General features: G+C 43.2%; 2 protein-coding genes across 4 annotated transcripts; one reads left to right on the top strand and one right to left on the bottom strand.

The window, feature by feature from the left end:
- The first annotated feature begins 17,975 nt into the window (after positions 1-17,975).
- Positions 17,976-20,171, top strand: LOC129164677 (spectrin alpha chain, non-erythrocytic 1-like). Of its 3 annotated transcripts, XM_070545212.1 has the most exons (7): positions 17,976-18,052; positions 18,136-18,240; positions 18,316-18,348; positions 19,281-19,328; positions 19,441-19,532; positions 19,613-19,923; positions 20,018-20,152. In XM_070545212.1, the coding sequence occupies exons 2-7, from the start codon at positions 18,208-18,210 to the stop codon at positions 20,032-20,034; spliced, it is 534 nt and encodes a 177-aa protein (XP_070401313.1). In that variant the 5' UTR covers positions 17,976-18,052; positions 18,136-18,207; the 3' UTR covers positions 20,035-20,152. The 3 variants fall into 3 exon arrangements, with proteins under 3 accessions (XP_070401313.1, XP_054601521.2, XP_070401314.1); XM_054745546.2 differs by having other exon boundaries at positions 19,613-20,171; XM_070545213.1 differs by lacking the exons at positions 17,976-18,052; positions 18,136-18,240; positions 18,316-18,348 and adding an exon at positions 19,067-19,153 and having other exon boundaries at positions 19,613-20,171.
- A 27,050-nt stretch (positions 20,172-47,221) lies between these two features.
- Positions 47,222-50,146, bottom strand: LOC139063261 (zinc finger MYM-type protein 1-like). Its single transcript, XM_070544582.1, has one exon. It carries the CDS (start codon positions 50,144-50,146, stop codon positions 47,222-47,224), a length of 2,925 nt encoding a protein of 974 aa, XP_070400683.1.
- Positions 50,147-72,089: the final 21,943 nt, after the last annotated feature.

The raw sequence follows: 72,089 nt of genomic DNA, 5'->3' as shown, positions 1-72,089 counted from the left end.
TGACGCCTCAATAAACCTGGCTGAAATTAGAAACTTCACATTCACTTTTGCACGCCACTTGGATGTGGGAGGGAAGCCTTCATTGACAGGTAGAGTCTAGAGTGATGATATCTTTTTTAATGTCAATAAGGCTCTCCCATAGCCTAGTGAACTAGACCAAATTCTTGCTTTGCAAAGTTTGGTCTAGGCATGCTCCATTGGAACCTCAGCAGCTCCTACCAGGACTCTGGCTAGCCAATCACAGCTCTCTAGAGGGGTTTCAAACACATAAAGAGCTGTGATTAGTCCATAATGGTGGGCCAATCATAGTGCTCTATCTGCTTAGTGAACAAATCACAGAGCTTTATTCGCTTTGTGGGCCAATCAGGGCACTCTATATGCCTGGTGGGTGGGATGATGCAACAGGGTGAAACAAGAGTATGTCACATTCATTGTCCAGTGGAATGCAGAGATCATTTGAAAGACAACGGTAGAACCCGCCCCACAACCGAGAGCCGTCAATGGAGCGTGGCCAGACTAAATAATACATTTATTTAGTCTGGCTTGCCAGGCTAGCTCTCCCATGTTTTTGTTACCGCTCTCCACTGCAACATTAATCACTTTGAAATGGGCAAAGCTGAGCCACGTTCGTCGATGCATAGGAGGTAATTGAATTTATTTATTTATCCAAAGCAATAACGGGACGTATTTCCCTGGTGAGATATGAGGCTTGGTTCACTGAGCAGAGAAAGAAATTGACTGTGCATGAGTACAATCACAAGGATGCCACCTAAATTCTTACGTCAGAATAAACACATATTCTAAATTCAATTAGTTTCTCTTTTCCTGCAGACTCTGAGTATATAACAATCAATAAAGAAATGTTTTGTAACTAATTAATCATGACTTGTCTTTTGTCTCAGAAGAATAAGTACACCTTAGGCAATATAAATCATTTCTTCTGGAGATTGACGCTGATCATACTAATCCTTTTATGTAAGCAGGTCTAAGCCAAACACTAGCAATTCTCTGTAGACATGCTGCAGCATATTACATTAATGTAAAAATAACAAAACACACGTTTTAAATTACACAGACAGGTTTAAAAACAGGAGGAATGCATTAGATACGAGAAGTGTGAAAGAGACATGAGAAAGAGAGACTAAACCATTTGGTTTTGTCCCAGAATACGAAGTAAAAACTTTGTTTTCCTAGAGCTAGTGTCTGTCTTTAGAGACAACAAAATGCAGGAAAATATGCAAACTTTCCAGTGGAAACTTAACAAGAATGCATGATATTTTTGTACATTTTTATGCATGTTACTAATAAAAAAAGTGGGAATCTTTTGGAATTTTTCTTGGCTATAGAAATTAAATGGGTCTGAATACTAAATCAAGCAAAGACCTCATCAAAAGTAGAAATTAGGTATTTAATGGGAAATAATGTTGCTTTTAAAGGGATGCTATGTAACTTTTTCATATTTCATTTTAGTACATATGAACCAGAATGTGTAAAAACGACCCTTTAAAGGGTTAACTCATTCAATGAGTTCATTCATTTTTTTTTCACTGTGTGGGCGTTGGACGAGCCCCCGCACCGTGAGAACTAACATCTCAGCTCTAAAGCCGATCTTCATATGCATACGTCACAAGTCACGTGATCAGGAAGCAGAACATCCATGTGTTAGGAGATCGTTTTGGGCCGCTGCTGTAAAAAAAAAAGTGAGGCGCGAACCGGAAAAGCTTCTGCCGATCACAATTCAACAACGGATTATGAAAGGATAAAGCTCGAAACACGGGGATTCTTCCTGATGTAAGAGGTGAGTCTCTGCTTTGTTTTGGTTGTTTTGGCGTCGACATCATCCTAGCGCGCAGCGTTCTGTGACTCTTAAAAAAACAGTAAAAATGGCGAGAAATGCTGGCAGCGAAGGGGTTTACCGATCAGGAAATGGCTGGCAGCGAACGAGTTAATGGGATGTCACTCAGACCCCTACCACCCTCTGTGCCCAGAACATCATATTTGCAACTTCAAAGTAGCGAGCCACCACCTTGTGGAAATTGAGTTGACATACCTGGCGCTGCAGCCGGCTCACACCACATTTCCTGAACATTTTAGTTCATGAACACAGTTGATTTGTTTAATTTAGTAATGAAACACTCCTGTAGACACTAATGGAGGCTGGGGAGACATTTCTGCAGTTATATTAAGGTGTTAAAAAGACGAACATACAGCGAGGAGATAAGTTTTGCTTTTGGTTTTACTAAACAGACACTAGGGGGTGCTAAAGTCAAGCCAAACATAAAGGTGTGCTTTTAACAAAATATCCATATTTTAATTAAGTAAACTTTACGTATTTTCTTGATGTGATGTTTGCGACCAGTCCATCATGCTTCTGACGGGTACATTTGATGGAGTCTCACAAAAGCTCAGCTGGATTTAGATCTGGAGATTGTGCTGGCTGCTCAATTATAGTCACAATTCTGACTGATCATTATATAAATACTGCTGACAAAATCTGGAGGTGTGTGTTGGACCACTACGGTTTTGTAGGATGCAAATGTTGCAGAACAAGTCATGATCACAGGGTAGGCTGGGGGACTGCTGATTAGTTTATACCTAAAACCTTTGCTATATTAGATTATGTACATGTCTTCTACCCCCCTCTAGAGTATCTAAGTACTGCAGTAGATAAGTGTAAATGATATGTTTGATTACAGTAGTGACATTGTAAATATTTTTTCTGTGTATCAAATAAAGGTTTTCAATAATTAAATAATTGTTTTATTGACATTTTCCTAAAAACAAATCTATTTTTATCTAATCTTTTTTATGTATTTATTGGGTGCCTGTAAAGGGTTCAGGTGTCTTCCACTCTGTACAAATGACAATTTTTAGTCAGACGATGACACTGCAAAAAACTGAAAAAGAAAATACAGTGGGTACAGAAAGTATTCAGACCTCTGTTATATTGCAGCCATTTGCTAAAATAAATTTAATGCATTTTTCCTCATTAAATATATGAGTGTCTGAATTCTTAGGGCCATGTTATATTTCAGCTTTAAAAAATATAAATCTGCAGAAATGTCTAAAAATCTGTGTTTTTCTGTCACTATGGGACACTGTGTGTACATCAATGAGGAAAATTTGAATTTACCGCAAATCCTCTAATACAGGCCCGGGCCTGTATTTGACTCAAGCTCATCAAGCTCCAGGCCTTAATTGGAAGGAGGACCAGAATTAGAGGCAGGCCTCAATTTCTATTTGAGCAAAATGAAGTAATGGTTCGCTGGAGTTTTTGACAATTAAAATTGAGCCCACATTTTCAAAGTTAAACACATTTCTTTTAACAACAGTAGTTTCTGCTTCAGCCCTCCCCCACCCCTACCCCCGCGCAGCGGCCGCAAACTCACTGATGCGCCTGCAGCCTCTCGGAGTTCCTGCTGCTCTAAACATTGAAATAATTATTTCATTTTCTGTTCCTCACTTCTGATTACCTTCAATGGTGTCTGTTTGTTTCTACCAGGTACAAAAACTAACTTGTTTTTATTTGACTATTTTTCTGTCCTGTCTGTTTATCTTCCTGCATCTCCTCTCAATCCTAAAGAAAAACTGCTACCTGGGTTCATATATATTCACTACCTTTACCTTTACCGTTACCTTTGAACTGCATTTCTAAAAGATCTACCGACCGCAAAAACAGTGGAGTGCTCGCCGGCCACATCAGTTAGGTGCGTCACCGAGGGCAAAACAGGTGATGCGCCCTGATCCAGAGCAGTGAAAAGCATCAGGCACAAATAAAAGAATAAAAGACAGAAAACATAAAAGGAAATGAGCCGACATGAACGATCACGTGTTAAATTAGTTTTTGAGGTGGTGACACCTGATTTGATAATATTTTTGTGACCGTGCTCAGGATGCAGATGTCTGGAGCGCGTCAACAATCAGAGCTTTGCATGTGAAAGCTGGTTAAGGTTAGGATGGGGGTGAGGGGAAGGTTAAATTGCAAGAGGGTAAATGTCACAATTTGGTTAAATGTCAGTTTTAGGGCGGGTATCAGTACCGATGCTCTGGCACAGCGCGTTGCCTCCCGACGCGCAGGAGCTCGTCACCTCCTGACAGCAGGCTGCTGTCTTTTCCGAGGACTGCATCTTGCCGGTCATTATCACGTGACAGCGACTAGTCGATGACAGGCATAAAAAGTCACTATAGAGCGGTGAAGTCGACTAGTGACTAGTTCATACAGCCCCTGCTACTGCTCCCCAGAGTGTTCTGCAGCATAATCAGCACGTTCTCTTTGAACTCGGTATCAAATTTTCGCATCCTCTTCATCTCTGCACGGTTAAAGTTACCCTCGCGGTCTATCACTGGCGAATCAAAAGTGAGACGGATGACACAACCGCCCCCGTACTTGCTTGTTACCACATTCCACCCGGCCACAATAAAAAAAACGGCCATTGTTCCCCTCCGCCGACTCCGACACCGGCCAAAATATGATACCCGGCAGTTAATTAAATACAGGCTAATATTAGAGGATTTACGCTAATTGATTTTAGCAAATGGCTGCAATATAACAGAGTGAAAACTTGACAGGGGTGTGAATACTTTCCATGCTCACTGTATATCAATTTGTTTTACAAAATGCAAAGCGGCCATACAAAGAGATTGATGCAGAGGACAGCCAGTTGCTAATGATGCAACAATTTTGAACTGTCTTAAAATAATCTTGTGTTTTTAAATTATTTGTCAATTGCATTAAATTGTTTTCTTAGGAAAAGGAAATCCCCAGGTGACCAAGTGATGGTGTAGGACTGGGCCCCATGGGACTGTAAAAACGGTCATCCTATTACTGAGCTACCTTTTTGTTGCAATGCAGTCACAGATGGCCCTAGTTTCATCTCATTTTATTTTATTTTATTGTGATTTTGGTTGCCAACCCCTCCCATGATTATCCAACATATCTCAGACTCCTGACTAAGGACAATGAATCCAGAGGTCATTTAGAGGAGTTTGAGACCACTTTGAGAGGACACCTGTCCTTGGAAATAATCAACATTCAAGTGGAATGGTTGCAACACGCTACAACTCATGCACAAGAATTGAGAATCCTTGTGACTGTTGAAAGAGTTGTTTTTTTTTTTTGTTTTTTTTTTTAAGAAAATCCCTTAAAAATGCATTTTGCAGTTTGTCACCACTGGTTTCAGCCCGGTGAGATTCTGGTCAAGTGTCAAAGAAATGGCCGAAGATAGATGGGTTTGATTTGACTGTGTTTAGTATTTTTACTCTTTACATAATACAATAGAGATGATTGGTATTTCATTTGCACACATGGGGAATGTCTCTGTGTATTGTCATTCAAATGAACATTTGAGTACCTGAAGCATTGTCACTGAAATAAAAATATGTCGTTCTCAGACATGCAAGAAATAAATGCCAAGACTGATTTTCCATGCATTCATTCCCTCTGTGTGTGTGTGTGTGTGTGTGTGTGTGTGTGTGTGTGTGTGTGTATAAATAGTGTAAATTGAATTTTAAAGCACACAAAAAAAGGACTATCGCTCTCAAACTATCCCTCCCTGTGGGCCTCCTGACACAATGAAAGACATCTGGCCAGGTCTTTTGGCATTCATTTGAAAGGCAAAAACTGTCCAAATAAAAAGCATTCTTCCTGTCAGTGGGATCCAAACAGCCAAACGGAGTCCAGCGGCGTTTGCCATTTCACTTTGGCAGGTAAATTAATTTTTTATGGTAATATGCCTAATGTTTAGGAAAGCTTTGTAAGCAGATTAAGAGGAGCACTTAGCCGAGCGCGGGTAGCAGGAGCGTGCATGCGGGTGACACAGTGGGATACAAGAGGTGCAGAGAACCCACTAGTGTCAAGCATTAGCCTCCCTAGGCGGCATATTCTCTACATTAACCCCGTGCTGCGAGACACACCGCCAACGCTGAGCCTACACTTAATGAAGAGTGACAGTGAAAAGGAAAGGAGAAAATGTGAGACCTGGGCAGGCACAAAAACTGCATGTGGGTCCCCTGAATATGAATTACTTTAGGTTTATTTATGGCAGAAAAAATTTAAGTTTGGTTCAATAATAAATTATTTTATATCCTGAAACTATAATACACACATAATTATACACCAATAGGCATGGATACCAACACTATCTATTGTGGGGACGGTGTGCTGCTGACCTCTACTCAGCACGTTGTGGATCGGTGGGCAGAATACTTTGAAGACCTCCTCAATCCCACTGACACGTCTTCCAGTGAGGAAGCAGAGTCTGGGGACTTTGAGTTGGCCTCTCAAATCTCTGGTGCTGAGGTCACTGAGGTGGTTGAAAAGCTCCTCTGTGACAAGGCTCCAGGAGTGGATGAGATCCGCCTGGAGTTCCTTAAGGCTCTGGATGTTGTGGGGCTGTGTTGGCTGACGTGGCTCTGCAATATCGCATGGACATTGGGGGCAGTCCCGTTGGACTGGCAGACTGGGGTGGTGGTTCCCTTATTTAAAAGGGGGGACCGCAGAGTGTGTTCCAACTACAGGGGGATCATACTCCTGAGCCTTCCTGGTATGGTCTAATCAGGGGTTCTGGATAGTTGAACCTCAGATTCAGGAGGAGCAATGTGGTTTTCGTCCTGGCCGTGGAACGCTGGGCCAGCTCTATACCCTTAGGCGTTTGACCGCGTCCCTCGGGGGACTCTGTGGGGGGTACTCAGGGAGTATGGGGTACCAGGCCCTCTGATACGGGCTGTTAGGTCCCTGTATGACTGGTGTCAGAGCTTGGTCCGCATAACCGGCAGTAAGTCGGGCTCGTTCCCAGTGAGAGTTGGACTCCGCCAAGGCTGCCCTTTGTCACCAATTCTGTTCATAACCTTTATGGACAGGATTTCTAGGCGCTGCCAAGGTGTGGAGGCCATCCGTTTTGATGGCCTGAGGATCAGGTCTCTGATTTTTGCAGATGATGTGGTCCTGTTGGCTTCAACAGAACGTGATCTTCAGCTTTCGCTGGAGCAGTTTGCAGCCGAGTGTGAAGCAGCTGGGATGAGAATCATCTCCTCTAAATCTGAGACCATGGTCTTGATTCAGAAAAGGGTAGAATGCCTTCTCCGGGTCAGGGATGAGGTCCTGCCCCAAGTGGAGGAGCTTAAGTTTCTTGGGGTCTTTGTTCATGAGTGAGGGAAAACTGGAACGTGAGATTGATAGGTGGATTGATGCTGCATCTGCAGTGATGTAGGCGTTGTACCGGTCTGTCGTGGGGAAGATAGAACGGAGTCAGAAGGCGAACCTCTTAAATTACCAGACGATCTACGTTCCTACCCTTACCTATGGTCATGAGCTTTGGGTAGTGACTGAAAGAACAAGATCGCGGATACAAGCGGCCGAAATGAGTTTTTTCCGAAAAGGGCATCTGGTCAGGATGCCTCCTGGACGCCTCCCTGGTGAGGTTTTCTGGGCACGTCCAACTGGGAGGAGGCCTAAAGGTAGACCCAGGACATGTTGGAGGGACTATGTCTCTCACCTGGCCAGGGAACGCCTTGGGATTCCCCCGGAGAAGCTGGCCCAAGTGGCTGGGGAGAGGGAAGTCTGGGCCTCTCGACTTAGGCTACTGCCCCCACGACCTGACTCCGGATAAGCGGATGAAAATGGATGGCTGGATGGATGGAATATACATCACATTGGTACATTATCAAGTTATTACTATATAAAAATCATATTGTAAGAAGATGAAAATGATTTGAACATTTAAGTCTTGATGTCATAACATGATACCTGATACATGAGACAGGAGATAACCATGCATGCATTGAGAAGGAATGTAGACACATGAGGATAAAGAGACACCACATTGTACTATGGTGGACAACTAGGAAGTTAGTTTTAAAGGGGTTCTAGAATAAAACCACATTAATGTTGTTGCTGAATTTAGTTAGCCTGGCCTGCCAGACTCCTCCTCTTTTTAATTCTGCACAGAGAAAGGGTCTGGGAACTCTCCTATTCAAATAACCCCACCCCCTGAGAATTCTGACCGAGCCAATCAGCACTGAGTAGTGTACGTCACACACCACAACGCCGAGTTTGTCATGAACATGGCGACTGAAGCGGAGTTCACCGCAGCTCTTTCCTCTGTTCAAATTGACTTGGACACGTATTTAAACAACACATTCTCACACCCTAAGCATCAAACAATTTGTTTGTTTTCGATGCGTTGGGAGCCCCTGTGTATCGGGAGGTGACGCACTGGGCCAGAGCATCGGTTTCCGACATTTCAACTCCAACCTCTAGCGATTTAACTTTCCCCTCTCCCCCATCCTAACCTTAACCCAGTATGTCAGTCTAAAATGTCCGTAAAGCGTATTTGAGAGGAACGATGAAACGCAAAAAAAAGCTTTGCATGCACAAGCTGTTAAGATTAGGATGGGGGTGAGGGGAAGGTTAAATAGCAAAAGGGTAAAGGTCAAAATCTGGTCAATTGTCCTTTTTACCACGGGCATCAGATACCAACGCTCTGGCACAGTGCGTCGCCTCCCGACGCACAGGGGCTCCCAACGCGTCGGAAACAAACGCTTGGTCACACCGCATCATTTTTCAACGCTTAGGGTGTGAGAATGTGTTGCTTTAAAACAACAAGTAGAAGCACTAAAAGCCTTTCTTCTAAAGAAAGATGTTTGCTCTGTCGCCAGTCGCCATTTTTGACTACAGCTAAAAAACTACAGCGTCTCAGACGTCACACACTGCGATGCTCAGTTTCTCATAAACAACGAAGACAGCCGTGGAGTTCACTGCGGCTCCTTCCTCTGTTCTAAATGACTTGAATGTCTTTAAAACAACCAATAGAAGCACTTAAAGCGTTTCTTCTAAAAAAAAAAAAAAAAAAAGTTGTTTGCCAGACACCTTTTTTGACTACAGCTAAAAAACATATAGCGTCGTGCGGTACAGTCGGCATTTCCGTCTTTTTTCTGATTGGTTATTTTTGAGCTGGCTAGTGGAATAAGGCACACCTCAGGCAGGTGAAGAAGATCCAGGGCTGGTACTGACGACATAACAGAGCAGGATGAGTACAGGTAAATAGTTATTCAGAGCAACGGCACAGGTCAGGACGTGGCTAGATGTACCAAAAGTAGAGTATCAACCGGCGATGAATTGTGGCTAGGCTGATGGTAATTAGCTGCAGCTGCGGCTCCCCAACACGCTCACCTGCAAACATTGAAGGAGAAGAACAACCAGCAGCAGAGAGAAGGCAGAACCATGACACTTTTTTCTTCCATTTTACAGCATGAATCAGAAATCTTTGACTGGGATGGTACAAATGCAATTTGTTACAGATGGGATGCACACGCGCACACACACACGCACACACACACACACACACACACACACACACACACACACACACACACACACACACACACACACACACACACACACACACACACACACACACACACACACACACACACACACACACACACACGTCTAATACAGTACATCAGCCTTCACCCAGCTGTCATTATTGTATACACCCAGGGAGAAGCATCTATTCAAATTCAATTCATAACTGTCTTTGCCACCCTTATTGAGTTTTACATCAACAGAAGGGACAATTAAGATGATGAGTTTTGGTGGGTGGACAGTTGAAGTAAGCCATGCCTTCCACGCTAACTGGTGTTCCAAAGAGTTTGTTTCCTGATGGGATGCACAGTTAGAACCAGTAGGTGGCCTACGCAGCAGCGATGCTCACAGAGCACTCTTATTTGGAAAAGTGGAAATGCTGTCAGGTGGAGTGGTGGGACCAAGTATGTGCTAATTACTTTGCAGGAAATCAGTCAAAGGTGGCAGTGGGTGACATTGTTAATAAATACAAGGGAAAAATAGCTAAAACAGCTTAAATGCTGTTTTAATACAGAAGCATTTAGCTATTTTATTATTCAGTATTAAAGGGAAATAGATCAATTTACCATCTCAGTGTTTTCCCATCATGAAAAGAAGCATTACCTGAGTTTCCATCCATCCATCCATCCATCCATCCATACACACACACACACACACACACACACACACACACACACACACACACACACACACACACACACACACACACACCAATATCTATTTTTCCAAAGTCAGGTCATGGTAACAGATCCCAGAATTAAACTCAGACAAATGTCTCTACCAAATATCTGTTCCAGCTCCACTTGGGGGATCCCAAGATGTTCCCAGGCCAGATAGGCTGTGTCTCCTTTGGGTCTCCTCCCAGAGGCATGTGCCTGGAAAATCTCAAAACAGAAGAAACCAAGAAGCATCCTAGTCAGATGCCTGAATCACCTCAGGTGAGTATTTTTGATGAGGAGGTGCAGTGGCTCTAATATGACAGCTAATTCTGAGCTTTTACATAAAAACGCAATGTTATAACTCAGATATGTCCTCACTTTGCCATTCTGATTGTTTTTTTTCCAATTGGTTATGCATATATATTATTCTTATATTATCTGATTTTGTATGAGGTTATTGCTATAAAGTTGGGACCAAGACTCAATCATTTTCCTGTTTGTCAGCAAAAAAAATCTGAAATTGTAAGCTGAAACAAAGATCTGAGAAGTGTTCATCTCTCCTAATAGATCATTATTAATTTTATGAAAACAAGGGAGCTGGTTCCACAAGAGAGGAGCCTGATAGCTAAAAGATCTGCCTCCCATTCTGTTTTTAGATATTCTGGGAACCACCAGTAAACCTGCAGTCTGAGAGCGAAGTGCTCGGTTAGGAACATATGGAACAATCAGGTCACTGATGTATGATGGAGCTTGATTGTTAAGAGCTTTATATGTGAAAAAGAAGATCTTAAAATCTTATAAATGCATGAACTAGTTTTTCCAGCATCACACCTGGAAAGGAGATGAAAGAAATGAATACAATATGTATCTTAGTTTAATTGTAGTTCAGAAACCTGCAGCGAGATTCCAAGTGAGGAATGTTGAGCCAGTAAAGGAAACAAAGAATGAGCAGCAGCCAATAAAACTGACACAAACATAAAGCACCAGCCTTTTTTAATGGCCTGCCCATGAATAACCAGAGAAATGGCAGGGAAAGAGGCAGCTAAGTGACATGTCTCTCTGCAGCCCAGAGGCAAAGAAATAAGAGACGAGCAGTGAAAAACAAAGACTTTTCTCCTGAAACATGGCTGTTTGTGTCCAGAGTACAACTCTTGGCCTAAGGGTCCTCATTTGACTCCATTAGGCGGTGACCTGAATAACATTGGGGCAAACTTACTGAAAGGATGCACTGAGACATTTTTTCTTCATTTTGATAGACGAACATCAGACTCCACAATGGCTGCTGTGTGTGTGTGTGTGTGTGTGTGTGTGTGTGTGTGTGTGTGTGTGTGTGTGTGTGTGTGTGTTGTATTTATGGCTTGGTGTATCTTGAATTTTCTTTTTCTCGTAAAACAACTAGGTTTGTTGATGAATGAGATGATATCAGCATTGCTTTGCCGAGAAACGTTGCTTTATAGCTGGATTTATGGAGAAATGACATCACTGCAACATGACTGGATTAAGGCAATGTTGGTCTTCAGACAGAAAATTTCATTTATTTTCAAATGGATTTATTTGACACTTCCATCTTGTTTGAAAACAGTTTGAGTGCAGATCATTTCTCTGTATGGATTGAAACATGCAGATTTAAGGTCAGTTTCTTCATTTTGTTTGTTCAGTTGCCCTAGCCCTACTTTCCTTTCAGCTCAGTTAAGTTCTTTATTTACTGGGAGGTAAGAGGACCCACTTGACAATGAGGTTGTTCCAGTGGTTTTATCCTCCTAAAACACAAGTGAATAGGTGGGGCTGTAAGTTTTATTTATTTATTTATTTTTCATGTCCCGTCTGGCTGTGAAGCAAACACAATTGATGTCTGAATGCTGGTGACAAGCCTTACAGATTTTACTCTCAGGTGGAGCATCAACGCATCCGCTTTTAATGTCACGCCTGATAATTAAAACTTTATTGTTATTGTTTTTGAATGCTTTGTAATCTCGACCGGACATGTGTGTATGTGTGTGTGTGTGTGTGTGTGGGGGGGGGGGTCCACGAAAATAAACAATCAATGATGAACAAGAGTCTGCTTCTAGACCTGCAGAAAAGGGACACGCAACAATGACAAAAACAAAAATGAAGATGTATAGCATCAAAAGAAGTCCCAGGAGAGGGGAGGAGTCAATGGCCCCACCTGACATATACGGTCATACACAGACACAGTCACAGACTCCCTCCCTCATGCTCACATATACACATACAACCAGAGACTTATAAAAATGCATGTCGTACACCCACCCATGCTCCCCATACACAACCTATTCACTCTGGTCCCGGTACTGCTGCACATGGGGTACAACCATTACCGGTTCCCTGAGTTTGACCCTTTCTGCTGGGGTGCTGATGAGCAGGCTCCCCCGCCCAACACTGAGCACAGCAACCCACCACCCCAGACCCCAACCAGACGGCAAGATCTTCCTCCTAGCGTCCAGCCCCGGGAAGCCAAGTGACAACAGAGGTGTGCTAAGACCCCTAGTCTCCATCTGCCTTCTCCAATATAGTGTTGGTGAGTGTTGATGAGGTGTATTCCATAGCTGTGGTGAGCGGGCAGTGCGGGCATTGTCTGGCCTATGCCAGCTGATGCCACCATACCACCCGACTTGCACCCACAGCCCTCAGTGTGTAAGTGCAGTTTAAATTTGAAGAGGGCACCGGCACTCGGGATAAGGCTGAAACATCCCCCTGCCAAATGCAGTTGAATGTGCTCACTCCAAAGGCCCTAAGTGTGTGTTTGCGTGGAATGTCGTTGGTGGAAGTGTTTAAGGTGCAAATAAAATTGGGGGCAGGTTGCAACAGGAATGCGGAAATGGGGTCCATACCCGCACTCCCTGACTTGTCCAGCCCCAAAGGTCCTATGTGCATGATTGTGTGATGATGTGAGGGAGCAGTAGGAGAAAAATGTGTGGGGATGGAGAGGAATGGCTGGTTGGACCTAAGCCCTCCAGGAAGCCAGCTCCCCCACTGGCCCCAATAGGCACCTCTGTTGCCAAAATGCCACCCAGGGCATGGAGACCCCAGCCCATCTTGCCAGGGCTCAAAGCAGCAGCATCACAGAGCCTCACGGAGTCCGAAGGCACCAACCCAGCCCCACCCCAGCAGAATATCTACTCCCATCCCTGCATTTGTTTATGTTTATTTATTTAGCAGACACTTTTGTCCAAAGCGACTTACAAGTGTGCATTTGCACAACTTCCAGAATATATAAGACTTATGACATCCAGGTAAGGTTGGGTCCTCCCCCTCCTGGATATCCCCCTCCCCTGAGATGGAATAGCAGAGGAGCCATGGTCTGCCCGAGGCCCCTGAGCCCGGGCCAGGCACTTCCACATGTTCCTGCCTTCTTCCCGGCAGCATACACGTCAGGACCCGACCCCCAAGGCCCCACCCAGATCCCCAGACGGGGCCGGCCACCCCCACACCCCAAGCCCCCGGGCCCCCACCCAGACCCGCTCAGGGGCAATGCAGCTGCCAGACAGCGACCCATGGCAACCGCCAAGACCCCCAAGGGACCCCACTCACAACCGGCAGTAGTCCACCCCCCGAGGCAACCCAAGCACCTCCAGAGGGGGGCAGCAGGCCCCCCAGTCCCAGACACCCCCAGTGAACCCATCTCCAGGGAACATTCAGATACTCCAAATTCAGACCCTACACCTCATCACCCACATCATCCCGCAGGACAATATCAATGGTCCCCCATCATCGCTATGTGATGGAACTGATCAAAGGAGCTCAGAGAGATTGATTTGAAGTGGAAGCAGAGGCTGTATCAAGTGTAATATTATCTAACAAAAGATGTCTATACTGGTTAATGCAGGAGTGGGGAACCCTGGTCCTCGAGGACCGGTTTCCTGCATGTCTTTGCTCCAACACTTCTGATTCAGTGGTTGATTCAACTGTTCAGCAGCTCATCAAGCTCTGCAGGAGCCTGTTAATCACCTGCAGATTGAAATCATGTGTGTTGATACAGGGTTGAAACTAAAATATGCTGGATAATGGCCCTTGATGGACCAGGGTTCCCCACTCCTGGGTTAATGCAGAGTATCTCTATTTTTCCAATTCATGAGGATAGTTTTCTTAGCGATGCATATGGCAGTCAGAACCACGTGAACTAAAGATGTTTAGATGGGGACATCGTCCAGGTTTCCCGGTAAAGAAAGAGAGGGGGAAGTTGAAATACAGTATGACATTTCAGACACTTTGAAAGGTCTTCACGTACTCTATCCCAAAAATCCCGGACAGGTGGACAGGACCACAGTGCGTGGATGTAATCATCCGGAATGTTGTTTGTGCAACGTGTACAGGTGTCAGATGACACAAACCCCATCTTGAACATCCAATGACCTGTATAGTGTACTCTGTGTAGAATTTTGTACTGAATTAATTGTAAATTGTGGTGTCTGATCGTTTTAAACGTTTTTAAACAAGTTTGGGACCAGAAGTTCTGGTCAAAGTTGACTGATAGATCCACCTCCCATTTTTCAATAGGGATTGCTATTCCATCATCTATTTTGGACAGTGTCTTATATACTTTAGGCAGTAGTTTGGGGGGGGGGGGGGGGGGGTTGAGATTATAGAAGTCCAATACCCTTGGTGGTGTTTGTAATTCTATTTTATTAAGCTTAAATTTTTGTTTGACTACAGATTTAATTTGGTGGTATTCTAAAAAGCTTTTCTTATCTATTCTAAATTGGGAAACTATTCTATTAAATGGGATGAAGTCCAATCCTTCATATATGTGTTCCAGGTATAGTATTCCTTTACTTTTCCAGTCCGGAAAGTGCATCATTTTGTTTTTTTTGCAAAATATCAGGATTATTCCAGATAGGTGTGTGTCTGCATGGTTTTAGTGAAGACTCTGTGATTTTTAGATACTCCCACCATGCTGTGAGAGAGGTGTGGATACTAATACTTTTGAAGCTTTCATGTTTTCTTATGTTTGAGCTAATAAATGGTAAGTCTGAAAGCTCTATCGTATTGCAAAGTGTCTGTTCAATATCTAACCAGGACTCATCTAGTGGGTTATCTTGCAACCATCTTGGTATATATTGCAGCCTGTTGGCTAAGAATTAATAATAAAAGTTGGGTAGATCCAGTCCTCCTCTGTCTTTGGTCTTCTGAAGCGTTTTTAAGTTATTCGTTGAGGATTATCCTGCCAAAGGAATTTAGTGATTGAGGAGTCCAGAGATTTAAACCAGTTAGCTGGTGGCTTGTTTGGGATCATTGAAATTAAGTAATTTATTCTGGGTAATATCATCATTTTAATTGTAGCAACCCTGCCCATGAGTGATATCAGTAAGGATTTCCATCTTGCAAGAATATCTTCCACTTTCTTTAAAAGTGGGATGTAGTTTAGTTTGGTTAGATCTGCCAGCTTGGGAGAGACATTAATTCCCAGGTATGTGATATTCCCTGACTCTAATTGTGTATTAAGCAAATTGACAAAAGAGAAATTAATTGGTAGAACTCTGGATTTTAACCAGTTTATAGAGTAATCTGAAACTCTTGAAAAAGAGTTTATCAGTTCTATTGCTTGGGAGAGAGGATTGAGAATTTCGGAGAAAGAGTAAAACATCATCTGCATAAAGACTGATCTTATGTTTTATTTTCTTACATTTAATGCCTTTAATACCTGTTGCTTGCCTAATTGCTGCTGCTAGTGGTTCGATACCAAGCCCCCACAATGCCGCTCTAAAAATGGTCCCATCCCGGAAGTAAGAAAAATTGCAGTTCCACCCTTATCCGCTGGGGGCTGGTGCCAGAAGCGAGCAAATCCTCATTGACTCCCATGTTAAAAATGCCGATTTCACAGCAGAAATAAACATGTTTACAGCCTGGTGCCAAAACATGTTTTTTGTCTAAATTATCTAGTTTATACTCATGACAACTCTGAGGGGGGTGAATTTTTTTCTCACTCTTCTGTTTAAGTGTATTGAAAGCCTAAAATTCTGTATAATTAATGAGCATCCCACACACGTGACCGCCGCCTCAGACCCACGTGACCACAGAGCTAGCTCCGTGGAAAGGCCTCAGTACAGCCTCGGCCCCTCCTGGAAGCTGTTTCGGGATTTTGAGTCTCTGTGCTTGTGAATTCTGTTTTGGATATTATTGGTGCAATTGTTGGACAAAATGATTTGCAGTGGTATTAATTGCACTAATAGAGCGTCCAAGGAGTCTCCACTTCATTTTTTTCGGTAAGTTAAAATGTATATTCGTATTTTATGTCACTGCCACCTTTAAACTAGCTGAGTTTACCGAAGTAGCTAGCTAACTATCAGTTTAACATGTAGCATGTACTGTTTAACCATGAAATTTAAATGTAAAATACGGTAAAATAATTAATAGGGCATATTTAGATGGGTAATATGGTAAAAGATCAAAATGGGTTGAAATATGACGGAGCGCTAAGAGGGAGACTTCTGTGTCCATTCTTCCACCCGGTAATCCCCAGCGGTCAGGCCGGGCAGCCTGACCGATCCGGCGCCTACTTGCTGCGCCTAGCTGCTGCGCGGGCTGACCGCTCGTGGGGCTCTCAGAGACAGATCTGACCGGAGAAATACTGCAGCTCGGTGAGAAGTCTATAGGGCATACAGCGTTTCCCTTAAATCCCACCGCCACGCCCGACAAGATCCCAAGTTTCTTTGTTTTTGTTTGCGCTGTTTACCGAAGAAGCAGCGGGAACTAATATGTTGTTGCTTGTGATCACAGCCGGCGGGTAGCAAGTATGTACAGTCTATGATTTTACCGCTCCCTCCTGCAGTCTTCCCCTGTTAAAATTTAAAATGTGTAACTTCATGTATTGGGATGAATGACTAATATTCATGTTAACTAAAACGTTAGGTATTTAGGGGGAAAAAACAAAATAATAAACATTATACAGATGTCAAATAAATCAAACTGTAATTAAACTATATATTTTCAAAGTCTCGATTCTGGATAAAATCCAACAACATATGCTTTATAAATAAACACTACGCATGGCTTTTACACACACACACACACACACACACACGTTACATTGTGATTTCTTAGTAAATATTCTATTTGGCGAGAGATAAATTTTATTGTATTTATCCTAGTGAATCTATAATTAAACGGGTAAACTAGTAGTAGCACATCCAACATCAAAGAAAGTAAAATGTTATTATCAGGAGAGGGAGAATGATTAAGTGGTTAGCAGCAGTGTGCTAGACGATGGCCCCCTCCATGAGGCCACCACAGCTCAGCAGAACATCGTTGTAGCTTCTTCTGGGGAGAAAAACACTTAGAGAAAAAATAAAGTTAACAGCTGAAATAGCAGGAAATAATACAGTTAAAGAGCAGATTGTAGAAGAAAGAAACCCCTGGGTTAAACTGGTCTGTCTACTGCATAATGCTGAACTCTAACATGTGTCCTCAGGGAAGGACCTGATTGGTGTCCAGAACCTGCTGAAGAAGCACCAGGCTCTGCAGGCTGAGATCACAGGTCATGAACCTCGCATCAAGGCTGTCACCCAGAAAGGAGAGACCATAATGGAGGAAGGTAGAGCAGGTCTGGTCCTGACATGTTTCTGAGGTGTCTGCAGGTTCTGGCTCACTTTGTTTGGGTCCAGGTCACTTCGCTGGTTCAGAACCCTCGGCCCGTCAGAACATTCTTATCCACCACGTTCTAACACCAGACCTGTTAACCCGACAGCAACAAGTGGCTCCAACTGACGATGAGACCGGGAAGGAGCTGGTTCTGGCTCTGTACGACTACCAGGAGAAGAGTCCTGGAGAGGTCACCATGAAGAAGGGCGACATCCTCACGCTGCTCAACAGCACCAACAAGGTTCGTGTGCCCTTCACAGCCGAGGAACGACCTCCAGCTCAGAGCGAACATCTCCACACCTGCTTTGTGTTTGTGTGACTTTAGGTTGTTTTACTTGAACTTGCGTCTTTAGCTGAATGAGGATGGAGAGACGGGTCGGACCTGGAGCAGGTCGAGGTCTTGCAGAAGAAGTTTGACGACTTCCAGAAGGTCGGACTTTTCCTCCTCTCCGTCTTCCAGCAGCAGCTGTCAGATCAGCTCAGGTGATAATCAGCTGTGCTTTTGTCCTGCAGGACCTGAAGGCCAACGAGTCCCGCCTGAGGGACATCAACAAGGTGGCATCTGAACTGGAGTCAGAAGGTCTGATGGCTGAGGAGGCTCCTATGGTTCAGGCTCAGGTGAGCGTCACCTGTCTGCAGCAGCTGGTCCCTCTCACTTCCTGGTTTGTTAACTCTGCTCGTCTCTGTTTGTAGCAACAAGAACATCTGGGTTCTGCTCCTGGAAAGGTGCGTGTTGTCCTCCGCCTCCACCAGAACCAGACGTGGTGTTTTTGTTACCACTCATTTGTTTGTTTACAGGATGAAGCCGACTCTAACCCCGGCTTTCCACAGGAGTCGTCAGCAGCACGTTACTGCAGCAGCACGTCATAGCTGCTGATAGGAACCGCTGTGGTCAACAGAACCTTTTCCACCGGAGCCGTCAGCAGCGCGAGTCGGCCGTGTCTCAGGAGCAGCATGTCGCGGCCTTTACGCGCCGGTTCTATTTTCTACGCGCGACGCCTCTGAAACGGGTCAAGTTCGACATTTTTGGGGAAGGAAAGACAGGAAATCGGACGCGGAAATTGAGAGAAGCTACCGAGATTTTCAGAATAAAGAACGTACTGCCTTCCGGTTGCTTTACTTTTAAAAACAGTTACTAACTGTGCGGCCTCGTGAGAAGTTATCACCTAGCTAGCGGTCTCCTTTGTTTTTCAGGTCCGTATTGGCGATTATAAAATGGACAGAACATAAAACACAAACCATGTTGTAGTTTTCTCCTGCTTGTTGTTGTGTTTACTGACGAAGTCACTCGTGTGACTTCGTGCTCGGTCGGTGACAGCTGCTCCCCTGCTGCTTCGCGTCTCGTGGGAAGGGCCAAGCAGCAGCTTACGCGAGCAAGACGTGCTGCTGCAGTAACGTGCTGCTGACGGCTCCCGTGGAAACCCGGGGTAACACGGCGTCACCCTGGAAGGTGAGTTCATTCAGCTGATCAGAGGTCACCTCTGATGGCCGCAGTCACGGCCGACCGTGCTGACATCACACAGGAATTCAGGTGACCTGGCAGGCACCAGGTGCTGGTGAAAGTGGGGACATGTCAGCTGGTTGCCATGGCTACAGTTATCTTTATGCATCTGTATGACTGCTGACTGGTGTGTGTTTCCTGTGACCTTTGACCTCAGACCGTACGGTTGGGCGTTCAGACGACGGCTAACTTTAATTCCATCAAGGTAAGAGGAAGCTCTTCCCTTCCTGTCTGAGCGATCCGTCTCCAGGTTTCCTTGTCCGGCGTCCAGCCCGCTGGCGTCCACCTTCATCTCACTGGGTTTGGTTTCTCTCCAGGAGCTGAACAACTGCTGGCGCTCGCTGCAACAGCTGGCTGAAGACCGGAGCAACATGCTGGGCAGCGCCCATGAGGTGCAGCGCTTCCACAGGTACCCCGCACACTTATGCGCCGCTTACGGGTCAGTAGAGTTTGGACCCACACTCAGACGGAGTTCTGATGTCTTCTCAGAGACGCTGATGAGACCAAAGAGTGGATCGAGGAGAAGAACCAGGCCCTGAACACAGACAACTACGGCCACGACCTGGCCAGCGTTCAGGCTCTGCAGCGTGAACATGAAGACTTTGAGCGTGACCTGGCAGCTCTGGGTGATAAGGTCCGCTTCCTGATTGGTACCAGGACCCGGGTTGTCTCTGGAGACACGTTCTTCATGGTTCTGGTGACTCCACCCCAGCCGTTCCTGATCAGCAATCAGCGGGGTGCTTTCCTATTTAAGGTGGATGGAGGACACAATTTGACGCCAGAAGATTGCCTCAGTTTTGGTAGTAACCAGCCACTCGTGTTACCTCTAGTGTTCCTAGGATTAATGTTATTTCGTAGTGTTTTTGCTCTTATATTGGATTTACCATTCTTCAGGATTCCTGTCGACCTAATTGGATACTGACCTCTACTCCAGGATTTGGATATTCAACACACGGACCTTATCACCAGCCTCCATAACCCACCTCTCATCTCACCCAGTGCCCCATCCACCAGGACGCCCCGCTTCTCTCCACCTCTGCTCCCTACACCCACCACAGTAAGTCTGCTGAACACCTCTGCCTGCCTACAATGGATTTTGAAACCAGAACCTAAGCTCACCTGTGTTCTCCCTCCTCCAGACGCTGAGCTGTTGTTGCATTTCCAACCACAGACTTATCTGTGCACCTTAAGTTCCTCCTTATAAATAAATCATTTTTTCCATCAGTTTTTGGTCAGTGTTGTATTCTGCATGTCTTGGGTTAAGTACCTTCCTCCAAACATGACACTCCTCTTCAAAGAGCAAATCTGTTCAGCACATTCTGACAGACAGACCACCATTCTTCTGTCATGATGCTGTACAGGACATTTTTAGAGTTTTTCTTTTTAAAGATAAATAGGATTACATTTAAATAGCAATAATTTCACATTATCATTTTCCCACACTTCTGTATAACTGTATTTTGTTGTTTTTCAATAAAGAATGACAAATAATTTAAGTTTGGATTTGTTGCACACAAATATATATCTGTAAAAAATATCTACAAAGCTAATGTTTACATAACAAGTATGATTGGGTTTTGCAATACGGCACTATTTTAGTAAGATTTTTAAACCAAGTAAAGTTAGTAAAGAACACATTTCTATTGTCTGCTAAGAAACTGTTGGGATTTAAAATGGGCCTGTTGTACAAATAACTTGTAAATGATTATTCCTCACTTTTGTCTTAACCAAAGAAATTCCAGTAATTGAGCAAAAACATTTATTTTTAACACTACATTTTATAAAACAGGGCGCAAAGTGTCGGCACATGTATGTATGTCGATGGTCCGCCCCAACCGAACCAGGAGACACAGACGTCAGGGAGGCCAAGGTTGTCTCTGCAGCTCTCTGGGCACCCCGCCTCACATAGCTGTCTCCAATGATCCAAATGGCTATGGAGAAAAAATAACAGGTTTGTCATAATTGTTTAAAGAACAAAACCATACATGAAGTGGTGAGACAGGTATGTGGAACTTACACTTGCTGCTTTGTGTAGCTGATGTTGGAGACACACAGGCTGCCATGGTGACATTTAAACAGATCTAAGAAAAAAATGAAAATTAAAAACTCCAAGACCTCATGTCATATTTACTAATCAGCTATGGCTGATTTATTGTTTGGATCACAGTGAATTACACTAATTCTAATATATTTTTATTTCTATTATACATACATACTTTTTAACTGTTATTTTCACATGACTGTTATCAGGCTCTCTTGTTCTGGTTCTCATGATAATCCCATGTCTTCCAGTAAGTTATCTTGTGCTTACTTCATCTGTAGAATGTCTCTTTACTTTTGGTAAATTGTACTGAGTCCAGAATAAAGACTAGTTGGCTGTACAAGATACAAACAAGTATTACATTTTGGAAATATATGAAATGTATTTACGCTGCTAATTTAGCTCGAATACTAATAACTGCCATATTTTCCGGACTATAACTCGCACTTTTTTACATATTCTGGCTGGTCCTGCTACTTATACTCCAGAGCGACTTATATAACAAAATATGTAGGCTACACCGCGCTGCTGCGGGCCGACTCCGACCCACACAAGAATGAGTTCCCCTGTCCCGCTGGGAGGGTTTCAAACACCGCCCGCATCTGTTAGAGCCTGTGGCGGGGTGCTGAGGGCCGGCTCCAGCCCAGGAATGAGCTGTCCTCGCCGGCCGGGAGGGTTTGAAACACCGCCATCCTCTCCTCTGCTGGCTGTTGTTCATTCTGTTATGGTTACCGGTGCTTGTGTTGCAATGTGAAACGCTTGGTCTCAGATTTTGTAAGAAAGATAATAAAATGTCCCCCCAAAATACAACTTAAATATATTTTCTCTTCTTCATGATACATTTAATGGCTGGTGCGACTCAGGAGTGATAGCGCCAAAAAAAACTGTACTGAAAACTTGCTCAAAGAAAATGTATTCATTACGGAAATAAATTATAAACTTACCGATTTAAAACTTTTTTAATACAGGTACTTCTCACGAACAGGCGCAGAAAACCTCCACCGAAACTCCGTCTGAGGTTCAGGTCGATGGGTGTTCCAGTTAGCTCCGGTTGGGTTGAAGCTAGGTGGCTACATCCGTTAGCTCGGCTCCCACCTCCGCTTTAGCTTTGGGTTAGCCAGGGTTAGCTTCAGGTTAGCTCGTAGCTAGTTCGCCTGGGTGTCGTCACTCGAGCCCAGCCTTACAGACACACCCTCAGTGCCTCCTCTCTTCCCTTTTATGGAATTGTCTGGGCTGGACGGAACCTGTGACACGGTCAAAATGGCGGTGGTGGCCACCTCCCATTATAGACAACAAACGTGTTATTGAAGCCAATGGAATCCGTTTGTCCAGTATGTACAGTCTATGTTCGATACAGATAGCAAACAGTGAGGGGGAGAGTGGGCATCCCTGCCTGGTCCCCCTCTGAAGACAGAAGCTAGCTGATATTTGGCCATTCGTCCTGACACGTGTTGTTGGTGAGTTGTATAATGTTTGTAGCAGTTTATGAAGAAGTTCCCAAAATCACATTTATGTAAAGTAGCAAATAAGGACTTCCAGTTAACTATATCAAAAGCCTTTTTTTGCATCTAGAGATAATATACTAGTTTCTATGTTTCTACTGTAATAGAAATCTATCAATTTAAGTAATCTACGTGAGTTTGTGGTTGACTGTATACCCTTAATGAAACCAGTTTGGTCAGGGTGTATTATGAAAGTGGTTACCTTCTCTAATCTTTTTGCCAGGGCTTTACAAATTATTTTGAGATCAACATTAATAAGAGAAATTGGGCAATGGCTGGTAGGAAATGCAGGGTCTTTGCCTGGTTTTAACAAGAGACTCATATTGGCTGAATTCATGTTCGGCTGTAATCTGCCACTCTCTTAGATTTCCCTCACCATTCTGAAAAATGTTGGAGCCAGAATGATCCAGAATTCTTTTTAGAACTTTGCTGGAAACCCATCTGGACCTGGAGCCTTCCTATTAGGCATGGATTTAAGGGCTTCCTGGAGCTCCGCTGATGTTAGTGGTGAGTCCAGGATTGTAGCTTGGCTGTCTGATAATTTAGGAAGTGTTATCCTGTCAAGGAACTCATTGATCTCGTCATCTGATGGGTTTATCTGTGGTGAGTACAAAGTTTGGTAACAGTTTTTGAAAGTGTTGTTTATTCTTTCAGGATCATAAACTATATTCCCGGGACCAACAATGGGGTGTATCTCAGTGTCTGAAATGTCAGCCAACAATGAGCTGCTGACTAGAAAATAATCCAAATGTGAATGAGAGTGATGGACATGTGAGAAAAAAGTATACCCTCTATGGTTAGGATGAAGAGATTGCCATGCATCACAAAGCCCATAATCACTCATGTTCTGTTTAACTATATTAGTGGATTGCCAATTGCGCTGAGTCCCAGCTGTACTGTGCCTGTCTGTTAAAGTGTCCATCCAAAAATTAAAATCACCTCCAAGTATAAGTGGACAGTCCAAGTGTTCGGAGAGTACAGAGAAAAAAATTATGAAAGAATGAACAATCAATCAAGATTTTCCCCTTCACAATTTGTAACTGGTAGAGTTAGAAAAATCCACAGGGCCACAAACACATTAGGGAAAATGGACCGTGGACAGTTTTTTTTAGCCCGAAAACGATCCTGGTTCTACTAATATCACATTATCTATGTGGACTGTGTGGGGATTATTTTGAGCTGAGAGGCGCGCACTCTGATCATTGACGCGATCCAGACAGATGCGTCCTGAGCACGGCCACAGTAACATTCTCAAAGTGTCGCCACCTCAAAAACAAATTTAACACACCATCGCTCATGTCGGCTCATATCCTTTTATGCTTTCTGTCTTTTATTCATGCCTGATGCGTTTTGCTGCTATGGAGCAGAGCGCATCACCTGGTTTGTCCTCCGCTGGCTTCACCTCACCGGTGCGGCCGGCGCACAGCACGCACTCCGCTGTTTTTGTGGTCGGTAGATCTTTTAGAACTGCAGTTCAAAGGTAACTCATAAGGTGAAAATATATGAAGCCAGGTAGCAGTTTTTCTTTAGGATTGAGAGGAGATGCAGGAAAATAATAGACAGAGACAGGACAGAAAAGATACTCAAATAAAAACAAGTTTGTTTTTGTACCTGGTGGTTGCAACAAACAGACACCATTGAAGGTAATCAGATGTGAGGAACAGAACATGAAATAATTATTTTAATGTTTAGAGCAGCAGGAACTCTGAGAGGCTGCATGCGCATCAGTGAGTTTGCGGCTGCTGTGCAGGGGGAGGGGGGAGAGGGATGAAGCAGGGGAACAGTAAAGATGCAGAAACTACCGTTGTTAGAAGAGATGTGTTTAACTTTGAGAATGTGGGCGCAATTTTAATTCGTTGTCAACTTTTTTCTCCAACATTAAGACTGCTGCACAAAAAAAAAAAAAAAAAAAAAAAAAAACACTGCTGCTCGCGTGGGCCCCCTCGTGGCTTTTGGCCCCTGGGCCTGTGCCCAGTTTGCCCGTGTTATAATCCAGCCTTGCGGGGATGGACACCTTTGGGTCCCGGGCCACTGTGTTTTTAGCTCGGTCTGCCCTGGCGTGGCAAGCTCCATCCTATATCCTGGGCTTCTGGCACAGCTGCTGGTTGGTCTCCCAGGGTCAGCCTCTGTGTCTCTCGGGAGGGGAGTTGGGGCTTCTCCGGTGGCAGTCTCCCTGTGGTCTCTGCGCTCCAGGAGAGACCTCTTAATCTCTGGGGCTTGGAACCCCTCCATCTTCTGCGGGTCTTTGGGGGCAAGTCTGTGGTCTCTCATACTCACTATTGAACACTTCTCTAAAGAAACTTTGGAGACTCAAGTGTGTGTATGCACACAGGTGCTCACACGGTGCTGTCATAAGTATGGACTTGGGCATTTTTGACACATAAACTTAAGGCTGTGGCTGGTACTAAATGCACTATGAATTATTGCTGTGTGCTTTTCAGCAAAAATTGTTTCACTTTTACATCCTCATGTGGTTGGCACAGTGATATTTTGGCTCTGTCGTATTTGTAGGTGAGTGTGTGTGTGTGTGTGTGTGTGTGTGTGTGTGTGTGTGTGTGTGCGCACCATTTTTTACCTCTCTTTTTGTGCAGCTCTAGAGGCAGATTCTTGCCCATCTTTATTATTTATTTTTGTGACTGCCCCCACCCTTTACTCTCCCCCTTTACTATTTCATTTATGGCTCCGTGTCCATTATGTGTGGCATTATAGCTGGTGCTACACTGCTCACATATGAGAAAAACATGGAAGACCTGTCTTAGCTGGACAGGAAATGGGAAAAATAAATGAATAAAAAACATAAGTGAATGAAAAATGAATGAATGCATGAATGAATGAATGAATGAATGAATGAATGAATGAATTAGTGTGCATGCATGCATGCATGTATGTGTATGTGTGTGTGTTTGTGTACGGACATGTGACACAATTTGAAAATTATCTAGAAATAAACCACGTAGAACATAAAAGAAACTGAGATGACATCTCTAATAAGGTCAGAGATCCTGATTGTTTTTCTTGTTTAATATATAATGTTAAAACATTTGTCTCCTGCAATGTGGAATAATATGCTCTGGTTAGGGTGGAATTAATTATAATTTTTTTCTCCATCCTTTTTGCATTTGATGTTGGGGAAGCCAAACGTGACAGACACCGCCGTAAGGGTTTGAGTGGGTGTCTTGGACTGGTGGCAGCCAGGGAAATAAGGCAGCTAAAGGGCCTCCCACACACACATCAACTCCCACAATTCTCCCTTAGCGTCCAAGCCCTCCAGCCTTCCCAACCCAGTCTGATTAATTGGTCTCGTCAGGTACCGTCCGTTGCCACTCACACCAATTAAGCTATTAGTCTTTTCCATTTGGCTCACTGCTCTTAAACAAACAGCAGGACCACTGGGCTCTTCCTGACTCCTGGTCTCAGCAGGCGCTAATGCTCTTACCCAATCACTGACCTGCTGTGGGACCCTCGTTGTGCTGTCCTCGTTGGAGAGAACAGACAGAGAGACGGTGTTGAACTTAGCTCGTTAGCTTCCTACGGTGAAACTCAGCACAGAAAAGTAGAGCAATCAAAGCAGAGCGTCAAACATTCCCTAGGCAACAGACAGCCTTCCACGGAGACGTCTACCTGCAGGATGCCTCTGCAGGCAAACACCACAATGGGTCGAAACCACAGCCTAATTGGATCTAACACCAGCAGAGCAACATGAAAAAAAAACTGCCTCTCTTGATTGGGCGCTTTTAACCTGGATTCTCACCAAACCCTTGAAAGTTAATTGTCTCTAAACCTCTACTGCTAATGTCAAGAGACTCTCAAAATTCTGATTGAATATATCACCCTCTTTCTAAAGTGGACAATAAAATAGCCTTCTCTACAACAGAGAACAAAGTGTTTTCATTTTCAGCATTAACACCCAGTTCAAGCAGCCTTCGTCATGAGCTGTGGACCTACTCTGTGACGTTCACTAACAAGATTAGCCATGGATATCAGCTAGTCACACTCCCAAACACAAAAGAGAGGGAGAAGGATGCTCTTAATGTGCACTGATTGGTTCTGCAGATCCATGCATGTTTCTGCGTGTTGAGGAAGTGGCTGCTCGCCTGCGGTCTTTATGCATATGTGCCTGTGGTGTTTGTAGCTATCACGTCACGTTAGTATGCCAGTCAATCAAGTGGCGGTGTTTGTCCCTCATCAAGGTGCTGTGCGTGATTGCCAACGCTTGGATGCGCAGAAATTTGCACCTCCCTGGAGAGGATTCCCGCTGAGAGGGAAGGACTCATCTGTCACATAGACCTCAGCGCCGATCCACAGTGACAGATGTGCATTCTGACTCAAAACGATGACAGCACTGTACACAAGACTGAACAGTAAGTACACAAAGGAGCACTGACTCACAGTTATAATAAACTGTTAGTCTTCATGCTTGGTGATTTGGACATAGGATCAAATATATACTGTGATCTGGATCAGTCTTTGTTGGATGAATCCCAGACTAAAGGGTTTTAGGGTTGGGAGAGGGTACCATGAGGTAAACGATTACTAACTGTTGTTAAAATCACTGAGATTTTATTGCTTTCCACGTTTAAACTAATTGAAAGTTTAGCCATATGAACAAATAGAAAACACTGTACTTTTCTTCCCTGCCATTCCAGCAGCTGTGCTATTTCAACACTGACTTCTCCATTCCATTTCCATTTTTATAGCTTGGTAAAAAATTTACTCCAAAATGCTTTTATTGATTAATTTATTAATTCTCAAAACACTGGATTGATTTAAAAAAAGAATCCGTCTGATGTGAAATACCGATCGTGTAAAGTTACTCTCTTTTTAAAAAGATTATTTCATTTCACTGTAACCTTATGAACATTTGGGTCAAGCAGGTCTTTACTGGGTCATTTAAACAGTGATGTTCTACATGCATCGACAATAGAAAATATTTAGCTGTAACTAACGTTTCAAATATAGGTTCAAATATTTTTGAAATTGTTTTAACACTCTAAACTACATCATTGGACAAAATGGCAAGTTTTTATATAACTAGAGACACAGTGGTATAAAATAGAGAGTTTTAACAGTCTTTAGAATAAATACCACCCAACCCCATAGAGAGAGCTTTAGAAATTGTGAACTTTTGTAAAAATACAATGTTTGATCATGTTGACTGACCCTTTCTTTCACAGTCTTCATCACTTTTATGGGACATGAACAGTTCTGGGCCACATTTTAAGTAAAAGTACCTCCTCGTACTTTACTGTCAGTAATCATTTTCCTTTGTTGAACCCAGTCACATTTTCATCCGTTTTGCTCCCTAATGCAGCGCCAGCAGGCTTCTGGAACTTTGTCAAGTCTTCTGACCTGTAACAGAATGAAAAGGCAGTTACTGCAGCACTCAGGACCAGGAAAACTAGCAGAGAAAGGGATGGAGAATGAGGGAAAGGGTGGAGAAATGGAAGAAAGGAGAGCAGGCACTTCTCTTTTATTTATTTTTTTTGTCATTGCAGTCCCGTATTGTCCCCAGAAAATGTCACTTTGCCCTTGGGAGGCAGCGCTCTGAGGCGAGACTCATCTGTCTAACCACATTTACTGAGATGCTCTGTGGCGAGATCCCGGGGAGCCTGGGAGGCATCCCACTGCCTTTTCCCCCAAAACACCCCACACTCCTTCACAAAAGATGCAATAAATTAGATCTTTTTGACACACGATCATATTGGCTTTCAAAACTAAATATTTACTCAGAATCAACTTCATATTTTATTCCTGTAAGTTTGTAGAACAAACGTCTGTAGAGAAAAAAAATACTGAGATCTTTACAAGAAGTTTCAATTTCATTTCTGCTGCACTTTAGAAACACGGTGACGCAAAAACATTCATTCAAATGGTTTAACATCCAAACGGATTATTAAAGGTGTGGTTTACTCGTGTATTCAATGTACATTTGCAGTGTTCTCTAGTGTAAATAAATTTCTAATGTGTCATTTAAAAAAGAAAAAGCTATGATGCTCCTGTTCTGAGATGCAGAACTTTGCTGGTGCAGAGGTGGGCTGAAAACACCAGGATCGCTCATTAATATTGATCATATGCACACACCTCATTTCTAATTGGTTGACAGAACGTGTTCAACCAAAGTGACTTTTACCAAGACACTCTCTGCTCTGTCTTCTAACAGCAAGAATATTGTTAAAAGGCCTTCCTGTGGGCGGGCGTGAGCCAAAATGGGCGAGGCCATGAACGCAAAACAACGGTGTGACATAGATATGTGAGAATTTTCTAATTCTAGCATTTCATTGTGTGTTTTCTATCGGAAGCTAAAGCAGGAGATGGGTGTAGGGGACTGTGTTCATGTTCAGCCTGCATGAAAACTTTACAGTGACCAATTATAATCAGAAATAATCATTAAAAAAGGTTTTTTTCAGTCAACTAAACCTTTAAACATCTCAAGGAACAACCTGATAAAACATCTTATTTACACTATTTTTATCAGTTAAAATCTTGTTAAGTTTTGTGTTTTGTCACAATTTTTAATCATCATAGACACAAATATATACACACACGTGAATCTCTTAGCGATCTCATCTGAGATTTCTACATTGCCTTGCTGCATTTGATCCTAAGTAGTCGTGAGGGAATCTTCCTTTTCCTCCTACCACTGAGATGTGACAGGCAGTTCAGATGTGTGTTATAGAAGGGACTGAGGAGTTCTACGAGTGTGCAACAAGTTGGTGAACAGAGACGAATTGTGTTTTTCCCGTCTGTCATCATTTAGCTCTGGTGAAACAGATTTATTTATGTCTTACGCTGCCTGTTCCACAGTGGAGAAGTCCTGACCAGTATGCAGATGTGAGTGGGAGAATGAGCTGAAAACACTGTGGTTTGCTCAGGTACAACTTTACATTTTTTTGTAACACAAACTTTCTCTAAGTCGGTGAGAGAAAACGATCAGAGAAGTGTGTGGCTTTACTTCATGTTTGATGGCGATATCCCTGCTAACATCTTTCTGAGTGAGTGAACCACTTTTGCTTTCAGAACCTTGAACAAAGCAGCAGAATTAGCTAGCAAACGACTTCGGACAGTGATCTGTGCATACTCTCTGGGTGTTTCTAAATGCCAAGGAACCTTGCCGTGATGTCTTGACCCTGCCCCGGTTGTCTAGGTGATACGTTATCAGGAACCACCAAGACGTGTTCCAATGTTCATGTTCTACCGAGGCGTATGTTCTCCATTTGTTAGCCGTTTAGCTAGCTGAGCAAGGATACACGGGAGGTGTCTTGTAGCCTATCCTTGGTCAAAAATTACCCAGAATACACCGCAGCATTTTCAAAAGGACGGCAGATCAGAAGCCGGCAGCCACTTCGGGGACAATTTTCAAGTTTAAAAGTAAGTCAACTAATTAAAAATGTGTTTTTTAGATCCAAAGAAGTTATCTATGGTTGGTTAGTTGCTCAGTAGTTGCACCTTTAGTGGTTAGCGGTTAGTAACTTACTTGTATTTTTATTTAACAAACATACACAATTTAAAAAGTAAAAGGCTCATTATACATTTCTATTGAAACTAACATGTATAAAATATAACGTTATCTCCCGTGTCACGTGATGTTACGTGACCGCCGTGGAAGCCGCGGTCACGTGATGCAAGTCTGTTCCATTTAACCATTTTCTTTGACCAAGGAAGGACCGTGTCCTCGTAAGCAAGGCGCCTGGCCTCGCAAGACATCGCCTCGCAAGGCCAGGTGCCTTGACACTGAGAAACACCCTCTGTGTCAAGTCAGCAGCTGAGGGAGAATTAAATACTTTTAAAAACTATTTTTGTTTGTATCATTGGTAAGCATGAACGAGCTTGGCTCCGGAGTTAGTTTGTCCTGTAAACTGTGAGGTGCGGCGATTTACGTGCTTATAAATTTGTGTGGGTGCATATTGGACACAACCGAGTGATTTTTGGATTGAAATCATTTGGATGTGTGGTAAATGCCCAGCCTATGAGGGGATGGGTAGAAGCGGAGGAAGAAATGTTTATTTGTATGTTTTATTGTATATATTTCAAGACAACGCAAGTTGATTCAAAGCTAAAAAAATAAATAAATAATTGTTGTGTTGTTAAGCAGAGATGTATAATTCTTTTGAAGAGTTTCTGCACCAGCGTCTTCAGTTATCCCCTCAACCTTCCTTGTTTTAAGTAATGGTTAATAAAGAAATCTGCCAATACAATATTTCTTAATTTTGTTTTTCATCCATTTTCATCCATCATAGCTTGAGAAATCCTGCATTTGGACCAGTATTCACATTTGTTCTCTTCCCGTATCAATACGTCCAAAACAAAACATTAAATCCGAACCATGTCACTCTAATTGTGGTGAGTGATCAATAACCTACAAGACCAGTTCAAGCAAACATCCTTTTTCTACCATAGTGGCTTTTCATGTGCAATTAGAGTGCCCAGGGACCGTCCACAAAGCACGACATTAAGTTAATTCTGATATATCTAGCTGTGTCTGAACTTATAAGAAACACAATCCTATTTACTTATTATGTGAGTTGATAGATTATCTATAATTGTTGTCAATCAAATATGTCTTCGGATCTGTGGTACATCCACTGACCTCTTAGAACAGAGCTTCTTGTTTTTGCTTGGTTTGTTCACAGGCCTGCTGTCACACTTTGATGCAAAATAGCACATTCACAGACCCTACAGCTATCAGTCAGCAGAAGTTTGATGGCAGCTGTGGAGAAGAAGCCAAATAAAATCAAATAAAACACCCTTGAATGTTCTGGGCGATATTTACAGAATGGGGAGAATCAACCATGATCTTGTTATGGCTGATCAGTGTCAGTGCAAAAATGTTGTAAAGCTCCGCATTTTAAATAATATCTCATCTTTTAACGTCACTTCCTTGTCGATGTCCATGCTTAACGGTGACAAGAAAAGCAGAAGTGCATAAAGCAGACGATACGCTCATTACTGATCTCCAAACGCGTAACAAGCTTGTGACATGAACGCTGACAAAGACACAAAAATCTCATTAGATTTATTAGTGTGCGTGGATTCCTGTGATGCCTTGTGTTCACAAATTAGAACAAGGATACAAGAATGTGAGTAATCCTCTAATCTGGAACGTTTCTGTGGAGCCGAAAGGCACGCCGCATTTGCTGTTGCGGATTAAAGTAGCTCATTATAGAGGGGTGCCCATGATTGAAATAGGCCAATTGCTCTTTCCTCTGAACCGAAATGAAGACAAAGAAGCTCAAGGAAATGAATGGTTTATCAGGACTAGGCAGAGCCTTTTTTCATGTCTACCATAAGCCCCGGACACAACACTGGCTTCATCGACTCGGCTGAGCACCGAGATTAAATGGCTTATTGACTGTAACAGGACAGAGGCATCCAAAGTGCAGAGTTGAAGAGGAAGTCACCTTCAGATGCCACACAACCAATGAAGTCTTTTGAGACACTAAAAGGGTTGCATCAGAGGTTTGTGGACCCTTATTTGTTTTGTTTTTGTTTGTTTTTTTCAGTGGGGAAAGCTCAAACAGATGCAACGGGTCACGTGCACAACGATTCGACATCCTCTTCAATATTTACCTGTATGTGAGCAACCAGAGAATAGCACAGTTCCTTATTTAAATGTCAGGCTAGACCACAACATATTGAACCGGCATCACGTTAGGGGGATGACACTTTGTTAAATGTTAGAATGCCATATTTTCTTTCCCCACTGAAAGATTCATAAAGGCCAGTTAGTGACTGAGTCACCTCTGAGAACAAATGGTTGGAAATGCATTGTGGGACGTAGGGATTCTCTGTGTAACAACTGATCACCCAGTGAAATCCCTGACATGAGCTCCTTAAATATAGGTTTCCACTTGTATTTTATTAGTGGGCAGGTTTGAAAAATGTGTAAGGATTTTGGGGCATCCACGAAGGCAGGGTTGAATTTTTCTAAGTGGTTTATCTGGTTCAGATGACTTGGACTCCATTCCAACTTGAGTCATTATTTTAATGACTTCTGACTTGACTTGATAAAATCTACGACTTGACTCAGACTTGAATGCCAGTGACTTGTGACTTGAATCGACTTGCATCTATTGACTTGATGATGACTTGAGCATATTTGATATTTTAGCACAAAAGTGGCGCGACATGGACACAAATCTGGGTTTGACCTTGTACTGCTAAATGCAGCAGCACTTTGTTTAAATGACTTGATGACATTTGTTTAGATGACTTGATTAAAGTTAAGGACTTGGACTTGAATTTGTTGTCTTTGACTTGGACTTGACTCGAGACTTGACTGGAAACACTTGTGACTTGCGAAGCAGTGACTTGGCCACATCATTCTTAATAGGCAAGATGAGGCAGCTAAATTTGTATGGCTCATTTCATTCACAAAGGCAATTCAATGTGCTTTCCAGGAGCAAGAATAGCAAAATCAACATGGCAGCATGATTCAAATATACAAATACATTTAGATGAATTGAAATACACTAATTTAGATTTAGGAATATGATAAAAGGCAAAGTTAAAGGGCCAGCAGTTACAGTGCAGAAGGTGCAGCATAAACATTCATTCATTGGCTAATGAAAGCATGAAAGTTTTCATTTTTGATTTAAATTTGCTAGAATTTGAGAGCCTGGCACGCCATGCCAATGCTTCCTTATGGGAACTAAAGGGCCTAGAAATGCTTCCATTCAAATAACCCCGCCTCCTGAGAATTCTAACCGAGCCAATCAGTGCTGAGCAGCGTAGATCACACACGCCAACGCTCAGTTTCCCTTAAACAACAAAAATGGCATTTGAAGCAGAGTTTGCTGCAGCTCTTTTCTCTGTTCTAAATTACTTGTACATGTCTTCAAAACCTAGCCTGGCAAGCCAGACTAAATAAATGTATTGTCTGTTTAGTCTTTCCATGCTCCATTGACGGCTCTCGGTTGTGGGGCGGGGTTCTACCGGTGTCTTTCAAATGATCTCCTTATTCCACTGGACAATGAATGTGACATACTCTTGTTTCACTCTGTTGCATCATCCCACCCACCAGGCATATAGAGTGCCCTGATTGGCCCACAAAGCGGATAAAGTTCTGTGATTTGCTCACTAAGCAGATAGAGCACTATGATTGGCCCACCATTATGGACCAATCACAGCTCTTTATGTGTTTGAAACCCCTCTAGAGAGCTGTGATTGGCTAGCCAGAGTCCTGGTAGGAGCTGCTGAGGTTCCAATGGAGCGTGCCCAGACCATTCTTTGCAAAGCAAGAATTTGGTCTAGTTCACTAGGCTAATCAAAACCCACATCAAGAAGAAGCGCTAAAAGCCTTTTTTCTATTAAAAAATGTTTTTACCGTCGCCAAACGCCATCTTTGACTACAGCTAAAAACGACAGCACTGCACGATAAAGTCATCATTTCCGCTTTTTTTTCTGATTGGTTATTTTTGAGCTGGCTAGTCCAGCCCCTCATGGTGCTCTCTGCCTCTGAAATCCAGACCCGTCCTCTGTGTAGAATTCAGAGGACGGGTCTGGCAGCTCAGGCTAAGAGTTTAAGGTCACGAGGAACCATCTGTGTGCAGCATAGTAGCTAAAAGCAGCTTCACCCTGTTGGGTTTTGACCCCGGGCTCTACCAGCTGACTGGTTCTTAAGGATCTCAGAACCCTGTTAGGTGTGTATACTGCAAGGAGTTCCAAATGTATTTTGAGCCCATGCCATTGAGTTATTTATAAACTAGTAGAAGTACTTTGAAATTGATTCTGTTTAGTGGTAACCAGTGTACATATTTAAGAACAGGAGTGATGTGCAGGAAATCTGGGGTGGTGGTGCATACTATGAAACTTTTTCATATAAAAAAAAACCTTCGAGCCTTCTAAACTTCAAAGTTTTAGGCCCCAACTAGGGGACTTTGAAATTTAGCAGCAATATTCATGTCCCAAACATCAATAATTGCTTACTTACTCCAAATCCTAGTGTTCAGATGAAGGCAGCTGGACTTCTTTGGCTTCTTGAAGATGTTGTGCTTCTAATCTGAGGAACTTTGTCCATACTGACTAGAATACGGCAGAGTCAAGCTTCTAAGCTTTAACTGTCTATTGTTGCTTAACGAGCAGAAACTCACTCTGTAAACACCTCCTCTGAAAACACCTTCTATCTTCTCAGTCCATTCAAGTGAGCCATCAGTGCTTGGTACCAAGGTGGACGACCAAAACTCCTCCAAAGGACTGCTTTCACGACAGCCACAGGTACTGTATTTAGTGCCTCTCTTTTATTATGTGTAGTTTTAGTTGTGTTTTATCCTGTTGGAGACGGCCGGTGGTTGGTTCTCTTCTCCTCCCCCGGTGTGGCATCACTTTCCTCCCTGTGCGGCGTGTGGTTTGCCATGGTGGTGTTATTTAGCGTTTTTGTCTTCAGTGTGCAGTGTTTCGTGGGTGTCCTGGTGGCGGTGGGGTGCCCACTTGCTTCCCTTTAGTTCATTCACCACTTGGTAAGATCCAACTGCGGTTAATTTTATTGAATTATCTCGACTCAAGAGAATTAAAACTTGTATTTGATTTTGTAATTAACCTGTTTAACCCCAACACCCCCCAATTGGGGGCCTCTACACCTTCACTGGTGTCTGCTGGGAAAAAAAAAAACCCTTGAACAAATTTAGTTGAGGACCCCTGGAATAAATAAAACAATTGACTAAATTTCCTAAATGGAATTTGATCATACCACCTCCATCCTGTCAGCATTTTCACTCAGGGCAGCTCTTCTAAAATAAAGTTCAAGTATTATTTTATCTTAATGTATCAAAAACCAAAAATGGCTTTGTTTACAATCTAAACTGTTTTGATTGTAGCTGTAGCTGTGCTCGGGGAATGCAAACAATCACTGACACGAATCTCCAAAGGCCCCCAATTGGGAGGCGCCAGGGCCAAAAGAAAAAAGGCCTAGGGCCTAAAGGGATAAAACTTGGAACCACAGCATTTTTTCACTTCTTGAGTGAATGAGCCTATGAGGTTAAGAGCTTGGCAATTTCTAGGGTGCTGTACCCTAGGTGGCGTTTTTGAGTTTTACTAAGCCTCCTCTATAATGCCACATGTATTTTGTCATTTTCAGAAGTGTGTGCCTTGTCCTTCAGGTGTAGGTGGACTGCAGAGTCTTGACCTGAAGAGGTGGCTCTCCTGTGTTGTGCCATGCTCTTGTGCAGTTATTGTTTAGTTTTCAGTCCTCACTACATTGGACTGCATAAACAATGCCACTGAGCTTCTGTTTGGATGTTTTTTTTCTTTTGGATGGACCAATTTATGTCTGAGGGTGTTGTTGGGTTCAATGTTTACTGGGATGTTGAGTTTGGAGACGATTCTTCTAAGTTTCTCTGAGACTCCTGCCACGTATGGAATGATGGAGCCTTTGCACCTGTTCTTCTTTTCTTTGCTGGTTGCTGCTGTGGATTTTTTTCCAGACTTCTTCATTGATTTCACAAAGGCCCAGTTAGGGTATCAATTTTGGAGAACTTTCTTCATGTGTATCGCCTCTTTTTGCTTTCCTTCAGTTTTTGTGGGAATGTTCTCGGCCTGATGGTGTAAAGTCCCGATGACTGACATTTTGTGTTCCAGTGGGTGATGTGAGTCAGAATGCAAATGCTGGTTTGTGTGGGTTGGTTTCCAGTAGACTTCAATGCTGAGACTTCTGTCTTGTTTAATTTGCAGGTGGATGGAGAGCTGTGCCACGACTGAGAGATGGAGGTAGCTGGGCTGGTATAAATGTCAAGCAGTTTCTTCAAATTTGACAAATTAGAGAGTTACTTTATAAACAATGTTGGTACAAAGCATGAAACAGGTGGAATATATGTATTTGTACTCAGCCCATATATCTGACATGACACCCACAATCGGGATGAGATGCGGTCTGTACTGACGACTAATCACTAGTGACAAAAAATGCTGTGGTTCCAAGTGTTCTCCTGGATAGCCTCTGTAGTAAAATGCACGGTTGATTACTTTATCCTTTAGCAGTCTCTGTAAATGGTCAGTGATTTTATTCTTGTATCCACTTGTTGGGTCCCTCTTTTGAGCTTCATACGTGGTGCTGTCGCTTAGTGTGGTGACTTTGTTGTGGAAAACTGTTGTATTCAGAATAACCATACAACGTCCCTTGTCTGCAGGTAAAACTGTGATGTTCTGGTCTTTGCTGAGGCAGGAGACACCTTTTCTTTCTTGTGGGGACAGGTTAAAAGGAGGAGTCTTTGCATTGGAAAGAGCTGCTGTAACCTTGATCCTCAGTTCTTCCACTTCTGTCTCCCTTAGGCTGTTTCTTATTGCAGATTCTGTGGCAGTGATGAAGCCTACTGTGGGGATGTGTTGTGGAGAAGTGGCAAAATTGAGTTCTTTGGCTGGAACGTTCTTCTCTGTTTGTGTGAGTTTTCTGTCTGATGGGTTCTTCACCCGCTGGTCCTGGATATCCATCTGGTTGGTGACATCTGTTGGCGATCCAATTAGTTCTGATGTTTTTGGCTGTAGGTTTTGGAATTTGCGATATTGTTGCTCTTTGGGGAAAAGAATAGAACACCTTCTCCAGGTCAGGGACAAGGTCATGCACAACGAGCAGGAGTTTAAGTATCTCAGGGTCTTGTTCACAAGTGAAGGAAAGATGAGGCGTAAGATCAATAGGTGGACTGATGCTGAGTCCACAGGGATGCTGGCAGTGTATCAGTCTCATCAGGATGCCTCCTGGACACCTCCCTGTTGAGATATTGCAGGCACATCCAACCGGGAGGAGACCCAAAGGAAGGCCCTGGACATGCTGGACTATGTTTCTCGGCTAGGGAATGCCTTGGAATTCCCCCAAGTGACTGGGGAGAGGGAAGTCTGCGCCTCACTGCTTAGGCTGCTGCCCCCACGACCCGACTCCGGATAAGTCTATGAGAATGGATGGATTAAGGTTCCGGATGTTTAACACTACAGGTATAGTGCATAGCAAACAGATCGAAGTGCAAGTAAGGCATCCCTACGCTTTTGGTATGCTTCCAAAATATGACACCTTGCAGTCAGTGGAAACATACCCAGCCACTATAATGTTGGATAACTGCTGCATACTACACTCACAGACGTCACACAACGCTTACACATCCGGATGGAGAACCCTGGTTAATCCTGAAACACACATGGGAAACATCAGGTTTGAGGACTGGAAGTATCCCATATGCAATCTCATTGAGGTTTCTGATGTCTTTCTAGAAAAACTAAAACCTAAATGAATGAAAATCGTAGAGAAGTATAGCGATACATTATTAGTCGTTTTGTAAACGTTAGAATATAATTTTCACATTTGAACAATATCTTATCATGCAATTACAGTAAAAACACATTTTATTGTAAATGAACAATCTTTACCAAAATTATTCAAAGACTTCTGTGAAGTTTTTAAAAACATAGCTTGAAAATGATTATGTGTTCATCTATTTTCAGTTTAAAGAGTTTGCATTTTTATTTTTCCTAACTGAAAAAACCAAACATTTATGACACAGTGTCCAAAAAAAGCTGTTTTTATTTTAGTTATAAATTCTTTATTTTTAAAAACACAATGATGCATTTTTCACAGTTTGGCCTTTAAAGTTTCCACTAATTTAATTAACATTTTAAACCATATAATAAACCCTCTTTAGCTTCTTTGTTGTCTGAAAACGCGATTGTGATTGCATGAAGCTTTTTCAGTTGGATTGTTCATTTGGCAGACACTTTAGTTTGTTTTAGGTTAGCACTAATATCTGCCAACAAAAAATCTACCTGCCAAGATTTCCTAAAAAAAAAAAAAAAAACAGGAACATCTAAGCATTTACTTGGTGTTTGAAAAACATTTTACTAAGAGGAATATTATTTGCGTTTACCAGAGATCCAGATTTGACTGTTAGGTCATAATACAACACATTCTCAAAAACAAACGCTTGGTCAGCCACCCTCCACGTCAGACCATTGACGCCAAAAGTGCCCTTTTTCATTACTTATGTGCGAAAAGGGGTTTTTCCCTTATTTGACTGCAGATCCCAATGCAGCGTTACACTGACGCGATGGGATGTCCGCAGCCAGGGCACCAAACAAGCTCACTGTACCTCACCTTAACCTTATCCTCTTATTTAACCTTATCCTCACCCCAACCCTAACCTTAACCCTCTTGCTAACGAACACGTTAGTGATGTGTCGATCGCTCTAATAGCCGGCTCTATGAAGTGAACGGCGGGAGCCGCCTCGTCATTGGTCGAGTTTGGACCGAGCCAACGCGAGGGGGAGGTTTCAACTACCACGGTGGAGGTTAAAAGTAGAGGGTGTGTGTAACCTCCCCCTCGCCAGATGGTATGTTCTAACGTTCCCGTTGGGCGGCAAATACAAAAATTGACAGTCAGACTCTGACTGTCAGAGTCAGAATGCATGGGATACAAACGCTTGATCACAGTGAGAGTAATGTTTTAGGTAGCAAGAGGGTTAAGGTTAGGATGAGGGAGAGGGGAAGGTTATAAATAGAGAAACGTTAAGGTTTAGGTGCAGTTAAACGAGCTGGTTCAGTGCAACATCAGCGTATATCTAACCACGTCAGTTTTACGCTGCATTGGGATCTGCAGTCAAATAAGGGAAAAACCCCTTTTCGCACATAAGTAACGAAAAAGGGCACTTTTGGCGTCAGGTGTCTGACGTGGAGGGTGGCTGACCAAGCGTTTGTTTCCGACGCTTAGGGTGTGAGAATGCGTTGCATAACAACACGCATTCCACTCAAAACACCAGCAATGCTAAGTTCAGTCAGGTTCTTCTGAGCTCCATAGTTTTGTTTCAGATAGCCACAGTGAACCAATCATGAAAATAAACATTTACATTTCTGTTTGAGCAGCATGAGTTCATTCTGACGATGCAGTGTGTGAAATAATTAGCCTGTGGCGTTTTAAGAGCAGGACTGAGCTTCGGGGTTGTTTTGATTACAGAAGAAACTAGAAATTTTAAACTTCTCCTCCAAAATTACACTCCTGTTGCTGAACAAAGCTTCAGTTTAGTCCTTGGGAGTGACTTTAAGTGTCTTGTATTGTCTCTAGCCCGTCTCTGTAACCCTGTGAGCAAGCAGTGGTTTGTGCATCTCTCACCCATGGCCAGGAAATAGTCCAGTCCCTCCCACAGCCCTGAACAAGAACAAAGCAGAAAATGCCTGGATGGAAAAAGTGAGAAGCTTTAATTTTAATAGAAACCATATAATAAATGATTATGTGTGTGTGTGTGTGTGTGTGTGTGTGTGTGTGTGTGTGTGTGTGTGTGTGTGTGTGTGTGTGTGTGTGTGTGTGTGTGTGTGTGTGCGTGCGTGCGTGTGTGTGTGTGTGTGTGTGTGTGTGTGTGTGTGTGTGTGTGTGTGTGTGTGTGTGTGTGTGTGTGTGTGAGTGTGTGTGTGTGTGTTGGGTCTGTGTCTGGTACCATTCTATAGATCATCAAAATCTGGCAGTCTTGTACTGTTACCAAGACCTGGCCCTCAGTCTTGTTTACTCACTGGGCAGAAAAAAACCTTACTGTTGTTACAAACAAAAACCAGGAAGGCTCAGATTACGGACAAAATTACTCCGCTCAATCAGCTCCTGGAAGAGCGTTAGAAGAGTTCGAGGCAAGCTTCTAATGAGTGGAACCTACTGTGGGCGGGTCTCATAATTCAGTTTGTGACGACTGAGGGAAAGTAGATGATGGCTTGATTTGGCCGTTATGTGAGACAGGTGTTGAATGACTTGGCGTTTACAGAGGGACAGCAGACCACAGCGCTGGGAATCATGACTGGTAAAACACAAACACGTTTTATTGGGTTACAAAAAGTATAAAAATAAAAGCACAAAAAGTGCAATTGTCTTTGTATTAGTAAAACAAAAACCTTTAAATCTGACCGTTTACCACTGAAAACTTCATAAATAAAAATGTTATTTCTTCTCAACCAGAAGTTATTTGTTCAATGATTAGGAGTTTGCACTGTCACCAGTGGGTTGCCGGTTCAAACCCGGGCTCAGACTGTATCAGTTGCTGTGTCCTTGGGCAAGACACGTCATCCACCTTGCCTGCTGGTGATGGTCGGAGGGATTGGTTGGGCCTGTACGACAGCCTGTCAGTGCGCCCCAGGGCAGCTGTGGCTACATTGTAGCTAGTCACCACATGTGTGAATGTGTGTGTGTGACTGGATGAATTATTCACTGTTGTGTAAAGCGCTTTGGAGTCCACTGACACAGAAAGCTGCCACACAAGTAATTTACCTTTCAACGTATCCCTGTTTATTCCTTAATTATTTCACTGACAAACAAAACTATGTTTGTTTGTTTGGTACGTTCTTGCTGTGTTTGACTTATAATTCTGTTTTTGGTTCTTTTTTAAAACACAGAAAAGGTTTCTTTTTACCTTGCTGACAGTTTCGTTCGCGGCTGCAAACTTCCTCAGAGCTGACGCTGATGGTGGCGTCACTTCTTACTCCGTTTATCCACGGGCATCAGAGGACATTGTCGCGCTCTGCTGCCTGCGACTGCCCACTGCCCGCTCTCCCCGCAAAAGAACTAAACAGGATTACAATAGAAGATAACTACATACTCATCTCACATGATGTCACATCCCTGTTCACAAAGACACCAACCCAAAAAACCATGGACATAGTTAACAGAATCAGACAGGACAAGACTTTAGACAAAAAACCAAACCTCACAGCAGACGACGTAACACAACTGATGGGACCGGTAGCTAACTCCACTTACTTCACATACGATGACACAATATGCAAACAACTGGACGGCTTCGCCTTGGGTAACTCGTTATCAGCCACCCTATGCGAGTTTTTCGTGGAAGACCTACAACAAATAGCCATAGCCACTCCCCCTCCAAACTCGTCTCGTCTCGTCTTCCTCCGCTTATCCGGGTCCGGGTCGCGGGGGCAGCATCCCAACTAGGGAGCTCCAGGCCGTCCTCTCCCCGGCCTTGTCCACCAGCTCCTCCGGCAGGACCCCAAGGCGTTCCCGGACCAGATTGGAGATGTAACCTCTCCAACGTGACCTGGGTCGACCCTGGGGCCTTCTGCTGGCAGGACATGCCCGAAACACCTCCCCGGGGAGGCGTCCAGGAGGCATCCTGACCAGATGCCCAAACCACCTCAACTGGCTCCTTTCGATCCGGAGGAGCAGCGGTTCTACTCCGAGTCCCTCCCGAATGTCCGAGCTCCTCACCCTATCTCTAAGGCTGAGCCCGGCCACCCTACGGAGGAAACTCATTTCAGCCGCTTGTATCCGCGATGTCGTTCTTTCGGTCATTACCCAAAGCTCATGACCATAGGTGAGGATTGGGACGTAGATGGACCGGTAAATCGAGAGCCTGGCTTTCTGGCGCAGCTCCCTCTTCACCACGACAGATCGGTTCAGCGTCCGCATCACTGCAGATGCTAAACCAATCCGCCTGTCGATCTCCCGATCCCTCCTACCCTCACTCGTGAACAAGACCCCGAGATACTTAAACTCCTCCACTTGAGGTAGGACCTCTCCCCCGACCCGGAGGTGGCAAGCCACCCTTTTCCGGTCGAGAACCATGATCTCAGATTTGGAGGTGCTGATCCTCATCCCAGCCGCTTCACATTCGGCCGCGAACCTACCCAGCAAGAGCTGAAGGTCAGAGCTGGATGAAGCTAGGAGGACCACATCATCCGCAAAAAGCAGAGACGAGATTCTCCTGCCACCAAACTCGACACACTCCACACCACGGCTGCGTCTAGAAATTCTGTCCATAAAAGTGATGAACAGAACCGGTGACAAAGGGCAGCCCTGGCGGAGTCCAACCCTCACTGGGAACAGGTCCGACTTACTACCGGCTATGCGGACCAAACTCACGCTCCTCTGGTAAAGGGACTGAATGGCCCTTAACAGAAAGCCACCCACCCCATACTCCTGGAGCGTCCCCCCCCCCTCCAAACTGCAAAATAAAACCATGGAAACGCTACGTAGACAACAAACTGGAAATCATACCAAAAGGACAAACAGAAACACTAACACAACACCTGGATAACATTGACGACACAGACAACATAAAATTCACATACGAGTCAGAAACAGAAGGCAGTATAGCATTTATGGACATGAAAATAACCAGGCAGACCGACGGGACCCTAAACATAAACACATATAGAAAACCAACACACACAGACCAATATCTATTATGTACATCAGAACACCCCACCATACACAAAATATCAGTAATCAGAACATTATATCACCGAACAAACATAATAACAGAAGAAAGAGACTGTAAGCAAGAGGACAAACACATACAACACGCTTTAAAGGCGTGCGGATACCCGACATGGGTGATAAACAAAGGAAAACAACAAATAAGAACAGAAAGAAAAGAACAACCAAAGCAAAGAACCAGAAACCCAGAAAGACAAGAACCAAAACCAGTGATTACCCTACCATACATCAAAGGCATAACAAAAAAAATAAGAGCAACAATGAAAAAACACAACATAAACACACCAACAAAGCCATACACAACAGTTAGAAACAGACTAGTACACCCAAAAGACAAGATACCAGCTGGACTTAAATGTGGAGCCGTTCACGAAATCCCATGCAAACTCTGCAATAAAACATACGTAGGAGAAACCGGACGCCAACTCAACACACGAACATAGAAAGGACTGCGAGAAAGAAACAAGTTGAAAACACACAAGAGCAGCAAAAGAAGAAGCAGAAAGCACAATAAAGAAGTCAGCCGTAACAGATCACTGCACAAGAGAAAACCAAATAATGAACTAGGCCAACACAAGGATCATAAACACCAAACAACAGAAATACAAAAGATGGATAAAAGAAGCAATCGAGATAAGGAGACGTGAATGCGGGACCATGAACAGGGACGATGGGGTCTACACATTGGATCACGCATGGGACTGCGTCATCGATGAGGGGAGAGCGGGCAGTAGAGGGCGGATAAACGGAGTAGGAAGTGACGCCACCATCAGCGCCAGCTTTGAGGATGTTTACAGCAGCTAACGAAACCGCCAGCAAGGTAAAGAGAAACCTGTCCTGTGTTTTAAAAAAGAACCAGTAATGGAATTGTTTGTTTATGGCTGCATCTGTGATGCAACATGATGGCAACTGGTCGTTAATGCATCAGTGTTAAACTGTTCACATCCAAGTGTGAAGTCATGCTACGAAGAATAAAGCTCAGTTTCAACTATCTGAACAATAAACAAAAAGAAGGAAAACAACACATTGGTGATCAGTCTCAGAGGCATCCGTGTTTAATCCTAAAAGCTAGCTTCTCAGGTGAGTAGTGGATGCTGGTGATGCTCTAGTACAAATGACTAACTCTGGGGTGCAAATTAAATGTCTAAATCTCCTCTTTTCTTGTTTTATTGCTGCATCTTTTTTATTTACATCTGGAGAAATCAAAGCCACAATGTAACCAAACAAACAAATCACTTTCATTTCCCAAGCGCCCCTGCAGTAACGTGTAACACCGTCTGTTTCTACGGTAACGCAACATTGCTAGCAGACATTTTAACAAAAATAAATAAATAAATAAATAAACAGAAAAAATCACTGTGTGCTCCCTCTTTTTCCTAATCCTGACAAATAACTCTTGGCAGTGGAATCTTTGATGGATGTGAGGCCACCTGTCTCGCCGGGAGGTGTGTTTTTGTGCTGGGACGCGTTTCCAGCTAGACGTAATCTGCTTAATGTTGTGTGGATATTGCTTCACTAATGACACAGCAACACATTGCACGTTTCCCCAAATTCAGCACAGAAGCAGGGACACTGTGCGGTTACGAATAATGGAATGGTGAATGTGGCATGTCCGGCTGTAAAACAAGATGAAGGACAGCGTAATGAATCTGCACCAGCAGGCACACCTGCAGCTTTGTGGCTCATTGCACAAATATGATTGTAAAATGTGTAAAACACACATTGTTTCTACACCACACTGACCAAACAGCTGGAAGCCTGGTTTAACCAGTGCAGATGAAGAATGACGTGGCGTCTGAAGATGGTAACTGGATTGCACCTGTTGGCGACTTGTTGGTGGAAACATTTTCACTAATAATTAATATAGTAGAACAACACTTTTGTTTGATTTAGGAACTCAAATAAATTACATTTGTGCAAAATGTCTCATTGCAGCAGGGGCGGCGTTAGGCCCGGCTACTTGGGCTGAAGCCCCGGATGTTTCATGATAAGCCCCGGATCTAAATCGTGGAAGTAACATGCAGTACCAAAGTCCAACAGAGAGGGCGCAGCTGGCAGTAGTTTGTATTCAGCCTGCCTGAGCCTCCACCACTGAAGAAGCAGCTCTTCAGCAGTCGGCTTCTTCTGCACTCTCTGCCTGAAACGCATGAGTGAAGATGGACATAAGGATGTTTTTTAGACCAAAAGAACAACGACAGAACCCCAGCTTTGATGAGACTGGCGTTGACTCAAGTTTGTGAGTCTTATTTGAAAATATTTGTTGTGCTGCTGGTTTGCCTAAAGTTAGCTTATCAGGTAACGTTGTTGGAGAAAGAAAGGGAATATTTACCATCATCTCACACTAAACACTAACAGGAACAATATTCTGCCCTGAAAATGCTTAATATGTAGCTTCAGATTAAAAATTATGTGGTACAAGACATATATATATATGATGTTGACTAGTGCGTGTCACGTGCGTGCGCGTGCGTGCGTGCGCGTGCGTGTGTGCGCACGTGTGTTAAGCCCCGGATCTTCTTCAGTCCTAAATCCGCCCCTGCATTGCAGTTTAATCACAAGTCTAAGTTGCAACTTGCTCTCGATTTATTTGCAACTCTGTTTTGTTTTTAAATGTTGGATTTTTGTCTCAAATCATTCACAGAGTGGTTTAATGAGTCCTCAGCCTCGCATGGCTGTTTCCCTCAGGTTGTTTAAGAAATCTCTCTGGAGATACTTCTGCACAGGAGACTTTGGGGTGTTGCATCACCCCCTTCCTTCTCTTGGCATGCTCCATAAACTTTCTGCTGCTGTAAAAGAAATGAAAATTTGTAAAAAATCTGAAGCAAACCTGCAGAAAAAAGTCCTCTAACAGCTTTCTCTCTGTGTTTATTTTCATACAGCATGGTTAGTGAGGTCTAAAAGTGGTCTGAACAGGGCCGCCGCATTACCAGATTGCGGTTTAGTGAACAAATGGTGGCTTGTAACTACAACATTAGAGTGGTAGATTCATTCAGTAAACCTGCACTGAAGGCCCAAGGTTCCAAATCTACACCCTGCCATTGTTTAGAGCATATTTGGTCTGATTTTGACCTAAATGTTGTTATTTTCTTAGAGCTCACACAACTGTCCCAGACTGAATTTTAAATAGTCAGAAGAAGAAGAAGAAGAAGAAGAAGAAGAAGAAGAAGAAGAAGAAGAAGAAGAAGAAGAAGAAGAAGAAGAAGGATCTTTTTTTTAGCGCCTCTCAAGATAAAACTCACGAGGTGATTCACAAAAACAAAAAATATAAAAAAGAATTTAGAAAATGATTCAAACAATATTTAAAATTAGCAAAAAAAAAAGACAATTGTGATTAAAAATGTAAAGAAAGAGAGGGTGAACAGGAAAGAGGGAAATCAGTGGATCCTGAGGAAGGTGGAATAGGCGGGGAGAGCAGAATAAAGAGAGAGTGGTGAAGAAGGTCACACCAAAACCAGCTTGAACAAGTGAGTTTTCAGCTGCTTTTTAAAGGAGACCACTGAGTCCACTGATCTCAGGCTCAGGGGGAGAGAGGTCCAGAGTCTGGGGGCCACAGCAGCAAATGATCTGTCACCTTTGGTCTTTAGCCTAGTGCTGCACAACCAGTAGGCTTTGATCACTGGACCTCAGGGACCTGCTGGGGGTGTAGGGACTAAGAAGATCACCAATGTATGATGGTGCTTGTCCATGCTAGTCCAGCATGAGGTGACTTAAATTTTAGGGTTTTTGGTTACCTGAACTTGCTTGTTCACACCTTGTTATGTTCTTTCTGTGTTTATTTTTAATCTCACTTTTTTTTCTTGCTTAGTACACTGCATTGCAAAGTTTTACCTCAAATTGCTGACAGTTTCTGCATCACACAGTCACCATCTTCAGAGCCTCGCTGGCAGGGCCGGATTTAGGAGGTTGTGGGCCCATGGGCTTCAGTCAATTTAGGTGGCCCCCTGTTTCAAAATTGTTGCATAGACGCACACGCGCGCGCGCACACACACACACACACACATAATTTTACTATATTATTTTAAGGACTACAAATTGAAACTTTTGTTTAGATCACACATCTTTAATAAACCAATTCACACACAATACAATAATCCTTGAATGAATAGATTTGCATTTTATAGAAAGAAAATGTTATTTAAACTTTGGCTTCTAAAAGCTCTGTGAATCAACAACCTAACATTAGGTAGTCATTTACACATTGAGCATTTTAATACAATTCAAATTCTGCTTTTGCTGTCAAATTACTTAAACAAAAATAAACAAAAGGCAAAAGCGCACTCATCTGCCACTAAGACAGAAGACTGTGCTCAAAGCAAAAGATGGATCAGGCAGCCAAGCTCTTTCACTCATTTGTCAAAGTTTTTAAAACCCATCAGCATTTTGAGAACATGCTTACTTTTCTGGATTTTTTGGCAGCAAAGTCCTTGACAAGATCACTGAAGTCCAGCCTTCTCACTATATCACTCTCAATGGACATGAGAGTCAAACTGTTCAGTCTTTCTTGTCCCATTGTTGATCTGAGTCTGTTCTTCACTATTTTAAGCTTAGAGAATGATCTCTCACCACTTGCATTTGTGACAGGGAATGTCAGGTAAAGCCTAAATGCAATATCCACATTCGGAAAGATGCTCTGTAGGTTTTTTTCTCTGATTAACTGTAAAAGTAATGGAGCAGAAGTGAAGCTTCTACTCTGAATAAAATCTTTGAACTGGACAATCTCCTCTACAAAGTCCATCTCCAGATCGGCTGAATATTTTCTTTGGAGATTAGAGGCTTTGTTTCGTAGTTCTTGGGCAGTGACATTAGAAAGGTTGTTCAGGAAGCCAAAAGTGTTGTTGAGGTTATCATATGCAGCATACCTGCGATCCATTTCAGCAAGTAGTCTATCAACCACCACCAAAAATACACTTGTGGAGAATTTGTGTCTCGCTGACTGCTCCACCTCTGAAGTGGTGGCACTTTCTCCTTTTGTATTTGCTTTCTTTTGTCTCTGAGTGCTTCCTTTGTAAACATGTGAAACTGTTGGAGACAACTCCTTTGCTTGCGACTCAAACCTGTCAAACTGGTCTCTCAAACCTCCAATGTAGTCCCTCAAGGATCGTACCAAATCCACAGCTTTGCACAAGTCTAGCTCCACAGCCTGCAACGCTACACTTGCCTTTTCAAAGCGCTGGAGGATGAAATGCCACACAGTACACATGAAGGCAGTTTCAAGTTTGTCCATTTTTTTATCAAGTGACCTGGCTTCATTTCTAGTTGCTGCATTGTGGTTAGTGTCATGTACAATAGTCCTTAAAGATTTCTGAATGTTTGCATAGTTTATGCATATGGCCTGTGTGGCATCTGCATGTGCAGCCCATCTTGTGTTAGAAAGTGACTTCAATGTTTCAATGCGCTTATTAGCATTGGGCTTGAGTCCAGCTGTCACTATGTTCCACCTTGCTGTTGACTTGGAGCAGAAGTTAAAAAGGTTTTGCACAAACTGGAAAAAATCAGCTGTCTCAAAACAACAGTTAACTCTGTTGACCCCAACCAAATTCAGGGTGTGTGCTGCACATGGAACCCATTCAACAAGGGCATTTACTTCTTTTATACGTGCCTGCAGTCCTTTATACACTCCTGACATGTTGGCAGCATTATCATAACACTGTCCCCTGCAGTTTGCAATGTCAATGTTCATTTCTCCCAAAACCTTGAGTACAAGCTCACATAAAGCTTCCCCAGTATGACTCTCTATGGGAAGAAATTTAAGAAAGCGTTCCTGGGAGTGCCCTTCAGGTGACACATATCTCAGAATAAATGTTAACTGATCAAGGTGGGAAACATCTGGTGTGGAGTCAACAGAGATCGAATAGTATTTGGCCATGTTTACTTCACCGACTATTTCAGACAGAACACGATCACCCATCAGTTGAATAAACTCTTCACATATTTTAGAAGACAGATATGAAGGTGTCCCTGCACCTGCATTTCCATATTTCTCTATGTGAGACTTCAAAAAGGGATCAAACTCGCTGATTAACTCCAGAAGGCCCAGGTAATTAAGATTATCAGTCCTGCCAAAAACATGACTAGATCCTCTAAGAGCAAGTCCTCTCTCTGCCAAAAACTTCACAACAGACACAATTCTTCTCAAAACTTCAGTCCAATATGCACTCTCAGATTCAAATTGTTTTTCCAGCTCTGAATCTATCCTCCCAGCAGCTGACCCAAGTGTGATATAAGTCAGCATAGATTTTCTGTGATGTTCACTGTTTTCATGCTCTTTCATCCTGTTTGTGGCATGTTTCCAGTCACTGAAACCAGTTTCAAAGCACGATTTGCTTTTAGCATCACTGAAAATGCAGCATGCAAAACAAAACACAGCTCCGGTAGATGGAGAGTAAAGCAGCCACTGTCTTTGGACATACTCACCATTGGCGAGTCTGCGTTTAAAGTGCAGTCTGGAGAAGAACCGCTTCTGCTGTTTGTACACACGTTCGGACGCTTTAAAATTTTCGTCCATGTGTTGGCAGCTCTGCGGTCCTCGCTCAGCCCAGTAGGCACGCACAGATGCATCACATTTTCCCCAGCAAGCTGGATCCGTACTGTAAGGTTCATCCAAAGTTTCAATCCGTGGCCCAGACGCACTTGCGGTCGTCAATTTTCCACAATCACTCTCCGATGGGAAAAGATAATCCATGGAGGACGTGGTGGTCTCCGATGCCTCCAGGTCGAGCGTCTCTGCTGCCGGAACATCAGCCGCGGATTCAGCCGCCAACTTTCCACAATCACTCACTGACAGGAAAAGATCATTCGTGTTGTTGGTGGTCTCAGCAGGTGCCGTCGGGTCCGGCGTCTTTTTTTCCTCTGCCGCCGCAGATTCAACCGCCAACCTTCCATATTCTCTCTCCGGCGGGAAAAGATAATCCATGGTGGACGTGGCCTCAGTAGGTCCCCCCGGGTTCGTCGTCTTAGCCTTCTCTGCAGCCTCGGATTCTGCCGCCAGTCTTCCACAATCATTCTCCAGCGGGAAAAGATAATCCATGGTGGACATGGTCTCAGCAGGTTCCCCCAAGTCTGGCGTCTTTGTTTCCTCTGCAAATGCTAGAACATCAGCTGGCCAAACTGCAATGCTGCTAGCAAAGCTAATGTTTACAGAACGCAAGGAAGATCCTGCAGCTCCATCTTCGCTCAGTGGTTTAAAAAAACCTGTTAGCTTTGGTATTTTCTGAAGCACCTCTTTGTCGCGTTCCCCCTTTTCCTTCTTCTTTCTTTTCAGCGCTCCACTGTTGTATTTTCTGGGTTTGTCCGCCATTACGAAGCACTCACTGTTCACGCCGCCGCACACTGGGGTGTGTCAAGCTGCAAACACCCACCATGACGTAAAGAGTGAAAAAACTTGGACCAATTATAAGCAGTCATGACTCATGATAGATGTTTGCCAAAACAAATCCCAGTGCTTCTTAGCTAAATGGTAACATCTTGTTAGCGAATTACATACAAAAATAAAAATGCGTTTTGGACCGAGGGCGGGGCCCTCCAGCACGCAGGGGCCCAGGGCTGTAGCCCAGGTGAGCCCATGCGAAAGTCCGGGGGTGCTCGCTGGTGTTGAAGGCGCTACGATGTGGTGGTCGGCTGAGAAGGCGTGAGCAGTAGAGGGCGACATCGTCCCCTACTGCAGGCGATAAACAGGCGAAGTGACACCGTCAACACTGGCGAGGCTCTGAAGATGGCGACTGTCTTGAAACTCAAAGTAAAAACTTTGCTTGTTCGCATCTGGATGTTACTTCAAAAGCGGGTAGAAACAATCTAAACTGGAAAGTTCAGAAGGTTTAGAGAATATATTTTTGATTCCATTTCCTTTTACAAATACAATAAAATGTGGGAATACATGAGGATTATGTGAGGGCACCAGGAGTGAGTAAAAGTTTGGGGGAGAACCAGCATGCATGGATAGGTGTGTCTGTTGTCACATGTAAAACATTTAGGAAAATTTGTATCTTTTAATGTTTGAAACTTTGCTTTCTTCATGATTTGAAGGACAGAAATACTTAGCATAAATAAACAAAAGCTGCTGCTGAGAGCTTGTAAATAAAGTAATTAGCTAATTTATCACAAAAATGCACCACAAGAAATCTATATAAGCCTTTTCTTTGCGTCCGTTTCCGCCACATGAACAAACAACATTTTGTCTGAGCTAGACAAAGCCAATGGATTTTCAAACATGCATCTCCTCCCCTTTATTGCCTTTTTTGTATTTACTTTTAATTTGTATTGATCTTTCACCTGGACCCCAATTTTACTGATGTCAGAAAGGTGAGGGAGCATTACAATATACAATACTGTCTCTTCCCTCTTATCGAGGAGGAAATGAAAAGCAAATGGCACCTTTGTCCTGGACGTGAGATCGTCCAGGCGGAAGGGCTTTGAAGCGTAGGGTGAAATTGAAAAGGTTGCAGGTTCACATCCCGGGATAATGACAACCTCGTCTGCCTCCACTCCTGAAGCTCACGGGAGATTAGAGGAGCAGGAGAGATAAGGAGCAGCATTGGCTAAATGTTTTTTTTTTTCTGGGCCGGACAGATCGAAAAGCTGAAGTGCTCCAATTAGCCAAAAGACAGACAAATAGAGTCAGACTGACAACGCAAGAACACAAAGTGAATCATTCAGAGCTGACCTTGACTTGATTGTGCGTAATCTGGTCTGCTGGTTCACAGATAAAAAAGCAAGCATGCAAGATCAATACGCTGTTCCAAAATGGGATAAAAACATTTTTTAAAAGATCGTATGTATTTGGTCAGAATTGCCAAATGTGTTCTAGATGTGGACAACGAGTTCATGACAAAATGTACCTTTACTTGTGCAGGGAAATAAGTATAAATACAATGAAACACACACACACACACACACACACACACACACACACACACACACACACACACACACACACACACACACACACACACACACACACACACACACACACACACCTTGCTGTTCTGCCAAGACACACACTTCCTCCCTCACTATCTCTGCAAAACATTGAGTCTTTATATTGTACACACACACAAACACACACACACACACACACACACACACACACACACACACACACACACACACACACACACACACACACACACACACACACACACACCTTGCTGTTCTGCCAAGACACACACTTCCTCCCTCACTATCTCTGCAAAACATTGAGTCTTTATATTGACTATTACAAGTCACTGTTGTCATCCTGTCTCCTCATATTCCAGTCCGGGTCACGGGGCAGCAGCCTTAAGCTTGGTTTATGCTTGACGCATTCACTTTCCGCTTGGTGATGTGGCTCGCGGATGGAACGCGCTTCAAAACTTGCAGTGTTTATGGTTCATGCGGCTTGTCTCTGCGGTGAGCCAATATTCTCCCAAACTGTAGGGGGCAGCATGGAGCTCTACGGCATGCATCCAACACTACACATAGTAGAAGTAGAAATGACTGTTTACAACATGGCATTCCAGCATTATTAACAGCGTCCTCATCTTTTCCGACAGTGCGAGCTATTTCTCTCCAAGAATTATTAACTACATGTTGATCACGGTGATCTTTGAGAGCTGAATCATACAAATGTCTGTATTTACGAACCTCTGCCATACTAGTTCTTGCCGGTCCGCCATGTTTTTCCGCGTCCGACCGTCCGCGTGGTTAGAAATTTTCCGAGGTGCGCGTTGCGGAAATCTTGGACCGTGCGGAGGCGCGGTGGAGGGGCGTGGTTGTTAAAATGACGCAACTTTTCCGCGCGGAGCCGTGCGGACCTCGCGGACGCGTCAAGCATAAACCATCCTTTAGCAAGGACGTGGACGCTGTCCTCTCCCTAGACATTTCTTTGAGCTTCTCTGGGAGAACCCCAAGGAGTTCCAAGGCCAGCCTAGAGATACACTGTCTGGTCAAATAAAACTGCCACCTGGATTTAACTAAGCAAACAGGTACAAGCAAACAGGTACAAGCCTCCTATTGGATAACTACTGCAGCAAGTTATTTAACGCCAACTGGTGCAATGAGCTGCTTCTCTTTTCTTAAACAACCAAGTGGAAAGACACATCTGGTGGTTGTGGAAAACATGTTAGTCTGTGTGAGAAGGGTCAGATCATTGGCACATGCAACAAGCAGAGAAAACATCTAAGGAGATTGCTGAAACAACTAAAATTGGGTTCACAACTGTCCAACGCATCATTAAAACTGGTCTGAGTCCAGGTGGACCCTGTTCCAGAGCAAAGGCGCATCAGGGTAAGAAGAGAGGCAGATGAATTGATGCACCCATCATGCCTAGTGCCTACTGTACAAGCCTGTGGGGGCAGTGCTATGATCTGGGCTTGCTGCAGTTGGTCAGGGCTATGTTCAGCAACAGGATGTGCTCCAAGAATGAGGTCAGCTGACTACCTGAATATACTGAATGGCCAGGTTATTCCATTTTCCCTGATGGCACTGGTACATTCCAAGATGACAATGCCAGGATTTATCGGGTGAAAATAGTGAAAGAGTGGTTTAGGGAGCACAAGACATCATTTTTCACACACGGATTGGCCACCACAGAGTCCAGACCTTAACCCCAGTGAGAATCTTTGGGATGTGCTGGAGAAAGCTTTGTGCAGCGGTCAGACTCTACCATCATCAGTGCAAGATCTTAGTGACTCATTAATGCAACACTGGATGGAAATACATCTGGTGACGTTGCAGAAGCTTATCGAAACAACCCCACAAAGAATGTGTGCTGCAATCAAAGCTAACGGTGGTTCAACGAAATATTTGAATGTGACTTTTTTTGGGGTGGTTACTTCTTCTTAGCAGTGTATAATCCTTCAGCATGTCCTGGATTTGTACCGTGGACTCTTCCCAGAGGGACATGGTTGACATCCAGCAAATCATCTAGTGTGATGTCATCGGCGGGCGCAGGACCCCGAGCCAGCCAGAAGGAAACATGTCATCTAATATGGCGTACCCCATAGATGCTAAACCTGCTTCCATGTACTTTAGACCCGAGTTTTATGGTTATGTGTTACGAAGCCGCCAATATTTTTCAACTGGACATCGTTTCATTCATTTTCAACATTTCAATGGATATTTTCAGAGAATAAAGGTAAAAACACACATTGTCACTTTAAAGGACATCCCGACTACAGACTCCAACCACCTCCACTGGCTCCTCTCAGCTTGGAAAACCAGTGACTATTCTCTGAGGCTCAGTCCAGCCTGTTCCAGAATCCAGAGTAGGATGTCTACCCTTTTCTATGATAACCATGGCCTCAGATTTGGAGGAGACGATCCTCATCCCAACCACAGCACCAAATCCTCGTCTTAGCCACAACACGAAATTAATGAAGATTGTTCTGCCATCAAGCTCGATGCTCTCCACCTTGTTGGGTGAGAACAGGAACCCCTGCTGCATCATAAAACGGAGAAATAAAATCAGTTTCAATCCTGTTTCACCTCTGAGTCAGAGTCACTAAAGCTCAAAGAGATCAAAGGAAGCTATGAGTCAACCAAAGGACAGAAGGTTTGTTGTTCAGTCCACCAACCATTGTTCTGCCTTCTGCTGGCCTTTGCGTGTGTTTGGACCCACCTGATGTTTGAATTAGCCATCCTAAATGACAGGACCACCTCAAAGAAAGGCCCACAGGCCCCACACTACCCAGGATTCAAAGGCCCAGCAACCTGGCTGCTGCTGGCTGTCAGAGAGTCGATATGAATGTGTGGTGGTGAGATAACCTGTATGGGACAGAGCCCAAAGCCGCGAGTCTCTTTGACAGGCTTATTAACGGGAAGCCACCAAAGAGAAAAAAAATTTACTCTTATCGGCACAGGGATCAGGGGAGAAGAAACCTTCCCTTATCACCAGGACACCAGGGATTAAAGCCTGCCCTGCTCAGATAAATTAATTATTCTCTCTTATCTGTCATGTTTAAAGACTGTCAGACAGACCCACCTAGAGCCACAAACAAGCTATGTGACAATAAAAGAAAGGAACACGAAGCCTGCGGCGTTGCTCATCCTATTCTCTGAGAACGGGTTTTATTTTCTCCATGTTTGTTGTGAGAAAACAAACAGAAAGGACTTTATTGCTACCGCCAGAGGATTAAAAAAAGCACTCACTTTAGTTATATCGCCATTATTAGTAGATGTTAATTATATTTATATAGTGCCCCATATGTACACAAAATTATTAATTATATTACTAACAGATAAGATAGCAAAATGCATATTTGAGGGAGGAAAGATTTTAAACTAGACCCTGACAGAAAAGTAATTGCTTCCTATCACTAAATGATAGTGGGTGTTTGTGTGAGGATTGGTCTCTAGACGTGTTTTATTATGTGGTCTATGCGATGAGGAAGGGGCTACCCTGTGACAGCCTAGACCCCAGTAGTGACACAAGGGGGCCACGCACGACAGCCCCCTAAGGATGGACACAAGCCCAGGGACGGAGTGACACCAGCCCCCTGCCTACTTAGGGCTGCAGAGCCATGAGCCCTCAGCCCTGCACGCCTTTCCCACTACCAACGCAGGCTAGCAAGAAGCGAGGCCATTCAGGACCTGTCCACACGTAGCCGAGGATCTGCCAAAACGTAGATATTTTTCTACGTTTTGGCCTGTCATCCACACGAAAACGGAGTTTTTTGAAAACTCCGGCCAAAGTGAAGATCTGCGTTTTCTCCGTTTTGGGTGTCTGCGTGTGGACGGACAAAACCGGAGTTTTAAGGTCCGCAACGTCACTTTCCGCGACAAAAAAATGCTGACATCATGTGTGAGACCTGTGTTTACACTAGCCGACAGCATGGATGCCCTCAGAGCTGCGCTCGCTTTATCAATTGTCCAAGCGCTTTTTGCTTGTTTGTTTTTGCAAGCGGAATTACAGCTCCTTGCGGAAGACCACAGACGAAGGACGAGGTTAAGAACGGGGGAAGTACTGCCGCCTACAGGTCTGGCATGTCCTTAACAACGTATTTATCCGGGTACGTGTGGACAGAGTTTTTTTTTTAAACGAGGTGGTGTGGATGCAAGTTTTTGGAGGGGTGGATATTCGTTTTTAAAATAACCCGGCTACGTGTGGACTAGGCCTCAGACACCCAAAGACCCCACCAACACCCAGCAAGACACAGCAGAACCGAGTCAGTCCCACTGAGACCCCAACCACGGGCTAACCAGAGAGAATGTTATAACCCTAACAGGGCAAGGCTGGATTGGATAGGTTCACTACACTTGACAGTTCTATAAAGTATTGGGTTATATGTGTCTGATGTTTCAGCATGTAGTATTTTTGTTTGCTGATCTGAAACAAGAAAACAGAAAAAAAATCTATTTATTTGTTTTCACAGCAGTGTAGTAAAAACTGAAAACATAAGGTTTTGTAATATTTGTCGTGTCCTGTCATAATTCATATCAAGATCATTAAAATTCTGGCTCTTTGAAACATGCATATGGTTTTAACTGATGCAGGAACACACAGAGGAACAGGCTGAAAGCGTCACAAAGGTAACCTCCGTGTCCTTCAGGTAGCTTGAAGTGTCAGCAGTGCTCACCTGCAGCCTGACAGGGGCAGGCTACATGGAGGGTGATTGACAGCCTGGGTGAGTCGGGGGCTCCACTAGGCTCTCCGCAATAACAGCAAAACAGGAATGCCGGGAATATTAATGTCCCTCATATTTTATTAATTCCAAATCCATGGGATATCAGCTCGGTGCTTTTATGAAAAGAAAACATCAATCCTGCAGGAGTAATGAGAGCAGCAGTTTGGGGGTGAGGGAGGCAGAGAGGGAGGAGAAGAGGAGGAAGCACCATAAACCCCTTTAGTTATGCACTGAGGGAGCAGGAGAAAACTAATATTTGGCTGTCCGCTGTTGGGTAGCGCTGGTTAAATGACTGCGCCTCAGGGAAGAAACATGCAGAGCGACCACTGCTGAGGCTCTCACCCTGCTAAATGGGATGATTGTCACACATTTTGTGTCTTAGCAGATGACTGTCAGCACATGACATTCGTGCACAACCAATTTCATTTTATTTTTTTGTGTGTATTTCATTTTCCTGATTTAAATGTGGGGGCTTTGTTGTTTTCAAAGCTTGTCACAGATTTTTAGCATCAAATTGATGCCACAGCACACCAGCTGCATTAGGAGTGATGGGTGTGTGTGTGTGTGTGTGCGTGTGTGCGTGCGCGTGTGTGTGTGTGCGTGTGTGTGTGTGTGTGTGTGTGTGTGTGTGTGTGTGTGTGTGTTATAAGTGCATGCATATGGAGCAGAAGGAACATGCTGTCAAGGTCACAGCTAAGAAAACATGGCTTGAGCTTGTCAGAGTTCTGCAATGTTGAGGACAGGTGCTGAGTGTTTTTGCAGCAGCTGGAGGTAAACATCCCATAATTCTTAGTGAAAGTTTAACAAACTATAAAATACTCATCTTCATTTATTTGTGTCTGCATGAAATATCACTAGAAGGGAATAATTGCTTCTGCCCTGTAGATCTTAGTTTTAAAATTACAACCGTGCATCTGTCTTCAAGGCCATGACATGAAACTTTACTGCAATGTCTCCATAAGGCCTAGTCCACACGTAGCCGGGTTTTTTAAAAACGAATATCCGCCCCTCCAAAAACTTGCATCCACACCACCTCGTTTAAAAAAAAACTCTGTCCACACGTACCCGGATAAATACGTTGTTAAGGACATGCCAGACCTGTAGGCGGCAGTACTTCCCCCGTTCTTAACCTCGTCCTTCGTCTGTGGTCTTCCACAAGGAGCAGTAATTCCGCTTGCAAAGACAAACAAGCAAAAAGCGCTTGGACAATTGATAAAGCGAGCGCAGCTCCGAGGTTATCCATGCTGTCGGCTAGTGTAAACACAGGTCGCACACGTGATGTCAGCATTTTTTGTCGCGGAAAGTGACGTTGCGGACCTTAAACCGCAGATCTTCACTTTGGCCGGAGTTTTTAAAGAGATCCGTTTTCGTGTGAAAAAACTCCGTTTTCGTGTGGATGACAGGCCAAAAACGTAGAAAAACGCAGTTCATTGTCTACAGATGGGTGAAAGGGGACAAGCTAATAGTTTTGACCTAAAACCTCAGTTGCTTTTTAAGAAGGCCATTATATCTAATCATTAAACATCTGGAAAACATCGGGCTGCTGCCATCGGGAGTCCAATCTGACATCCACCTCTGGGTATATTTGAATTTCTGCAGGCTGCAAAGGAAGAACTTGAAACTAATAAAAGTGACAAATGATTTCTTTGAGATTGACTGGAAGTTTTCTTTGCCTCAGTCAGAGTAAATTACATTCTGAGGTGACAGCGCTGGCTTATTCACACCCACACCAGTCAGGCAATGTACCTCACCAATGACAGTTCATCTTTGAATCAATCCTTTTATTTAACAACTTTTTACTTCCTGTAAGTTTGTTTCCACACAAAATGCCTTAAAACATTAGAAACTAGTGCTACAATTATTGGCACTTCAAGTAGAAATCAGAAAACTTCAAGTTTAAATGATAAACTATTAGTTACTTAATGAATGCGACAATCATATATTTTTCTATTTTACTTTATTGTGTCTTACTAATGCCGTGAAAATACTAATGCCATACTATTATTTATAGCATCCACCACATGAAGCTTGCATCATCTAGCATAGTGCAGCAGATCACAACCTGTTTTCATGAGAACCCCCTTTCCTGTGTCCAAGACTAGCCAGAGCCCCCAACCTCGACTCCCACATGCACACAATGGAAAGTGAAAAGTACCATACCATACTACTTTACTCATCAAGTGCATTTCCAAAAACATCATCGTCATCATCATCATCACCATCATCATCATCATCACCACCACCATCATCATCACCACCATCATCACCACCACATCATCATCATCATCACCATCATCATCATCACCACCACCATCATCATCATCACCATCATCACCATCATCATCATCATCATCATCATCACCATCATCATCATCATCATCATTATCATCACCATCATCATCATCATCATCATCATCATCATCACCACCACCATCATCATCACCACCATCATCATCATCACCATCATCATCATCACCACCACCATCATCATCATCACCATCATCATCATCACCACCATCATCATCATCACCACCACCATCATCATCATCACCATCATCACCATCACCATCATCATCATCATCATCATCATCATCATCATCATCATCATCATCATCACCATCATCATCATCATCATCATCATCATCATCACCACCACCATCATCATCATCACCACCATCATCACCACCACCATCATCATCATCACCATCATCATCATCACCATCACCATCATCACCATCATCATCATCATCATCACCATCATCATCATCATCATCATCATCACCATCATCACCACCACCACCATCATCATCATCATCACCATCATCACCATCATCACCACCACCATCATCATCATTACCATTGTCATCATCATCATCACCATCATCACCATCTTCATCATCACAATCATCATCATCACCATCTTCATCATCACAATCATCATCATCACCACCACCACCACCATCATCATCACCATCATCACCATCATCATCATCATCATCATCATCATCACCATCATCACCATCATCACCACCACCATCATCATCATCATTACCATCGTCATCATCATCATCACCATTATCACCATCTTCATCATCACAATCATCATCATCACCATCATCACCATCTTCATCATCACAATCATCATCATCACCATCATCACCACCACCATCATCATCATCATCATCACCATCATCATCATTACCATTGTCATCATCATCATCATTACCATTGTCATCATCATCATCATCATCATCATCATCATCATCATCATCATCACCATCATCACCACCACCATCATCATCATTACCATTGTCATCATCATCATCACCATCATCACCATCTTCATCATCACAATCATCATCATCACCATCTTCATCATCACAATCATCATCATCACCACCACCACCACCATCATCATCACCATCATCACCATCATCACCATCATCATCATCATCATCATCACCATCATCACCACCACCATCATCATCATCATTACCATCGTCATCATCATCATCACCATCATCACCATCTTCATCATCATCACCATCATCACCATCTTCATCATCATCATCACCACCACCATCATCATCATCACCATCATCACCACCACCATCATCATCATCACCACCACCATCATCATCATCACCATCATCATCATTACCATCGTCATCATTACCATCTTCATCATCACAATCATCATCATCACCGTCATCAGAATCCAGTAATTCCCTTCTGAGAGTTTAATTAAAGTCAGTGTAAAGGCATTTACTAATAGACACAGGGTGACGTTTTACACACAGGCAGGTATATAAACTGTTTGAATCTGTCGTGAAGATGACTTCTACAAGCTTTGTACTCAGAGCAAACACAATGAAACTATGCATCCTCGTGAAAACGCTGCACAAGGATCATGGTGCAACTGAGACAATGTATCTTAGGGATTCGAGTGTTTGTCTTAACCTTTTGATATTTGTACCATCTGTGCTAAGAGGGTTGTTTTCCAACTTCTAATGTGACTGTCACAGAAAGTTTCAGACTCATTAGCAAGCTAATTAGATTTTGATGTAGGGTTCAGTATACTGCATCATAAAATGAGCTGGCTGCTTTTCACTTCATTTACAATTGTACATTTCTGAAATTACATTAACCATTTCATTTGCAACTAACCATTTGTTCAAGTCAATGTTTAGATGAACACAGAAGTTTTCAAAACTTATATCTTATAATCAGGGGCGTAGCACCAAATTCTGGGCCCTAGGTACAAGTCTTCTAGGTGGGCCCCATGCTCAATTACTTAATATCTCTCTTACATATTTTTTGTCATGCTATAAGACAAGATAATAAATATGATCTTTGTTTAACCTCTATATTGAGCAAATACAAATGCCAGCATAATAAAAGTGAAATGCCCAGACTTCACATATAATTATTTTTATTTGCCAACGTGTTCAAACTAAAATCCTGGAATTTATTTTCCAGTAAATGCCCACTGATGGGTCTTCATGTTAGCAAAATCACTTATGAGATCTTTAAAGTCCAATCCTTTGGCTAATTGGCTTTCAACAGAAAGAAGAGCTAGGCTGTTCAGTCTATCCTGGGACATTGTTGATCTCAAATAATTTTTCGCCAGTTTCAGTTTGCTAAAAGCCCGTTCACCCCCAGCAACAGTCACAGGTAGTGTGCAAAATATCCTCAGTCCAATACAAACTTCTCCAAAAATGCTCTGTAATTGCAACCTGTATGGCATTAAGCAGCTCAAGAGGAGACCGAATGTGTGGAAATGTGGCACCATATGTTGTTCTCAGGTGTAGCATCTCATTCTCAAATTCAGCTGTGAGATCCTTGTAATATTTTCTCATCAGTGCCTGGCATGATATCTTCATCTGCTCTTCAGTCATGTCTGTCATGGTTCATGATGTTAAGCTTTGCTAATACTTATATGTATTGATATATTAAACACATATGACATGAAATAAACCAGGTTCTCTCTGTGAATGTAATGTACTCTAAATTTTATAATCCCTGCATTATCAGCCAAATTATAAGATTGTCCGTTTTCAAGATCAAATATAAAGAAATTTAAAACAGGCTTAAAATATCTAATCAAGTCAATAACAATCCTCTAACACCAGTGTCATCATGCTATACGAAAAACAGTGGCAGCTTCTCATTCCTGAGATTACCACGAATCCATCGATACAAGTTTGTCCTGGTCCATGACTGGGAAGGAGCTGAAATATCCACACAGAGTGAACCTGTTTTTACTGCGAGGTCCGCGAATTAATTGGCGGCGGTCGCCCGCGATAATAATTCTATTAATATATATATATATATATATATATATATATATATATATATATATATATATATATATATATATATATATATATAAATTAATTAGTGTTTTCACTGATAACACTAATTAAATTATATTTGATCATGATGGTGAAACTAAAGGCGTTTAACACTGAACACCTAACATGAATGCAGCTTCTGAGAGCTAGCTAATATCAGCTAAAACTGTGTTCTGCTGCTGCTCACCTTCCTTCTTGAAAAACCCAGTCAATACTTGCTTCTGTTCAATTAACTTTTTCTCCTTCTTTTCTTTTCTTTTCTGGAAGCCAGATTTCCCTTTCTTGGGAAAAGACATGACTGACTCTCCTGCCTCCAGCTCTGGCTGTCAGCATCTGCGATGTCTCATTAGCTGTACGTGCAGCCCCTGGCCGCTGGTGTGGACTAAACCACTTTGCACATTTTTAAGGGGTGATAGATGCCTCAGAGATTATTCAGTTATTATTTTTAAGGCAAAATTCTGTTTCTTAACCTCTTTATCCAGGTAAAGGGAAGTTTACTAAGACATTAAGTAAGTTGGGGGGAAAAACAACAACAATAAAACATTTTTATTCAAAGCTGTCTCAGGGCCCCTCCCTGCAGTGGGCCCTGGGTAAACGGTACCCTTTCCCCCCCCAGTCCGACGCCCCTGCTTATAATTCTTACTTTTAACTCAAATCAAGTGTGAAAAATTCTTCCACCCCGATTGGACCTGAGCAACATCCCTAATTCTCCATTTAAAATTTATACAGAAGAGTCTTAGAGCCACAGACTGGGTCAAATGGGCTAAACCACACGGTGAATAATTTAAGATACTATTAACATTTAAATTTGACATTGATTTGACACATTCAGGACTCTGCTAAGAGACAAGAAACAGCAATGTTTTACAGAAAAAGAAGTTGTGCCATAGTAGTTGCCCAGATTACTTTTTCGAAAGTAATTGTTGATTTCAATTTGTTTTACTGAGAGGTAACACTTTTCAGACTTTTTTTTTCTTTTTGCTTTTGTAAAGCATGGACAAGGACAGTGACTGAAGGCATTACCACCCCAAATGTAGCAGGAGTCTGAAGCTGTTTTTACAGGACTATAGCGTTTGCAAAACGGGATTTGCCGCGGCTCCCTGGGGAGGACAAAGGTCGTTTATAAGATCAGACCGTGGCGTAATGTGGCACAATCGTGGCGATTTTATAAAAGATTAGGTGATGGCGGCATAAAGGGGGTATGGGGGCGGTCTCTGCGCTGCCGCAGACTTCCGTTTATCTTGGACACAAATTGCTTTTTATTGCGATTGACACTGTGATCGTTAAGTTGTTTTTAACTATCAGCTCCTAAAGGTGTCTGTCCCCATCAGTCCCTGTGCAGTCTCTGGTGATCTGAGCTTCAGCTCTAACAGAGAGGCTCGTGGAGTGCCGCGGCGCTCCAGTTTGCCATCTCAGCTGATTTTGTTCAAAAAGCAAACCGTATTGCCTGTGTTTACTTTCATTTTCAATAAATTTGCCAGCCGGAGCTAAGCAGTAACTCCCCACGTCATCATGACATCTGCCTCTGTTGCAACAGGGCGCATACGACAGACCGCAATACTATCAATCAATCAATCAATCAATCAATCAATCAATCAATCAATCAATCAATGCTTTATTTATAAAGCGCCTTCCGCAACCCTGTCAGGAAGCCCAAAGCGCTGAACATGGTACAGTTGTAGGTAAATAAATGGAATAAATCAACAATAAAAGCAATTCAAATTACAAAATACAAATTACAAAATACAAATTACAAGATAGATGAAACATTCTGGTACAGGAAAAATGTGTGAAACACATTTGGATTGTTCGCTACTACCAAGCGAAACGTAACGAATGCCGCAAAATTTGCGCAACGCCATGCCGGCATGGCGAGTTTATAGACATACCATTGCTGCAATATTACTCTGATTTGCTGGCATGGTCTGTCTTATAAAAGAGGCTTCAGAGAAACTGAGAAGAATTTTCTCCAAACACTTTAAACCCTACAACACCCTCAGAGAGATATTGGTCCATCCAAAAGACAAGGCACCAAACAGACGCTTAGTTTATGCAGTCCAATGCAGTGAGGACCTTTACATGGGGGAAACTAAACAACAACCACATAAGTGCATGGCACAACACAGGAGAGCTACTTCTTTAAATCAAGGCAATGCAGTCCAATTACACCTGAAGGACAAGGGTGTCAGGTTGACAGTTAATGTTCTGACACCTTGTTCATCACACTGACAAAAAGGTAAGTAGGAGAAAATAAGAGGTTTAGTGCAAACAGGTAGCATAGGAGAACAGGTCCGGTCAGGAAGATTTTGAAGTGCCACTTTAAGTATACAAGTGCTATTTTGCTGTCTTTGGTAAGGGAATTTGCATAGTGAGTGAATGTCTTAAGCTGGGCGGACATTGTGCGACTTTTTCACTCGTAGCACTCAGCTTCAGCTCACACTGTACGACTTCCTCGCAGGGCAGATCTCACGAGTCGTGTGCTCACACTGTACGACCCGGTTCTCGGATGCGACCTGACTGCTCACACTGCACGTCTGGTAGCAACACGTTGGCCCTAAAAAAATATGCTAAAAATAGCAGTTTTTACACAACACGTCAGACTTTTTTTGCCTTGTCTTGCCTGTTGTCCTTCGGGAGTGCTGCAGGAGGACACACAGGGATTTATGGGGGTTGGATGAGAAAAACGAAATAAAGAAAGTAAATCTGTGTTTGTGATCAGTTTAATTTGACATGAACACGACAAACAAGCTTTTTTGACAATATTTGTGAGTAAAAAATGTGTAGAAATAAAAACTAACAAGGTGTGTTATTAGGAAAATAGCGGGCGAGCGGTGTTGATGCAGGATTGCGCATGCGCCGTGAGCGGTTCTGATACTTTTTGGGTCGCAGCTGCTCGCAGCGCCGCTTCAACAGTGCGATACCCTCACGAGGGACGAGCAAAATTTCAAACACGCCAGAAGTTTGTGCGAGCTCACGATTGCTGATTGGTAGCTGGTCACGTGATGTTAATCGCCTCTCGTAACCCCCTGTACACTACACGATGCTCGGCGCAAAACTCACCCCGATCTTTTGGATTCTCTCACGAGTGGAAAATCGGCTCAAAAAAGTGAAAAAGTCACACAGTGTACGCCCAGCTTTACAGATGCAGCATAGGAAGGAGTTTTCAGAGGGAGGAGTTCTGGTCTGGGTGCGTCAAGGGATCCAAGGAGGAGCACAGGAGGTCCAGGTGGGCGATTGAGAGCAGGTCAGTCAGGAGGGTGGAACTTGGCTGATCAATGGAATGAACTATGTGGCACAGCAGGTGAGGATGAGATGAGAGAACCTTGAAGAGATACACAAACCACCAGTAAACCTGCAGTCTGAGAGCGAAGTGCTCTGTTAGGAACATATGGAACAATCAGGTCACTGATGTATGATGGAGCTTGATTATTAAGAGCTTTATATGTGAGAAGGAGGATCTTAAAATCTATTCTGAATTTAACAGGTAGCCAATGTAGGGAAGCAAAGACAGGAGTGATATCATCTCTCATTTTAATTATCATCAGAACTCTAGCTGCAGCATTTTGGACAAGCTTTTTTATTTTATACAGTTCAAACACAGATGAGGTTCTACAGTTACCTCTGATGCTGCCTCACTTACTGAAGAAGAAGAAATCACATTAGGGGTGATGCTAAAGATTTTGTTTCTAATAGAATTAATTTTACTTGTAAAAAGTCCCATAAAGTTGTTGCTGCTGAGGGCTAAGGGAATAGATGGTTCAGAGCTATGATTCTGTGTGAGTTTGGCAACTGTACCGAAAGAAAATTCTTATTCTCCTCAATTAGCGATGAAAAATAAGAAGTTCTAGCTTGTCGAAGCTTATTTTTATAAGGAACAAGTCTAATTTTCCTGGATAAGTATGACTCCTCCTGGCGTGTAGAGCACCATGTTCTCTCCAATTTTCTAGAGTTTTGTTTTAAAGTTCGTAGATCAGAATTAAACCAGGGATCCAATTTCCTGTGCTTAATTACCTTCTCAGATCTTCTCAGAACTCAGATCTCATCTAATCCTGGATCCACCTTGGGTCTGGTACCCCCTCCTCTCGCTCACTGTTTCAACCGTCTGCAATGGACTCATTCCTTTACTCGCGACTGGTGACCTAAGATTTATAAAGACTCTGCTTTCTCCAAGACGCTGCATGGAATCGCAGTCCTGCCCACCAATCATTGTCAGTGCACCTTTGGTTAACCTTTTGATAATAAACTCTGTTTTATGTCTTACCTGTTGTCCAGTGAGTGATTCTGCACATCTTGGGTCAGGTCCCTTCTTCAAAATATGGCATTGCAACTCACTTGCAAATTATTAAAAGAGCCATACAGCTTGGTGTTTCCTGATTAATGAAGAATGGAAATTAAAAGATGTCACCTCTCTAACACACAAACTTCCATTGCACATTTGGCCAACTGAGTCATGAACAAAAATATAAATAAATAAATGTTTATTTGATTCACCCCTGGTCTAAACTACGGTTCTCTACTACAGATGGCAGAGGTGTGTTTCTGTAATTAGGTTTGATTCTGCAGTAATGTCTTGTCAGAGTGATGTGGAGAGTCAAGAGAGGTTCTGTCTCTCCAAGGACCCGGGCAGCTGAACAGAGCTCATTACAGTGAGTCACACAAGGTGAGGGAGCACACCTGTCTTTATATGGCTAAGGTGGGTCCCTGGTGAGAGTCAGCATCTGTCGTTTACCATCAGCTTCAGCTGTGGTAATTCCTGATAAACCTCTGACTGCAGAAGACTGCACAGTCTCCTGGGAGACACTGATGTGACAAACATCAGTCAGGCTTAAAAATGGGACATATTATGGATAGGGTTAATTCACCATGTTCTGAAGAACATGGCTGTTGTCGTAGAGACTGAAACCCTTTCATACCCCAATATATATCTAGTGCTGAACCATACTAATACAAATCACTTCATATAACAGCTTCTAACTCTGTCACCTTGACAAAAAGAAAAAAACTACTAAGAAATGAAAATTTTGCCAGAAGGTAGATGTTTATTTATTTATTTAAAAAATAAAGGTGAGATTTTCATGCATGCATTAAGGCTGCAGTGGACTCCCCATATGTGACAGAGTATGGTGGCTCGACAATAAAACACCAGAAGCCAGATTTTTTTGGTTATTTGTTGTATTATTTAGGTGTATATCATAGGTGGAGTGTGGGGAACATGGATGCAGCATGCATGACATTGGACTGTGTGTGCTAGGGATGTGAATTCTCACCACTGAGGCCAATTTCCATCTTGATACACCACCATCAATACGATACATTGATAATACAGTGAAAACCTCTGCAAATATGATTAATCCCTGCAGATGATCCATTAATGACTTGACAACTTTAGCCAAGCAAGCTTTATTTGTATAGCACCTTACAACAGCATGAACTCGACCAAAGTGCTTCACACAAATTAAATACATTCAAAACAACACACAACATACAGTAAATATGCATAAAGACTAAAGCTTAAGAACTAACACTAAAAAGACTCTTATGCTGAGTTAAAAGCCAAATCATAAAAATAGGTTTTCAAAAGAGATTTAAAACCAGACAGTGAAGAGGCCGACCGAAAGGCTCAAAGGCAGAGCATTCCAGAGCTTAGGGGCGGCTGCAGAGAAAGCCCTGTCACCTCTGAGCTCACGTCTTGATTATGGGACTTCCAGGAGCGTCCTATCAGCTGACCTCAGAGACCATGCAGGGGAGTAAAAAAAACAGTAGCTGAGAGAGGTAATCTGGAGCTAGGTCATGCAAAGATTTAAAAGCCAATGAAAGCACCTTGTACTGGATTCTAAAACGAAGAGGAAACCAGTGAAGTGAGGCCGGGACAGGAGTAGCATGCTCCATCTTTCTCATCCCAAAGAGCAGCCTTGCAGCAGCATTCTGCACCAACTGGAGGTGAGAGGTGAGAATATGAAACACCAAGGTACAAAGAATTACAGTAATCAAACCTCGATGTAATAAATGCATGAATTACTGTTTCAAAATCCTTTTTGGACTGTTAGGTGTTTACCTTGGCGATCCTTCTTAATTGATAAAAACTAGATTTAGTCACCACCCTGATCTGCCTGTCCAAGACAAGATCCTCGATCAGTACGACACCCAGGGAAGTCACACAGTTTCAAAACTGGTGCCCATCTCCAGCAGTCAATGGGCAATCAGGCGGGGTACACCCTGGACAGAGAGCCAGTCCATCGCAGGGCAACACGGAATTTCTCCATCTCTAGCGTGCACCAGAGCAGTTTGGGTCTCAAGATCCTGAAGTCAACAAGTCATCATTGTGCAGGAATCTGCTAGCTTGTGGCTTCACTCTGATTTTGAAGGCAGGATGGGGCGAGTGGCATGTTGGTAGTATGGATGTGTGTGCTAGGATGTATGATTCATGGAAAAGACACAAGACAGAATCTTGGAGACAAGAAAAATTATGCGAAAACCTCTGTTTGTCCAGAACATCAGGATTGATTCCCCTCTGAAGAAGGCTTTCCTAATTTCATCTCATCTAGCCACATGGTTCAAAACATACTGGAAACACCAAGGTTATCTTCCTGTGTCTGTGGACACAGAACTATAGTGCTATTGTCTGTGGGCTTTATCCAGTGTGTAGGAGGCCTTATGTCATTATTCCGCAGAAGAATTTAAAACATAGTACAACAAAGAGAAAGCACAATGCAGGTGAACAGTTTTATGCAATAAGCTCTTTTGCTCCTAGGAGATAGAATGTCATGGCATCTGTGTGTTTAATCCATCAAACACCTACTTTACTTAAAAAGCTACAATCATGACATGAACACCGTAGTTTATCATAATGTGCCTTGGGATGAAGAAGTCAACATCAGAGGGACGGCACAATCAAATGCATATATCCATCAGAAATGAAATGAAAGTGCAGCCCTGAGTTTGGCGTTCAATACATCCAACATGTGTTAACAAGAAAATAGGAGCTGCACACCGAGGCTCAGCTGCAAATATATTACAAGGTGATGGACAAATAAGATCATAGTCACTTTTATAGGGTTAGTATGAATACGCAGTCATCCAGAAGCTGAACGGTGTTTTATCAATTCATGTTCAGAAATTCGACTGTCTACAGGTTTCAATGCTAAAGATAGATAGATCGGTAGGAAGAAAAAACAGAAACTTATGATGCACAGTAGAGGGAGAAATCTGATTTATGATTTGGACTTTTTTGTTCGTACCAAATTCACACAGTCTTTGCAAGCAAAAAATAATAAAAATCATGAAATATAAACACTGAAATATTTCTGCTAATTTAATGTTTTCATGCATCCTTTTACACTGAAAATAATATCATTTATACAAATGTTTGTGATCTGTCCTATTGTGCATGCATGCGTGCACCTGTGTGTGTGTGTGTGTGTGTGCGCGCGCGTGTGTGTGTGTGTGTGTGTGTGTGTGTGTGTGTGTGTGTGCGTGTGCGTGTGCGTGTGCGTGTGCGTGTGTGTGTGTGTGTGTGTGTGCGTGAGCGTGTGCGTGTGTGTGTGTGTGTGTGTGTGTGTGTGTGTGTGTGTGTGTGTGTGTGCGTGTCTGTGTGTGTGTGCATGTGTGTGCATGTGTGTGTGCGTGTATGTGTGCATGTGTGTGTGTGAGCGTGTGTGTGTGTGTGTGTGTGTGTGTGTGTGTGTGTGTGTGTGTGTGTGTGTGTGTGTGTGTGTGTGTGTGTGTGCGTGCGTGTGTGTGTGTGTGTGTGTGTGTGTGTGTGTGTTAGGGAGCCTTTGCAATTTTGAAACCTGATGAGACTTGGCTTCACCAGCCAGATTTAACTAATAAAAACAGGCAATATGATGTTTATAATCACCACCTCTGCAAAGTTCAGACTATTAACCCCCCCCCCCCCACACACACACACACACACTTTTCACTGTATATTCAGAGTGGTTGGCGAGACTTCCCTCGTCATTACCCCGGCAGGCAGGAGGTAGAAAAATCCCAGCAATATCATATCTCACTGCTCCGGTGAATGGCTAATACTAGAAATATGGTGATTTTTTTTTCTATGAATTTTGCACAAGGCTGGGGACATGCGTCACACTCCATCACTGGGTTACTCCTATCACCCCCAAGAACCTTTCCCGAGGATGAATATTTTTGCATTTGAGGTGGTTGGAAATAATCATGGAATAAGTCAACAGTTAATTGAATGTCATTTGTCACAAGGCAGATGCCCGGACTTCCCGCTGTGATGGATGAAGCACAGGGTCAGATCTTTTAGATGAAATAAAGCATGAGCAGAGCGGAGGGGCACGGAGGGACGAGAGGGGAGAGCAGACAAGGGATGGAAGTCTGTGTTAATGATATGGTCGTATGTACACAGTGGAGCTCAGATGTGATTAAGGCAATGATATGATGGGCGGTGTCAGTGCCGAGCTTAATGACTAACGCAATGAGATGGAATTGGAAGAGACACTGGTGTCAGACTGAAGTGGAATAACGCCTGGAGCCTCTGCAGCAGCAGACACATGGAGCTGCCACAACCAGCAGCCTCATAAGCACAAATTGTTACGGTAGCTGGAGACTTAGGCATGCATAATTAGCCTTACTGCAGAACAATAAAACGTTGAAATTCAGTGCTTTTTGACATCCTGCCAGGCAAATAATAAATAACCAGAAAAATAATGATGATGATTATTTCACTTACTGTATTTGTCACAAATAAGTATCCAATGCTCTAAGTAGATGCACTCTTCAGAAAGAGGGGAAAAGACAGGAAGAGTGTTTAAACAATAGAACAAGGATTTGGAGGAATAATAACAACCACCATCACATTCACATTTCTTTTTAATGATTTGAACTCTATAGAGAAAATGAGCACTCCTGCTTTTGAAAAGGCTGCTCTGGATAACAATGTCAGCAACAAACATGCTCCTGCAGAGTGGAGACTGTGGGTAAGATTTGCATAACAGCCAGGTGGGGTCTGTGGACTAAAGTAGGAGCAGAAATCAGCACAGTCAGGATGACCGGGGACATGGTCTCATTCCATAATACTGCTGCTTGGCCTTTTAAAGCCTCAAAACTGCTTACTGTTGCACATTTCCAATAATATCTTTCTGCATACTTAAAAAGGCTAAAAGAAAATCTCAGATTGTTTTATGGCTGCAATATAGATTTCATACAACACAGAGAGAAAGGGAATTACGTCCTAAATTATAAAGATGACTCTGTGAGCTGTCTGGGCGAAGAGTTACGTTGGCTAGCAGTTTGACTATGAGGCACGTCGGGGAGCCCGGGGCTCCAGAACGGCGCTCAGCAGAGACATCTGACCCACAGTACGCCTAGTCAGCTCCAAATATCAAAGCTAAAGAGAAAGAAAGAAAATAATCTCTAGATGAAAATCACGAGGCGCTTCACAAAACTAAAAATTTCAAATATGAAAAAAGATTTAAATATAATAATTAAAAATATGGTTGTAAAGACAAAAAATACAAATTGCGATTAAAAAATGCAAGGAAAGGGAGAGAGAAAATTAATAGGAAAGAGGGAAATCAGTGGATCCCGGGAAAGGTGAAATAAGTAGAAAGAGCAGAAAGAGAAGGCCACACAAAGCCAGCTTGAACAAGTGAGTCTTCCGCTGCTTTTTAAAGGAGACCACTGAGTCCACTGATCTCAGGCTCAGGGCGAGCGAGGTCCAGAGTTACATTATTCCAGTTACATATTACATTGTCAATAATAAGCACGTCAAATCACTCTGCAGCAACAAAATGCAGGGGGCAGCTAAAGGGTCAAAGTTCACAAACCTCCCTGACTCAGGAGAAGAGGCTGGGCCTCACCTTTACTGTCTTGGCCAGTGGAAAGAGAGTTATTACTATGATACTATGAAAACTAATATGATAGAGGAGTTAAGTGCCTTGCCTGTAACCAAAGGGTTGCTGGTTTGAGCCTCACTCAGTCGGTTGCAGTCGCTGTGTCCTTAGTGAAGGCTGTCCTCAGTAACTGCCTATCCCATTAACAGTTCACCTCACAGATCCATCATAACAGAAGATGAAGAAAAGACAACAAGCAACAACAAAATAACACTAATTTAGCAAACACATTCTCTGGCGTGCACCAGCTGATCAAAACTCAACCCCAAGGGCTGTGTGTGGGGTGTGTGAGGAGGTGGAGCAGCAGGAGGGAAACGTCTGGGGATGGGGAGGAAAGACTGGGGGGTACAAAGTCCTCTCAGTAAACCAGCTCCCCCGCTGACCCCAATGGGCATCGTTTCCAGGCAGGGAGGCCCAAGCCCATGTAC

The sequence above is a fragment of the Nothobranchius furzeri genome, chromosome 15, assembly GCF_043380555.1.
Source record: "Nothobranchius furzeri strain GRZ-AD chromosome 15, NfurGRZ-RIMD1, whole genome shotgun sequence".
Taxonomy (NCBI): Eukaryota; Metazoa; Chordata; class Actinopteri; order Cyprinodontiformes; family Nothobranchiidae; genus Nothobranchius; species Nothobranchius furzeri.
This window is presented reverse-complemented; position numbering and strand designations above follow the sequence as displayed.

What these genes read in the sequence shown, in the direction of transcription:
- LOC139063261 (XM_070544582.1), bottom strand. Translation starts at nt 50,146, where the DNA reads ATGGCGGACAAACCCAGAAAATACAACAGTGGAGCGCTGAAAAGAAAG.
- LOC129164677 (XM_054745546.2), top strand. Translation starts at nt 18,208, where the DNA reads ATGGCTGAGGAGGCTCCTATGGTTCAGGCTCAG. An exon ending in CTCCTATGGTTCAGGCTCAG is followed by an intron (nt 18,241 to 18,315) that starts GTGAGCGTCACC and finishes CTCTGTTTGTAG; the next exon opens with CAACAAGAACATCTGGGTTC. An exon ending in GAGGTGCAGCGCTTCCACAG is followed by an intron (nt 19,533 to 19,612) that starts GTACCCCGCACA and finishes ATGTCTTCTCAG; the next exon opens with AGACGCTGATGAGACCAAAG.